The following is a 61,016-nucleotide window of genomic DNA, read 5'->3' as shown; positions in this document are numbered from 1 at the left end:
GATTGTAACCAGCCAAATGAGTCTCAGACCTTCAACATTGCTCATAGTAAAAGTATTGGTGAAAATACAATACTGAATAAGTCTCTGCACTCAGAGAATCTAGTAAAACAGGGGGAAGGGATGAAAATAGAAGGATTCAGAGAAAATGTTCCCACTGACTACCGACTGAACTGTGGGATCCTCTTCCTAGGAAGCTGGGAGAGTTAGTTTCCAGACAAATTGGATAGCCCTAATAAAACACTTACAGATATTGATTATTTAGGTGCTCCCCGTTAATACCAACACAATTCCCCTTCAATAAAGCTACCAGTTCATGAGCCTCAGTCATGTATGCAGCATTCCTAATTAGTTTTTAGTGTGTCTTTTAAATATGAATAGGCAACTAAGGATCAGAGACATTTGGGGAAAATATTCAATATGAAAAAGATACAAAGACAACACCCAAGATGACTTTGTACTCACATGTCTAGGAAATTGATGGGATGACTAGAAGACCTAGTGGCTGGACAGGTACCCCTGTGCCTCCACATGGCCTTTCCACAAGACATCTTGGGCTTCCTTCAGTATAGCAGTCTCAAAGTAAATGAGTTTCTTACATAGTATATGGTTTTCTCAAAAGTGAGCATTCCTCAGGGCTCCTGGGTGGCTCAGTCAGTTGAGTGTTTGACTTCAGCTCAGGTCATGATCTCACACTCCGTGAGTTCGAGCCCCATGTCAGGCTCTGTGCTGACAGCTCAGAGCCTGGAGCTTGCTTCAGATTCTGTGTCTCCCTCTCTCTGACCCTCCCCCATTCATGCTCTGTCTCTCTCTGTCTCAAAAATAAATAAAAACATTTTAAAAAAAAAGTGAGCATTCTGACAGACTCAGGAAGAACGGGCAAAGGTTATGACCTAAACTGACATGTGATTCAGTATTATTTCCACTGCATTCTATTGGTCAAGAAGAAGGCCATCCCAGGGGCGCCTGGGTGGCTTGGTTGGTTAAGCATCCAACTCTTGATTTCAGCTCAGGTCATGATGTGAGATTGAGCCCTGCGTAGGGCCCTGTGCTGAAAGTTCAGAATCTGGTTGGGATTCTCTCTCTCTATCCCTACCCCTCCCCTGCTCCTCCACTCACATGAACTCTCTATCAAATAAATAAACATTTAAAAAAAAATAGAAGGCTATCCTGGATTCAAGTAGAAGGAACAATACAAGGGTGCGAATAGCAGGAAGTTCACTGGAGGTGAAGGGGAAGCATCTTTGCAGACTTGTTACCACAACAAGCAAACCAGGCTGGAGCAGAAGGACAGAGGAGTAAGGCTGGCGGTGGTAGTGGTGAGTGTAACTGATAGATCATCTCATGCATTTAGGTATTTTGAAAATAGATCAAGTCGGTCTTTGATAGAAAGGGCTTGAATCATTTAAGATGAATTTTGATAAACACTTGGGAAATTAAGAAAAGGAAAACAGTAGACATTTATTACAATCAGGAAACACTAAATATTGTACATGAAAGAATATGAAATTATAGTACATTTGCTCAATTGGAAAGATAGTTGTACAGTCATGATAATGTAAACTCTAGCTACTAGTTTAACACAAAATTGTGATAGGAGTACATTGGGAAGATGGGCAGAGAGGAAGGGGAATGGGGGTACTCACCCTTCAGGAGGTCAATAGACGGTAATCAAAATGGTCAATCAAACAGTAACAGTAAAAGCACATTATTAGTAATATGGAAGGAAAAAAAAAACAGAAGAAAAAAACTCAAAAGAATTTACATTTTATGGGAAGGAATAGGAAAGGTATTGGCTGTTTTTTTAGTTATAAGCCTTTTATAATAATTTTACTTTAAAAAATGTGTATATTGAGCACATCTCACATCCAGATCTTAGTTTCTAAATACCACTCACCAATAAAAGGAACCAGGCTCCTTGGAGAAATGTCTGGCTCTAGGACTGGGGCAGGAAATACTTAAAATGAGTCTGGAGCATCTTGTGCTAGAAAGTCTGAAAGTGCTCAAAAAGTAAATAAAAAGTAAAATCCACAATGATGTGATTGTTAAATGGACACAGGAGGCAACCAAAAAAGCTACCCATGACCAAAGCAGGAACAACCCAAGTAACAATATAAACTAGAACTGGATTATAGCCCAAAGTATAAAATAAATGTCAATACTAATACAGTGATCAAATCAATAAATAAGCGAGAAAGGAGAGACAAATCTTCTGTCCAAAAACATTCCAAATAATTTATGTAGTTACTTCCTCCTCAAAGGAAAGGTAGAACATAACTCCTATCCTTAATTGTAGGCTGAACACAGTGACTTCCTTCCCAAACTTCCAGTAAAGACAGTAAGAACAACAACTAACTTTACAGTGGAGAGATCTGGCAAACACTACCTCTTTCAGGTGATCAAGGCCAGCATCAACAGAGACAAGTCATGTTGATGGTTTGCACCCTTGACATGATGTGGTATAAATGGTACTTTACCCATGTGGTAAATTCTTCTTCCCAAGAAACATCATCCCAGTACAATTATGAGAAAACCATCAAACACAGCCAAACTGAGGCAGGTTCTACAAAATATTTGACAAATACTTGTCAAAATGTCCAATGTCAGGGGCTCCTGGGTGGCTCAGTCATTTAAGCATCCAACTCTTGATTTCAGCTCATATCATGATCTCACGGTTTGTGAGATTGAGCCACGTGTTGGGCTCTGAGTTGATAGCACAGAGCCTGCTTGGGATTCTGTTACTCCCCCTCTCTCTCCATCCCTTCCCTACTCTTTCCTGTTCACGTTCTCACTCTTTCTCTCTCTTTCTCTTTCAAAATAAATTTTAAAAATCTTAAAAAAACCGGCCAAGGTCATTAAAAAAACAAGGGAAAATCTGAAAAAATGTTACAGCCAAGAGGAACCTCAGGAGACATGACAACTAAATGTAATGTGGTATCCTAAATAGGCTCCTGGAAGATAAAAAGGCCTTTAGGTGAAAATTAAGAAAATTTTAGACTTTGGTCAATAGTATTAATAGTATTAATATTGGCTTATTAACTGTTACAAGTATACCATTACCATAATGTAAGATGTTAATAATAGGGGAAACTAAGTGTGGGGTGTATGGGAACTATCTGTACAATCTTCATCATTTTTCTGTAAACCTAAGGCTATTCTAAAGTAAAGCATTTTTAATGCACATATGCTTTTATTTTAGAAATGCAAATTTTAATAATAATTTAGTATCTGTAAGGGGTCACACACTGGAACGAGAGGCTAAGCTTGGCTATCCTCTCTTCCTAAGTTAGGGTCCCTAGACGGTCTTCATCCTAATATTGGATGCTCAATTTGTATTACTGTATTAAAGTATATTATTCTTCAGAGAGGGCCATAGCAGTTTTAGGTAATTCATGTCTTTACCACCTTCCTCTACATATGGAGGTTTGCACCTGGAGAGCCGGTCCTCCCTCATTTTTAGTCAGTGCAGTTTAGATGGTATTGATTTCATTCATGGCCATGGTGTTTGGATCAAGGATGAACAATTGATTCGAATAAAGCCAAGGATACACAACCTTGACACATTTACTAGAATTTTTGAGTTCTAGTTCCCTATTTTCCACTGATTTTTCAGCTATAAGGATATGGGCCTGAATCCAAAGTTATCCATTATGCCACTAATGGGTGAAGCCTGCCTGATGAGAGAACCAATTAGGCGAAGGCAAGTGGAGAAATAGAGAATCCTAGGTCCTTGACAAGGTTTGAACCTCTGAAACAAGACACGTCAATGTGCCAACAAATGTCCTTTTGAAATAAAGCCGGTTTGTGTGGGGTCTTCAGTCATTTGGAATCAAAAGACCTATGTTCTTAAATCTAGAAGAACTTCTATATCATGGTAATTCAGATGGATGGCTAAGGTTTTTCCAATCATAAGAGTTTTCCAATCATAAGAGTTTACTCTCAACTATGTGCTTCACCAAATACCTGCTTTCACCCTGACCTTTCAATCATTCAGCAAGTGGCTTGTCAATCTATTTACTTTTGGCATGTGGAATTCTGCTAGGTTCTGGGGATAAAGACAAATAAGGCATAGATCCTACTCTTAAGAATATGGCAGTTTCAAATTTTAAGCAGAGGAGGTATTATTTAAATTACTACTTAAAGATAAGGCTGTTGGAAGCCAAAAGATAAAAGACTGTTAAGTGATATGAAGAAAACGGAATCCATGTTTTCTAATAAAGAGTTCTTTGTGGTAAACAATACTTCCTTTATGGTAAATGAAGTTAAATGTAATCCCACTCATTCATTTTTATTTGTTCATTTCTTCATTAGTTATAGAAGAGGTCAGCAAACTATTGCCCATTGACCAGATCCCACCCACCACCCATCTTTGTAAATAAAGTTATCTTGCAACACTGCCATGCCCATATGTTTACATATTGTTTATGGTTGCTTTCACGCTACAATGGCAGAGTTGAGTAAATGCAACAGATACTGTATTGCCCACAAAGCTAAAAATATTTCCCATCTGGTCTTAACAGAAAGAGTTCACCAACCTTTGGACTATATATGGAATTCGTGCTATGTGCCATGTACTGTGCTAAACACTGAGACAGCACTATGAGACCAGCCACTCTTATCCTCAATAAGTTCACAAGCTGGTGTCTCCTACTGGCAGACAAGCAAGTTAATAGACAATATAGCACGGTGTGATAAGGAAAGGACAGAATAGTAAGGGAGTGTTGAGAAAAGATCCCTAGCCCAGTCTTGAAGATGGAAAAAGAGAGTCAAGAACACTTTTTAAATATAGACCTCAAGGATATTGGAGAGGATTGGGGCAGCGTAGAAAAGAATTTCCAGCAGGACAAAGAACATGTAAAAGCTCAGTGACTATAACAGCGAGGCATTTTAGACTAACTGAAGAATTTAAGCTTCACAGGTCTTTATCATAGTATTCAAAAGTAAATGTAAAACTTAAATGCTCTGACCAAAAAAAAAAAAAAAAAAAAAAAAAAAGTAAATGAACAGATGAAATAAAACAGGGCTATGTGTAGACTAACACTGAGACAATGTAGTGATCTGAGGATTATGATTGGTGTGTGTGTGTAAATTTCTCTATGGCTGGACCTCAAATCAGGAGGGAAAAAGTGCAAATGAGGGGACGGGGACACAGGCCAAGGGCAGATCATAAAAGACCCGATAAGCCACATGAAGGAGGGCACTGTCTGAGGGCCAAGAGGAATCCATCTTTTGTGGATGATTACTGAGCCTGTTAGTAAAACCTATAAAAGAAAGAATTCCACAAACGGGAGCATTTTCATTAAAATGTGCCTAGAACTAAGTTGTCACATCTCTAAATCTCCTCCAGCTTTGACAGTTTATGACTACATATTCTGTTAGGTCAGGAAATGACTTCAACCTGGGAAAGGATATTTTCTGAGTTCTTTTATTGAGGTAGAAGGACAGCCTCTCTTGCTCATTGTCAACCATGGGAGCCTATTTAGCAAGCTTCCTCTCACTCTATGACCCCTGCATCAACTTCTTTATTTTCTATGGGATGGGAAATCGCACTGCCTGGGTTCCATCTTGACCACATACTAGCTGTATGGCTATGAACAATTTACTCAATGTCTCTGTGCTCAATTAACCTTCTATAAAATAGAGATGGTAGTACCTATAGCTTGGATTGCTATGAACACTAAATGAGATGGCCTATGGAAAGCATTTAGCAGAGTACCATGCAGATAGTGAACCCCCCAAAATATTAGTTATTATTCAAGTAGTTATTATTCAGGTAGAGTTAGAAGAACACAAAAGATAGAATGACCTATTGTAGTGGATATATCTTGTTGTTGCCTGTTCAACATCCCTTCCTTTGTGGAACCAACCCTTTTTTAATCTATATGGATCCAGTCTGGCATATGATTAGGGTGGGCATATGCCTTAGGTATAGCCATTCATTTTAACCCATTACCTTGTGGGGACTGATATAAGGCAAAGAAAATAGACTGGTTTGCTTGTCAAAGCTGATTCAGTCAGAGACATGCAGATCCATGGAACCTTGAAATCTTGGGAGAAAAAAAAAGGCAAGTAAAGAAAGGATCGCTAATTTATTCATCAATCTAAAGCTTGATATGTGTGGTCACACCTCAGCTTTCATACTTCCTTCCAAGTAGTCAGTTCTACTTCTGTACAGCCCTAGTTGTTAGGGAAATAAAAAGGAATTAATATTCACTAAATTGTGGCTATGTGCTAAGCACTGTGCTGGGTGTTGTTCACACATAATCCCAACAAATATAAAAAATATATCTTTTGAACTACAAGGAAAAAGGGATTAAAATACAGCTCTTCTTGCCTAGTATGTTAGTTAGAACTTATTTGAGGACAAGAACAGAGGTTCACTAATATTGCCCCAAGGAAGAAGTAACTCGCGACAAGAGCACACATGGTCTGCAATCAATACCCCATTAGGAATCTCCAAGGCATCACTTTCTCTGCTCTTCTTTTATGTATCTCTGCCTCTCTCTGAAACTCTCCCCATGACCAACTTCCTCATGATTTCAGCTTGCTCATGGTATGTATTATACAACCCAGCCCCAAATCCTTTCAGCTCAACTCTCAACTCAGCTCTCTGAGCTCACTGACTTATTATCTCAATTCTAAATTCCAAATTCTTGAAAGAGAACTCCAGTCCCTTAAGTTCTCATTTTCTATGGTAGGCCCAGGCTATAGTTCAAAGGCAGATTGGTAGTTGGCTATCCTAGGATCAGCCTTGTCCATGAGGAGAAAGGGTCCACTGTGCAGAACTCAGTCATTCCATTTGTAATTTAGGAAATTGGAGCTATGGATGGGGTACAGTCCCTCAGAAGTGGCTGGGGTAGACAGGCAAAGACTAAGAACTCTAATACAAATAACAATTTGTGTATTAGTTGGTCACCAAAATAGTCCATTGAATCACCTGGGAATCCATTCAACTGTGCATAACAGAAATTCCAATCAACAGAAGCCTGAATATTTAAGGTGTTTGTTTTTCCTCTCATAACAAGAAGTCTGGATGTAGGCAACCCAAGAATTCAAAAATATCTCAAGGACTTAGGCCCATGTTGTTTGTCCCAACAAGGTCATGGACGGGTTAATATACTTCCAAACATCGAATTCATCTTTGGGAAAGGGAAAGGAGAGTCATAGTGGCTTTCAAATCATCATTCCTTGACTTTTATTTGGAAAGGAATGCTCTTCTAAGCAAATTCCCCTTATAACTTATTATCCAGAACGAGACCACCAGTCAACACTCAAATCTATCCTATTACATATTTATGACTGGTTTCAACCAATTAGGGCCATCTGCTGAGCTTCTGGTAGGGACCTAAGGTCTCTGAAATCAAGAAATTGAATATACTGGTTTCCTGCGAAAAAAATTAAAGAAGGAAATTAAAAGAAGGAAAGGCTGTTGGTTGAACAGCAGATAGCATCTTCTTCAACAGAGCACTCCTCTAGGACAAGGGACTATGTATATACACCCCCTGCAACTGGCCCCATGCCAGGCTTCCAGTAGATAACTAGTTCTTGTTGAGTGAATGAATGAATATTTTGACTTATTAAAGGGCTAAACTGATGACAAAGTAGAAAAAAGATGAGAGAGGCTGTCAGGAGATGAAAATATTTCAGAAATCTCCATGAGACCTTGTCTCACCTCTCTGAACCTCAATTTCTTCATCTTTAAAATAGGATTGAATAATCTCTTCACCACAGAGTTGGTTTAGGGATTAAATGAGACTACTTATGGGCAAGTTCTTTGAAATCATGAAGAATTAGGAATATACTGTTTTGATTTATAAGCTATGGAAACAAAGATAGGAGGAAGCTGGCATGAGTCAATTGGCTTTATAAAGTCATCCTCACAAATAGAAAAGGAGAAATGATGCCTGGGTGGATACATGTTCTGACTGGTTCAAAAAGTCATTGTTACATGGATTTTATACTCTAAAGATGAAAGTTTCCATCTGAATAATATGGAAAGTGCTGAAATCTTGGAAACCCAACTCTTGTTTTTTCTGGTAAGGCCAAAACACAGGTTAAGAAATTGAAAGTAGAAGAATTAGATGTAAGAATGAAAAAAGTACATCATTCAACTTCGCTGGGGATATCCTAGTTGGCTCAAATATAAAGAAATAACTATTTCCAGGTCACATTATATTGTAGAAGCTCAGATAAATATAACTGGCTGCCTTTGGCAGTTGAGTTCAATTTAATTTCATATAGCTTAGTGATATTTTTATAGATATTCCAGTTATCTTCCAGGCATATGGTGAAGTAGCACACCCACCCCCATGATGTTAGATACGGCCACAGGACTTGATTTGGCCAGTGCCTGTGGGCAGGAGTGTCGTGGGTCACTTATAGGTGGAAGTCTCTATGAGTTGGCACACAATTCACTATTTTCCCTTCCCCTGACAGAGAAACTGGCTCCAAATAGTGAAAGCTCCACAAGTGGGGGTCCCTGAGTGAGAATGACATCAAGCAGGAACCCCTTCCCCAAGGACACCCAATAAAAGCAAGCAAAAACAAAAACAAAATTTCATTGTTCTAATCCACTAAATTGTTTATTTGCTTAATCATAGCATAATGCACCATATCCTAATATCACCTCAGTCCTGTGGAAACAGCAATGAGAAGTGGGTAAGAACATTCAGGTGAGGCGATCCACAATAGGAGGCTCTGACGCTTACTAGCCATATAGCTACGATTTACCCCTCTGTAGCCTTGCTCTTGTTCCTGTAGCAGTCTAGATCTGTGGCACTCAGATCTGGCTGCATCTTAAAATCAAAAGAGAAACTTCTAAATAATATGCCCAGGTTCTACTCCCAGACATTTTGATTTCATTGGTCTTGGGTGGGACTGAGGCATTAATATTGAAGATCAAATGTGCAGCTGGGATTGAGAACCACTTGTCTTTAATTTTACTTACCTCATTCATCTCTCAACACTCAGACTGAATAGTCTATAAAGTCTTCCTGAATTCAAAGGTCCCACTTGAGTTTCAGTAGTAAGCTGGGCACATCTTATCTCTGTAATTAGAACATCATAGTAAGATTATCCATGTCCATATTTACTTTCTAATTGGGTGTTAAATCTCCTAGAACACAGGGACTGTACTAGAATCTTCTTATGCCACTACCTCCTATCATACTATATATCAAAGTATATACCCAATAAATGCTTATTTATTTAAACAAAAAACAAGACCACTTGATTAAAACTAAGAAACCATTGGTAATCTTTGAGAAATCATCTGTAAGAGAAGGATAGAATAAATTGTAATAATTCTACACTGTGAAGTGAAGGTAAATTTGGTTATCCATTTGAGAAAACAAAACTGGAGGTATCATGATCCCAGATTTCAAGCTATACTACAAAGCGATAGTCTTCAAGACAGTATGATTCTGGCACAAAAACAGACACATAGATCAATGGAGCAGAATGGAAAACCCAGAAATTGACCCACAGCTATATGGTCAACTCATCTTCAACAAAGCAGGAAAGAATATCCAATGGAAAAAAAAGTCTTCGACGAATGATGTTGGGAAAACCAGACAACGAAATGTAGAAGAATGAAACTGGGCCTTTTCTTACACCATACACAAAAATAAATTCAAAATGGATGAAAGACCTAAGTGTGAGACAGACAAAATCCTAGAGGAGAACACAGGCAGCAACCTCTTTGACCTCAGCTGAAGCAACTTCTTACTAGACACATTACCAAAGACAAGGACAACAAAAGAAAACATGAACTACTGGGACTTCATCAAGATAAAAAGCTTCTGCACAGTGAAGGAAACAACCAAGAAAACTCAAAGGGAGCCTGCAGAATGGGAGAAGATATTAGCAAACGATATATCTGATAAACAGTTGGTATCCAAAATTTATAAAGAATTTATCAGATTCAACACCCAAAAACCAAATAACCCAGTTAAGAAATAGGCAGAAAATGGGGAGCCTGGGTGGTTCAGATGGTTGAGCATCCAACTCTTGGTTTCAGCTCAGATCATGATCTCACAGTTCATGAGTTTGAGCCCTGCCTCAGGTTCTGTGCTGACAGCTTAGAACCTGCTTTGGATTTCTCTCCCTCTCTGCCTCTACCCTGTTTGCACTCTCTCTCTCTCAGAAAATAAAATAAATAAATGGGCAGAAGACACGAATAAACAATTTTCAAAAGACATCCAGATGCGTGAAAAGATGCTCAACATCACTTATCATCAGGGAAATACAAATAAAAACCACAATAAAATACCACCTCACGCCTGTCAGAATGGCTAAAATTAACAACACAAGAAACAACAGGTGTTAGTGAGGATGTGGAGAAAGGGGAACCCTCTTGCACTGTTGGTAGGAATGCCATTCTGGAGAACAGTATGGAGGTTCCTCAGAAAACTGAAAATAAAACTACCCCATGATCCAGCAATTGCACTATTAGGTATTTGCCTAAAGGATACAAAAATACAGATTTAAAAGGGTACATGCACCCCAATGTTTATAGCAGCAGCATTATCAACAATAGGCAGACTATGGAGAGAGCCTAAATGTCCATTGACTGATGAATGGATAAAGAATATGTGGCATATATGTATAATCAAATGAAACAAAATTAAAAAAGGAAAAATACATACATATGTAACATACATACATACATACCAAAAAAAAAAAAGTTTGGTTACCTATTTGAAGATGTTGTCTTGACACAAGAAATAGAAAGACAAGATGATGATGGTCAAGAGAACGGGTTATTTTTAGGATGGCCAAAAAGCAGTTTTTGTAGCATTTGTAGCATTGTACAAAAGCAGTTTTGTAGAATGGGTTATTTTTAGGATGGCCAAAAAGCAGTTTTGTAGCATCATTCAAAAGGGGAAATGTGTTTCCGCAGAAAAGTTTAATTTTTGTGAGTCAAAGATTCAGAAATAGAAGAAGGGGGTGGGGAAAAGCACTGGTGTACAGAATGTTGAGTGGCTCTTCTAAATGCTGTGATCCGGGTGATATGTTTTCTTTCCCTTCTAGCACGTGCTCAATAAGTATTTGTTCAATGAATAAATTTTCTTTGTGTGAGTAAACATGTGCACTTTTTCACAGGTGCAGAGTTAAGTCCACCATACAGCTTAACATCAACATGGTCTGTTACACATCCTCCTATTTTCTCTGTTATCTACATACCTATCCTAACTTTTTCTCTAATGTATTGAGTATATATAAGTATCCTAGATACGTAAGTATCCTTGAAAGATGCATAGTATTGATTTGAATGTTATTTTTTTAATTTATAAAACATTTTGCTATAGATTTCATTCTGCTTCTATTTTCATTTAACCCCATGTTCTTAAGATCTGTATTACTGTATGTACATTTATCTTATAGCTTCTAATTGCTGACTATACCATTGTAGGTATATCCCTTATTACACCCATACAGTCTGTTAATGATGAATATCTGTTTGCCTCCAACTTCTCACTAACAAAAACAAATATTTCAATGAACAATCTCACACCTATCTCTACATGGACCTGAGAAAGGGTTTCTTAGGGATAGGTACCCAGGAAAAGAATTGTTAAATCATAGGCTAGTCACACACTTAATTTTTGTAAGTGCTTCCAAGTCTTTCTCCCAATCAACTGACCAGTTTTGCTCTTACCAGCTCTGCATAAGAATTCTGTTCCCCACACCCTTCCTAATGATATCCACCCCCCTTTTTTTCAAGCAGATTACAAATCCATACTAGGGAATCATTTGTTAATGATCCAACCAGAAGAAACCAAATGGAAATCTGGAGAAAAACGAAGGTACCACCAACAAAGGGAGCCCTTTTCTCCTCCAGTAAATAAACAACTCCTGAATCTCTTATAACCTGGACCAAAGAATCAAAATTTGCAAATCAGAATAAATATCTGGGCGGCTCTGGGCTCTGCTCAGGAACAGCTAGCTTCAGGGAAGGGTGAGTAACTATATCCTTCTTTATAATTTTTGCCAAGCTGATGAATGTAATGTTTTACTTTGTTCCCTTTAGATTTCTTTTACTACTATGAGCTTAGTCTCCTCTTCACATCTGGTTAACTGTTAACGTTTCTTCTCCTTCAGTGAATGGACTTCTCTTATCTTTGCCCATTTTTCTATTTTGTGTCTGTGTGTGTTTATGTGTATGTTCAGTATCATCTCTAAACATTACAGGTAATGTCTTCTGCTCCATCAACCCTCTACCAACTTTGTCCATCGAATACTTCACTGAACTGAAAGTCTTAATAATGATTTATTAAAACGTATCAAGCTTTATCACTGTGACGTCTACTTGGGAGGGTCTTGTTTAAGAGGTTTTCCTTTTTGCCACTCCAAGATCACTATGATATTTGTCTATAGTTTTTTTCACTAGCTTTATAGTTTGGTTTTGCAATTGGTCCCTAATCTCTCTGGAGGTCACTATTATTTATGGTATGAGATAGAAACCTAACTTTATTTTTTCTATATAATAAGCTAGTTTTCTCATTACTTTCCCCTAAAAATCCATCCTTTCTTCATTGGTCGGTGATGCCATCTCTATTGTATGTTATATAGAATATTAGGCAGGTAGATAAAGGTATGTGGATGTGTGTGTGTTCTGTGTTATTTATTCTGTTTCACTGGGCTTTTTGTTGGTGCTCTTGTCCTTGTGCTCTTATTACATTATTTAATATGATGGCTGGGCAGCAGGCTCTACTATTAAGAAGAATGGTTCTGAACATCCCACTACCTTTGGCTTTTATTTTATTTATTAAATTTGCTATTTTATATTTTATACTTCCATGAAAACTCTAGAGTCAATTGTTGAGTGCTTAAATAGAGTCCATAAGGAGGATGGGGGGAGCGGTGAAATAGGTGAAGGTAGTCAGAAGGTGCAAACTTACAGTTATAAGATAAATAAGTTCTGGGATGTAATTACAACATGGCCACTAAAGCTAATAATGCTATATTGTAGGTTTGAAAATTGCTAAAAGGGTAAATCCTAAAACTTCTTATCACAAGAAAGAGATTTATAACTGTGAGGTGATGGATGTTGACAAAACTTATTATGGTAATAATTTTGAAATATACACACATACTAAGGTATGTTGTACACCTAAAATTAATACAATCTGACATTGCAATTATATCTCAATAAAATCAGGAAAAAATATCGTGTTGGATTTTTATTGCAACTGGCCTAAATGACCTGATTTATTAAAAAAGAATGGATATATTTACAAATGTTAAATCATTCCATTCATTAGCTCGGCACATCAGGTTGTCCTGTGTTCCTTAAGAGTTTCAATTTTTTTTTCATAAAGGTTTCATGCATTTTTTATTAACTACTACATACTTTCTTGCTAATGTGATTTATACCTTACTTTTATATTTTGCAGACAATTTTTGCTGAAATAGAGACTACTTTCTATTTTGTATTCAGTTAACATGGATTACCTTTCAAAAAAAAACTTTATGAAACAAAGGGGGTAACAGACTACATGTGAAAGCTTTTTTCTTTGTAGGAACAAGACTATTTCTTTCTCTAAAACAGGAAAGAAAGAAACAAGAAAGGTTAAAGAGAGAGAAAAGGGGAGCGGATTGAGGGAAGGAAGTTGAACAGGTCATTTCTTGAATGGAACTAGTCCTGAGAGGTTTATACTGTACTCCATAAAGACAGAAAATACTTTTCTCCTAGAAAAACCAGTCCAGTCAAGGAAATCAAGGAGTGAGTAGGGAAACAACTCTTTTCAAAAAGCATTACAGAAGCCCAGAACTGAAGAACTCGATCTTTAGAGGAAAAGAAAACAAAGATCAAAGTGAAATCTAAACATTATATTCTCCACCTACTTCCTCATCTATAAAATGAGGAGACCGAACTCAATGATACCAAACTTCCTTCTACCTCAGGTCTCTGAAAATACTTTTTTTAGAAAATGAAGCAACAGAAGTGGAAAATAATTTTAAGTGTGAATTAATCTCTCTGTTGCCTTTTTTATTCTACTGTTTTCTCTGGCAAAGAGGATTTGAGAAGAGTAATTCTTTATGGGAACTCAAGGGGAATAAGTTTAGTTCATATAACTGCACAGAGACCATTTGGGAATGGACACTTATAGAGAGGAACTGGATTATTTTTACCACTGTCATTTTGGCCGGTTACTGAATTGGCTCTTTGTCTGACATCAGCTCTGTCCCCACTCTAATATTGAAGCTCTTTTCAACTGGCTCCATGCATTTTAAGAGTTTTCCCTCTTGGGCAGAGAAGAGGAAGAGACAGAAGTGAAACTTCTGGAGTTGCATTGCTAAAGGCAGCTTGTTCCTTGCAGACTCTTTGCTGCCAAATTTTTACTCCATGTTCCTCTTTTGGGAGGTAGGAGGGATTTTTTTTTCATATCAAAAAAATATTTGAGACAAAGTACAAAACTCACCACCTAAGCGTCTTACATAACAGACCTATTTCTTCACTCAGATGAGTTCCATTTCTCATTTCCACAGCAAGACCAATCCCCTCACCCACATCTCTAGGGTATACTTGGAAAGAAATCAAAGTTACACTTTTAAAGAACAGCAAATCTAAAATCAAATGATTCATCTCAAAATGCATAGGTATGCTTTACAAATAGGTGGAGATACAAATAAGTTCTTAAAACTGAATATCAGATTATTGCTAATAATAGCACAAAATCTAAAATAACCAACTGTCATGCGCCATCAATATAAAAATTCATACTGACTCATCAATACAAAGATTCAGCAACCTCTTAAAAGGATGTTGTAGTTGTGTATTTATTAATGTGAAAAGATCTTCAGGATAGAAGTGGGGAGAATGATCTTCATGACTGAATGTGGCAATCAGGACACAAAGATTACACACAATCTTAACTATCTTTGCAGGAAGAAACACACACACACACACACACACACACACACACACACACAGACATGAGCCTGCAATGATCCAAAAAGCATTAACAATGGTCCCCTCTCAGTGGAGGAAACAGGCAATTGTTGGCTCCTTTTTCTTTACATATCTACATTTTTAAATTTTGTGTACAATTAACTTACATTCTCACATTCAAACAAAAGATCTAAAGAGAAAGAAAACAAAAAATGAAAAGGCAAGTGAATAGTAGGTGTCTATGTCCTAATCTCAGCATGTCCAAAGTTTCACAGCAGAAGTTTGAGTAAAGCACAAAACTTTCCTCGTGCCTTAGTTTCCTTATCTGTAAAGTAGGAAGAGCTGCCTTCTACTGGTCTAGAGTTTTTGTGATGAGTCAAAACATCCTCCCATAAACAATTAGGAGTAAGTTAAATGGATACTTGCCATAGACGCAGCAATTGCACTCCTAGATATTTACCCAAGAGAAATAAAACTATGTCAATACAAGTACATCAATGTCTGTAACATTATTCCCAGTAGTCAAAAACTGGAATGTTCACGCACCAAAATGCTAGTCGTCAATAAAAAGGAACAAACTATCGATATGTGCAACAACACTGATGCATCTCAAAAACATTAGGCCAGGTGAAAAATCTAGACACAAAAGATTGCATACTCTACCGTGTCATCCAAAGGAAATTCTAAAACAAGGCAAAACTGTAGAGATAAGGAAACAGATCAGTAGTTGCTGGAGGCTGGGGCGGGAAGGAAGGGCACTGCTTGAGAAGAGACACATGGGAACTTGCTGGAGTGATAGAAATGTCTGCATCTTGAATGTGGTGGTGCTTAGATAATTGTACTCATTTGCCAATACGATGTACACTTAAAATGAGTGAATTTTATTATAGGTAAAATGTACCTCAATATAGCTGCTTTTAAAAGTGCTAGGGGAGAAAATTACACAAAGTATGTACAAACACATTGTAAAATGTAAAGCTCTATAGAAATGTAAGGAATTTTTCTTAAGCACTTGTAAAACTAAGCCCAGGACAAAGAAACAACCTTGGAACAGATTCAGCTAACAAAGATTTCCCTTTGATAAATGGGGGAGTGGGTGTAAGCAAAGAGAAAAAAGAGTAATTGTTATCTGCTCCTTTTTTTTTTTTTAGCTGTGTTAAATTTTACATAACAATTCAGGGAAAAAATACCTATCCTTTAAGTTATTTTAATTCTTTTCCCTGCTAAATACTTAGTTGGAAAGAAGAGAGGAGAAAGTAGAGAAAAAAGTTCCTGAGCTTCAACCCCAAAACATGCCATTAGGAACCTAACAAAACAACCATCAGATGTTAAATATTTGGAAACCCTTCAAGCTCACATGCTGTGTTTCTAAGGACACTGTAAAGAAACTGACTTGTAAATTACTTGCTTGAGGATTCAGGTTAGCAAGAGGTAGAGCCAGACTCTTCCAGGGGATTAGAGCCTGAACACCAGGGCACCACCCCACCCTGCCTCACAGAGATGCTTCCTGCAAAATAAATACACAGTAAGAACCAATGTGGGTGTGGTGATGGGGTCCCGGAGGAGGACCTCTTTGGCACTAGGAAGTGAGAAAGGTGGGGACGGCATACAAGAAGGACCCCAGAGAGGGAACGGTGAGGCCTCAGAAGTCAGGCCTTCCTTTCACAGCTGTGGCCTGGCTGGACTCTAGTGCCCCTTACCACGGGCATGAGGGAGGGCTGTCCACATGACATGGCCTGGACTGTGCCTAGAGTGACTGCCCAGTGTGTGTCAGTCATAGGGTGGGACATTCACGTGCTGAGGGCTCACTAAATCTCCCGGTTGAGAAGGAGCAGCTACCAGCCCTACTTATTAAACTGGGGGATGTTTCCATTTTGTTTCTTTTGTTAAAGTTTCTTTATTTATTTTGAGAGAGAGAGAGAGAGAGAGAGAGAGAGAGAGAAAGAGAGGGGGAGAGAGAACCCCAAGCAGGCTCCGTGTTAGTAGCGCAGAACCTGATGTGGGGCTTTAACCCCCAAAGAGACAATGACCTGAGCCAAAACCAAGTCAGATGCTTAACAGACTGAGCCACCCATGCACCTTACATTTCGTTTCTCATGTGTCTTGTCTGCCTCCTTTCCCACGTTCTGGGCTTCAAGTGTAAGTGACTCCTAAAGCCGGTCATGTGCTGCTTTGCTTCACTCTGCATTCCCTCTTTAAAGAAGGTAGTTTAAAGGCATTGAGGAACCTACAGGAAACCGCAGAGGTTCACATCCTCTTTACACCGTCTTATTTCTGGGGTGTACATTTAAGCTATTTATTTACATTTTTAAATTTTTTTTTAATTTTTTTCAACGTTTTTTATTTATTTTTGGGACAGAGAGAGACAGAGCATGAACGGGGGAGGGGCAGAGAGAGAGGGAGACACAGAATCGGAAACAGGCTCCAGCCTCTGAGCCATCAGCCCAGAGCCTGACGCGGGGCTCGAACTCACGGACCGCGAGATCGTGACCTGGCTGAAGTCGGACGCTTAACCGACTGCGCCACCCAGGCGCCCCTACATTTTTAAATTTTTTTAATTTTATTATTTTTATTATTTTTTGATTATCTACTGGAAGATGACTTCCATTGCTTTTATGTTAGTGTTATTACAAAGTAATGAAAGACCGTTACAGATCTTTCTTTTCTTTATTTCCTACAAAGGAAAAACAGGACAAATAGCTTACTGACCCCAGCACTAATCAACAGGGTTGTGATGTAGATCCTACCACCCATATTCACGCAGGGCGTATCTTAGCTTTGGCGACCAGCTTTTCTCATTTACCACAATATGAACATGGGTCACATTCTCAAATTTGTATTCAAGCACTCTTCTTACTGAATATTTCTTCATGTCTTCAGTATTGGTTGCACATTATGGATATGTCATTATTTATTAATTATTGGTTTTTTTTTTTTAATTTTAGAGATGGAGAGCACAAGCAGGGAAGAAGGGCAGAGGGAAAGAGAGAATCTTAAGCAGGCTCCACACTCAGCTCAGAGCCCAACATGGGGCTCACTCCAATGACCCTGAGATCATGACCCCTGCCTAAATCAAGAGTGGGATGCTCGACCAACTAAGTCACCCAGGTGCCCCTGTCATAATTTATTTAAGTAAGTCCCCTTTACTAGATAGTTAGGTTCTATACCTCAATTTTTTACTACTAGAAATAGCACTTTAATAACACCTCTCATGAAGTATTTTTCAAAAAAATATTGAAATCGGACCTAATCAAGCATTTATCTTAAAATTCCAGTTTATAGGGAATGAAACAATCTGAAAAGCCCACAAGGTGGGACATTTTAAAGAATTACTATCTAGTATTTCAACAAGTCAATGGCATGGAAAAAAGTGAGGAGTCACTATTCTAGATGAGAAGAAAGTTAAAAGACAAAGCAACAAAATGCAGTCTATAGGTCTTGTATGGATACTAATTTGGATGAATCAATTATAAACAGACATTTGGGGGAAATCAGTGAAATTCAAATTTAGACTAGTAATAAAGAATTATCACTGGTTTGGGGGGCCTGGGTGGCTCAGTCAGTTAAGCATCTGACTCTTGATTTTGGCGCAGGTCATGATCCCAGGGTGGTGGGATCGAGCCCCACACCAGCCTCTGCACTGACAGCGTAGAACTGGCTTGGAATTCTCTTTCTCCCTCTCTCTCTCTGTCCCTCCTTCTGCTCATGCTCTCTTTCCCTCTCTCTCTCTCAAGATAAATAAACTTTAAAAACAAAAAGAATTATCATTGGTTTTATAGGTGTAATAATGGTGATTACATACAAATTTTATTTCACAATTTAAAGATGTATAGTGAAATACTTAGAGAAAAAGTATGCTTGTTCCTAAAAATGTCTAGGACTGTGAACAAAGAGATAAAAGTTACAAAGATGAACCAAACTGCAATCATGGAATTGAAAAATACTATAAATAAAATAACTGAAATAAGAGCTTGACAGATATGTTCAATACTATAATAGAGATAATGGAGGAGAGACACAGAGAGTTTGAGAACATTAACAAATTTACCCAATCTGAGTGACGGAGAGAAACAACAACAACAACAACAGCAACAAACAAACAAATCCGGAGTCTTAGCAACCTGAACAACTAAAACAAAAGAGTTAACATTCATATCACTGGAGTTCCAGAAGGAGAGGATGGAAAGAGTGGAATTGAAACAATGGTAGTAAATAATGGCTAGAAAATTTTCAGCTGGGGAAGAAAGACACTTATAGATGCAAGGAGCTGAGAAGACCTCAAACAAGAGAAATCAGAAAATAATTACACATACATACACACACACATACACACACACGCACACACACATAAGTCAAATTTCTGAAGTTAAAGACAAAGAAAAAAATCTTAAAAGCAGCAAGAGGGAATGACTCATTGTTTTGGGGGGAAACACTCATTTGAGTAACAGCAGATTTCTCATCTGACACCATGGAGGTCAAAGGAAGTGACACATTTTCAAGTGATAAAGACACGAACTGTCAAACATGAATTCTATAACTGGCAAAAAGACGTTCAAGACGTTCTCAGATGAAGAAAGTTCTTAATTAATGTAGAGGAAATATTTAACACAATTATAAGTGGGAGGAGGTAAAGGGAGATTAAGTTTCTATACTTCATCCAAACTGATAAAATATTGACACTAGTAGACTGTGGCAAGTTATGCATGTATTATATAATAAGTAGAGAAACCACCAAAAATCTATAGAAAGAGACACGCTCAAAAACATGACAGATAAATCAAAGTGGAATCCTAAAAAACAGCCAAGTAACCCACAAGAAGGCAAGAAAAAGAAAAAGAAAAAAAAAGCTAAAAATATATATAAATGGGAAACCTAGGTCTTAATGTATCAAGAGTTATATTAAATGAAAATGGTCTAAATACCTCAGTTAAAAAGGAGAGATTAGAAGAGTGGATTAAAAGGCATTGTCAGTTTATATGATATTTATTCTTCAAATACACATGGATCAGCAAGTTGAAAATAAAAGGATAGAAAAATATATTGCTATGGGCTGAATTGTATTGCCCCCAAATTCATGTTGAAGCCCTAACTTCCAGCACTGCAGACTGTAACAGTATTTCGTCCTTTAAAAGGGTAATTACGTTTAAAGTAGGGGTTGACCCTAATCCAATATGACTAGTGTCCCTATAAGAAGAGGGAACAGGACACAAAAATACTTAAAGGGATTACAAAGTGAAGACATAATGAGACTTAGCAGCCATCTGCAAGCCAAAGATACATCAGAGAAAACCAAGCCTGCTGGCACCTGGATCTCAGATTCCTCCCTCTAGAATTGTGAGAGAATACACACACACACACACACACACACACACACACACACATACACACACACACACACACATATATATTTAAGCCACACAATCTGTAGTATTTTGTCATGGCAGTTCTGGCAAACCACAAGGACTAGTACGTAGAATATGTGAAAAATTCTCAAACCTTAACAGTAAACAAAATAAAAAATTCCAATCACAAAATGAGCAAAAGACATGAATGAAAATTTCACTTAAGAGAATATACAGATTGGGGCATCTGGGTGGCTCAGTCTTTTGAACTTTGACTTTGGCTCAGGTCATGATCTCACAGTTAGTGAGTTCAAGCCCTGGATCCAGCTGGCTGCTGTCAGTCCAGATCCCACTTCAGATCCTTTGTTCCTCTCTCTCTTTCCCTCCCTCATTCATGCTCTTTCTCTCTCTCTCAAAAATAAATAAACATTCTTTTAAAAAGAGGATATACAGGTGGCAAATAAGCCATGAAAAGATGTTCAACGTCATTAGTCAATAGTGAAATGCAAATTAAAACCATAATGAGATACCACCATAACCTATAAGAATTTAAATGGCATATCTGCTCTGGAAAATAGTTTGGCAGTTTCTTAAAAGTCTGATGTGGAAGTAGGTTCAAGATCTATTGCTAGGTAACAAAGCAAGTTACAGAACAATAAGTATAATTTGATCTCATTTTAAAAAAATAACATAAAACAAAATGTGTATTATATGGGTGTTTTTATATGAATTTGTTTAGAGAAAGTTGTGGAAGGTTACACAGGTAACTGTGAATAATGATTACCCCGTCATTGCAGAATGAGAAAGGAGACTGAGGAAAATACTTTTCCAGATGTGATTAGAGGAAGTCTCTAGAGCAGCAATATTCAATAGAACATTCAGTGATGATGAAAATGTTTTATACCGTGCTTTCCAGTAGGGAAGCCACTAGCCATGTGTGGCAATTGAGCAATTGAAATGTGGCTAGTGGGACTAAGAAACTGAATTTTTTTAAGTAGGCTCTACACCCATTGTGGGGCTTGAACTCATGACCCCAAGATCAAGAGTCACATATTCTACCAACTGAGCCAGCCAGGTGCCCCAAGAAGCTGAATTTTCAATTTAATTTTAATTAATGTAAATTTAAAACAACCATATATGGTTAGTAGCTAACTTAACAGCACAACTCTAGAATCAAAATGGATGGAATCACATCTGTTTCTAGAGCTTTCCAATTGTCAGTCTCTGAACTCAATTTCTCCATCTATGGAATGGGATTTTCTACTACTAAATTGTGTGTAATCTGCTCAACACTACACTTCAATAAACATTGATAATGTAACTATCACAACTCTGTCTGAAGCTAAAGAGAGAGATCTGACTATAATAGAAACTTGGGGATCTCCAGTAAAAGCGGAGAAGATGTCAAAAAAGAAGCAAGTGGTAGATGGAGTCCTGGGACACATTAACACTCAAGGAGAGAGAGAAAGAGGATCCAGCCACAGATTCTAAGAACAAACAAGCAGAATAGGGAGAAAATCAGGATAAACTGCACCACTCCCTGAGAGCAAAAGGAAGACAAAGTTTGTAAAAAGTATGGTTTAGTTAGTGGGGTCAAATGCTACAAAAAGGTCAAGTATGATAAAGATTAAGAAATAGTCACTGCATTTGCATCGAACTATTATTGCTTAATGGCTTTATTGGAGGAGTGGAGCTGGAAACCAGATTGCATTAGTTTAAGGAGTAAATAAGAGTCAGGGAAATGGATATTTGGAACAGAGAAGTTTGGCTCAGAAGTTAAGGAAAGAGAAAGGAGAGCAGCCAGAGTTTAAAGGGTCAAGGGAAAGTTGTTACTGGCTTTTGTTTGTCATACTCACAGGCAGAGGGGAAGATTCCAGTAGAAAGCAGAAGATTGAAGATATAGATGAGTTTGGAATGAACATATACCAAGACATCTTTAAAAGGTCTCATGATCCTGGTCCTTGTTCAAAGCCCAAACAAGATGCTTTTCCACTAAGATCAGGAACAAAAAAGGTATGCCCTTTCAACATGATACTGGAAGTCCTAGCCAATGCAAAAGACAAGAAAAAGAAATAAAAGATATATCGATGGGGAAGGAAGAAATAAAACTCTTTTGTTCACATGTGACAAGATTGTCTACATTGGAAATCCAAAAGAATTGACTAAAAAAAAAAATCCTAGAATAATCCATTACAGCAAGGTTGCAAGATACAAGGTTAATATCCAAAGTCTATTGCTTTTCTATGTAAAACCATCTATATTAGTACTCAAAACTGAAATACTTAGGTATAAATATAACAAAATTTGTGTAAGATATACATGAGGAAAGCTACAAAATCAATGAAAAAAAATAAAAGAATTAAATAAATGAACAGATATTTCATGTTCATGGATCTGAAGACTCAATATTGTTAAAATGTCAGTTCCTCCCAACCTGATCCACAGGCTCAATGCAATCCCAATCAAAATCCCAGAAAGTTATTGTGTGGAGATTGACAAACTGATTCTAAAGTGTCTAGAGAGAGGCAAAAGATCCAGAATAGTCAACATAATACTGAAGAACAAAGTTAGAGGATTGACACCACCCAATCTCAAGTTTTATTATAAAGCTACAGTAATCAAGACAGTGTTCTATTAACCAGAGGATAGAAAAATAAATAAATGGGCAAAATAGAGAGCCAAGAAAGGGAACAACACTGATATAGTCACCAGCTCTTTGACAAAGGAGCAAAGGCAATTCAATGGAGGCAGAATTGTTTTTTCAACATATGGTGCTAGAACAACTAGATATCCACATGCAAAAATCCAAACCTAGATTCAGACCTTATGCCCTTCACAAAAATTAACTCAAAATTGATCATACCCCAAAACCTAAAGTGCCAAACTATAAAACTCCTAGAAGATAACATAGGAAAAAATCTGGCTGACCTTAGGTATGGCAACGAACTTTTTAGAAACAAGACCAAAGACATGATCCATGAAAGAAAAACCATGATGAGCTGGACTTCATTAAAATTGTTTCTGCTCTGCAAAAGATACTGCCAAGAGAATGAGAAGACAAGCCATAGATTGTGAAAAAAACATTTGCAAAAGACATATCTGATGAAAGACCAAAATGCAAAATATGCAAATAACTCTTAAAACTCAACCGTAAGAAAATGAACAACCTGATTTAAAAATGGCCAAAATATCTGAATAGATACTTCACCAAAGAAGCTATCTAGATAGCAAATAAACATAAAAACATGTTCAACAGCATATGTTATTAGAGAATGCTGATGAAAACAACAACGGCATACACACCTACTAGAATGGCTGAAGTTCAACACCCACTGCTGGAAAGGGTGTGGAACAACAGGAACTCTCATTCATCGCTGATGGGAATACAAAATGCTATAGCCACTTTGGGAGACAGTTTAACAGTTTCTTACAAAATTAAACCTACTCTTTACCAAGCAAACATTGTCCTTAACCTGCCCTTGGGTATTTATAGCAGCTTTATTCATAATTGCCCAAACTTGGAAGCAACCAAGATGTCCTTCAATTGGTCAATGAGTAAACAAACTGTAGTGCATCAAAACAGTGAACTATCATTCCACAAAAAGAAATAGAGGGACCCTAAACTCATACTGCTTAGTGAAAGAAGTCAATCTGAAAAGGCCACATACTATATAATTCCGATCAGATAACATACTGGAAAAGGTGAGACTATGGAGACAATAAAAAGGATAGTGGTTATCCCAGGTCTGGGGGGAGTGAGGGAAGAATAAAGTGGAGCATAAGGGATTTTTAGGGCAGTAAAACTATTCTGTATGATACTATAATGGTGGATACACATCCTTATACATTTTCCCAAATCCTTAGGATTCACGATGCAAAGTATGAACCCTAATGTAAACTATGGACTTCAGTTGATAGTGATATGTCAATGGTGGTTCACCAGTGACACCAAATGTACCACATTTGGGACAGCTGTTAATGGTGGAGGAGAATGCATTGTTTAGGAGAGAGGAGGGTGATTATATGGGAACTCTCCATACTTTCCGCTCAGCTTTTCTGTAAGCCTAAAACTGCTCTAAAAAAAAAAAAATAAAGTGTATTGAGAAATGTATGAATCAGTCCTCATCCAAGTATTTTTTAGGTTCAAGCAGGTGCAGGAACTGCCAGATAGAGTAAACCCCATCTCAGCAATCCACAGTACAAAAACTGAGAAGTTTACCTTAGAGCATTTCCTCACAGGCCAAAGGGGATTTTCTTCTTTGCTTATTCTTACAACTTGTAGAAGAAAACATTTAGTTCTTAGGAGGCCCAGGGACAGTCAGCTAGACAGCCATGGGCCAACTTCCTGAGAAGCTTTACAAAACTGAAGCAACGTCCAGACTTCTTGTCCCCAGGGCTGCCAATATAATGCTGTTGTCATAGAAGCCAGATGTAGGACAGATCTGCTATTACCCAGCAGCATGCCCTTTCCTACTTGGTTGTTCACCTGCCCCAGCCCATTGTTGATATTTTCTTGTTTTAGTTTGTACTGTTTTATGTTTTCCAGAGCACTTGTCACACAGAACAAGAAAACATGCTGTAATTTTCCCTCCCCCTCTCTCTAGGTCAGTGGTTTGCAGTCTCAGCTATACATTGAAATCACCTGCAGAGACTGAAAAGCTGCACTATCTGGGCCCCACTTACTGAGATTCTGATTCAATTGGTCTGAGTAGAGGTAGGTTGGCCAAGCTTCCCAGGTGATTATAATTTACAGCCAAAGTTACAAATCACTGGCCTCAGAGAGTCCTTGGGAGTCACACAGACTCCTACACTCCGGCCAGTCATACGAACAGAGTTGTTTCTATCTCCTAAAAGAGTTTTAAAGACATTCTTCGCTTCCCCACCCCGTTGTAGCACATACACAAAGTTTCTAGGAAATGTTCTTTCAGACAATTTACTCTCATTTTCACAGCTATGTATTAAGTAACTCATATGAATGCTAGGTGCTAAGACACTAGATACTTCCCTCAAAGATCTCAGTATAAAAAGCATCAACTGAAATTCCTTTAATACAAAGAACTAAGTTATTAGGTCACTATTTATGGTTGTAGTACTTTGTACAGATTCACTTGGACAAGTCTCGGCCCTGGCTCAGTGCTGTGTCAGCCAGAAGGAAGAGGGGGCCTGCTTGTAATTCACGCAAAGATGACACACATGCCCTGGCCTCATGTAGAATGAGCTGAGCTAGGCATTAGCACCACGCTTGTATGCCGAGGGGAGGCACTCCATTACATTCACCCAGTGACTAGAAAGGGTTGCACAGAAGTATTCGTAAGACGGGATTAATTCTGTCTAGGTAGATGAGGTCCAGAAAAGCTGAAGAAGAAACATTTTGAGCTGAACCTTGAGGAATGACATACCCAGTGGAGAGGTAGGAGACAAGCATTCCTGGAAGGTGAGTTGACCTGCAGAGCAGAGAGTGGGTATCTGAGGCATCTCCATCCACTGGAGTATGGCAGAGAGGGGCTGCATGAAGCAGACAAGGAAGATGCTCTGACGGGCTTATTATAAACTTTTACCCACCAGAGAGCAGTGGGAGCTTTTCAGTTCACACTTTACACAATCAGATCTTGGTTCTTTAGATTATCCCGATGGCCGTGTGGGGGAAGGGACGGAAGGAGTAGGAAGACACAATTGGTAACCGATGATTACAAGTCAGAGTTGGAAGGACCCTTGACAATCCCCAAGGGAACCTTGCAATTAGATTCCTGGGGGTCCTAATTATTAGACTCTCCCACAGCCCTACAGACACCATGCTCATGTTCCACATCAAAGCTACTTATTTGTGCTACCTGTCATCGCCTTTGCAGTGGGGTGAGGAATGCCCTTCTGTTATATTTCCTCAGATAATCTGATGTCATCAAGAGTCAAAGAAGAAACCAAGTCTTGGGAGGACGTGTACCCAAAGTGGTCCACAACCAACTGATAAAGAAACTTGATCAGAGGAAGAACAAATGATCAATTGCTATTTCTTTCCTTCTAGAGAGCACTTTTGAACCCAGAAGAAACAATTCTGCACAAACCAGGCTATGAAATGCAGAGGATAAATGCATCTTCCCTACATCGGGGGACTCTGAGAAATTTTGTTTGTCTTCAAAACTGGCATGAAAATACCCACCCACTCTAAATATAAGGTTTCCAGCTTCATTTCCCGAGTTTCACTTTAGAAATAAGTAGAAATGGGGTGCCTGAGTGGTGCAGTCAGTTAAGCATCCGTCTCTTCATCTCAGCTCAGGTCAAGATCTCACAGTTTGTGAGTTCAAGCCCCACACTGGGTTCTGCACTGATGGTGTGGGCCTGCTTGGGATTCTGTCTCTCCTTCTCTCTGACCCTCCCTTGTTTGTGCTCCCTCTCTCTCTCTATCTCTCTCTCTCAAATTAAATAAACTTTAAAAAAGGAAAGAAAGAAGTAGAAATGAAGGAAGATTACCTGCTCTTATTTCTACATACTCTTTCAGGAAATCTGAATATTTTGGTTGAAATGTAAAATAATCTGTAGTAGCTTGTCTTCTGTAATTTAAACAAACAAAAAATAAACTCTTAGGTCCCACCCGTCTTACAAAACATAATCTCTAGGAGGGGGGCCCAGGAGTCTGTATTTGAACTACCTCCCAGCTGATCTAACCTGTTGCTTCCCTGACTTCATGCGTCTGCATGACCTTTGCTAAACTCACACTGGTGTCTGGCTCTTGTTCACTCAAGTTGTTTTAGATTAATTAACTTTAAAATTTTAGTCATCCTAAACAATATCCATTAAGTCATGGTTCTAATGCACTGTTGCCTAAAAGTGCACATCAAAACTAGTTTAAAAATCCACTGTGGAGGTCACGATCTCGCGGTCCGGGAGTTCGAGCCCCGCGTCAGGCTCTGGGCTGATGGCTCGGAGCCTGGAGCCTGTTTCCGATTCTGTGTCTCCCTCTCTCTCTGCCCCTCCCCTGTTCATGCTCTGTCTCTCTCTGTCCCAAAAATAAATAAACATTGAAAAAAAATTTAAAAAAAAAAAAAAAATCCACTGTGGGCCAACCGAAGGCATCCCTGCACCACCTGCTACTGAACGCTGCAATGACACCCTAGCCCTGTTCTTCCAGGACTTCTCTTGCTGGGCCTGGGTGCCCTCACACAGCCCTGTGGAAAGCCCCTCACTGCCAGGATGTACCCCCCCTTCCCTCTGCTTCCCCTTGTTTTGTTACCCCAATCAAACTGGCTTTTTAATTTTTTTTAGTGTTTATTTACTTATTTTGAGAGAGAAAGAGAGAGAGAGAAGGGGAGTGGAGGGGCAGAGAGAGAAAGAGGGAGACAGAGAATCCCAAGCAGGCTCAGGGCTTGAACCCACAAACCGTGAGATCACATGTCCCGAGCCAAAACCAAGAGTCAGATGCTTAACCGACCGAGCCACCCAGGTGCCCCCAAACTTTTTAGATCTAATCTAAAAACAATGTCACTGGAGCACATTAATGCACGTTAGAATATAATTTGGAGGGGTACCTGGGTGGCTCAGTCAGTTAAGCGGCCAACTCTTGGTTTTGGCTCAGGTCATGATCTCATGGTTCGTGGGTTCTAACCCTGTGTCAGGCTCCGAGCTCACAGCATGGAGCCTGCTTGGGATCCTGTCTCCCTCTCTCTCTGCCTTTCCCCTGCTCTCTCTCTTTCAATATAAATAAATAAACATTTGAAAAATATATATATATAATTCAGTGATGGATAGCAGGTCTAATCCTTAATGTGCACAAGTGCTTTGTTTTCTACGAAAAGGACTCTTCTCCAACAGATGTGTTCCTAAAGCCCTTTTCACCTAGCATCTTGCCAGTTACCAGGCCATTTCTCCAGCATCAGTTCTTTCTACTCCCCCTTGTTCACTGCTGCAGCCATAATGTTGTTTTGTGTTTTGTGTGTGTGTGTGTGTGTGTGTTTTTTCTAGTCCTCAGAACATACCCTACTTTCTCTTAATACACAGGCTTCTTCCTGATTCAGGCCTTTGCATTTGGTAGACTCCCTGAAGAGGCTGCTGCCCACACATTCATTTGGTTTCGACTTAAATGTCACCTCTTACCCAGAGGTAGCTCGTAACCAACCGAGCAACACCATTCCCCACACCAGCCACTTCCTTCAGGTATCTGTCTAACGTTGGCTTTCAACCAGAGGTGGTATTGTAATTGTCACAACTCGTGGGGCCCAGCTGTCTCCTCCAGTGCATAGAGGACAGAGATGCTGCTAAATATCCTACAATGCACAGGACGGCCTCCACAATGAAGGGTTATCTGGCCCCGAATGTCACAACTGAGGAGCCTAGCTACCATTATGCTCTTTTTCCTCCGCAATAGAATTCGATGGTTTGGGGCATTCTTCCCTACTAAATTGGAGCTTCTCAGGAACTGGATTTCAGGGTTGTTCTCTGCTCTACCCCCAGTATTTAGAGGAGCACTAGGCACACTTGACTCTCAAACCTTGCCCTGCTTTCCCTTATCCTGGGAGCCCACAGCAAGCTGAACATGCCTGGCTCATGTTCAACAGATGAGCTTGAGAAAGCAACAAGTCATTTTCAAAATGAAAACAAAAATCTGTTTTATTAATGAGTGTACATACAAATTAAACTAGTCCCAAAGAGTCCCTCATACTTTCATGTACTCCCAGAATTATCTTCACGGCCATTAGTGAAAAATTGGTTCTGCTACTTCTTAAAGATGTGCAAAATTTCCCAAGTTTAGATATCTTACTTACACCAGTGTCCTAACATCACAAGACAGTTTGTAGAAAATGGAACCTCAATCATCTCAAAGGATTGAAAACAAATCAATACATTCTATAAGATGGATATATTCACAGAAAAGAGTTTAATATTAACTGAACACCTCCCTTTCCTCCCCACTCACCTGTTTGTCCTTTCAGTTATTGATAGTTTTTACTCCAGTATAAAATTAGCCCAATTACCCTATATCAGCTTTCCAAAAAGTAAATTATTCCCTCCAGCAAAGTACCATATAGCAAAATACATATGAATGCAACACCATTGAAATTATTTACTGAGCACTAAATCTACATCTGCTATTACTATAAAATCAACCAAAAAATAAAAACAAATTAAAAAAAACACTTTTTGCATTTCTGTAGTGTTTTCCGCTTTTCAAAGACCTGTCACAAGTAACATAGCATTGGAATTACCACTATACACTGACATAATTATAGGAATAATTATGCCTGATAGATTAAAAACTGTAGGCAGCAAGAAAGATTTGCCCTAATGGCATCCAGTGTTTCTGTTAAGAGTTAAGAATAGAACTCAGGTCCTAGTCCTGATTCTGTGTACCACCTTCTTTCCCACACATCCTCACATTCTGTTTCACAGAATGAGACTGGATATGGCCGTAGTCCTTGTGTTCAAGCAAGTTTTGGAAGTGCTGGATTAACAAAGTTAACCAGATTCCCACAACTTTAAATGTGCCATCATAAATCTGCAAGTAGGGTAGAGAGAGCAGAGCTGTTATAAATTCAAATTCCCAGTCACAAAGCAGGTGACAAATGTGTGTCTGTGCAGGAAAGTTGAGCACTAGGAGCTGAGAGGATGTAGCACCATTTAATGGGGCCCTGACTACCTAGGAATGCAGTCCAATGTTGCAAGGTCTTTCCAGAAAAGCTACAAATTCAGGCTTTCATCTGAATTCACCATGTTTATGCATGTTGTCTTGAATTTGAAAGAAAAACACTGTAGTTTAAAAACAAAAACAAAAAAATTTCTTAGGCCAGATCAGATCTTGGCCACACTTGGAAAACCCAAGATAGCATGTTTAACAATATTATTGGCCCATATAACTTTTATTCAGAGGTCCTGTTAACTTCCTAGAACCCTGCAGAAGAATGTCAAGCATGTTGCCCTCAGAAATGAACATCCTGCCTTCCTCAACTGCTATAGTGTATCTCTGAACCCCAAGCAGGAGTTGTTTCAGGGTTTACTCAGATTGAAATTAATACCCAACCTTGTTAACTGTTCATGTAGAAATGCCTGTGTTGACTAAAAAATCCTTACCTTTAGCCTTTGTTTAACTCTCTTGGAAAAGCCAAAAATTTCACTGAATTGTGAGAAAAAAAAAAAAAAGAATAGCATTGGAATTGCTTTGATATTAAAAAAAAAAAAAAAACCTTCATCCTTCCAAAACAATTTTAAAAATTGCAGTGGTTTAGTGACAATTTTGACTGAAACTTAGTAACACTCTCAAACAACATTATTATATTTGCAAAGTAACTTTTCTAAAGCAGAAAGCCTTTTAGCCTTCTCCCTTTTTTTTTTCTTCTATTTATTTATGCCCTGCCTCATTCTAAAAATTAGTTCAGAGAGCATGACAATTATCTACACAAATGCTTGGGACTATGGAACAGATGTAGCAGAAATAGCATGTAATAAATCAACTGATTTTCTTTCCTGGAGAATCTTCTTGGTTCACTCATTTACCCTAGTTTCTTCTAACTGCTAAAATACCCACCCTGGTTCTAAGGAAAGGCTTAATACCATGTATTTCCAGAGCCATGAGAAATTGGATTTACCCACAATGGCAATATCACATTCACTTCTATTTCCCTATGGGGGAAATAAAAGCCTGTGTACCCCTGTGATTTGAAAGCCTTGGGGAACCTAAGAAATGTAACATTTGGAGTTATTACAAGGTAAAACACAAGAGATAATTGTGAAATGATTCCAAGTGAAGACTTTAAGTCCCAAATTGGATTTGCTGACTTTAACTCCTACTCCACTCTTCTTGACAGCTTTGGTGACCAAGGTAGTAGTTCCTCTCCTGTCTCACCAGCGAGAATTCTTGATGGATATAGGGTTCATAGGGTCCAAAGAGAATACACAATTCTAAAGTGCTCACTTCGTGTTTGAGAGAAATCTCTGCAATGACCAGAAATACTGAACCAGTTGTAGTATAAAAAATTAGGACTACATGACCAATGAGGTTGACTGTACACAGATGAACCAAAGTCAGCCTACCCATCATAACTGACATATTGGAATATCATTTGAAATTGACAGAAAAATCATTCTAGAGCTTAAAAGAACTCTGACATGGTGATATCTTGTCACTGTCTTCTGCTGTCAAGGGTATAAATCCTTAGAGTGCCGCTGGGTCTTAATCCATGACGTAAAGATTGTCCTCGATAATGTAGATATTGTCTTCCGCTCGCACACCCACTTCAGATGCACTTTGCAAAGCTCCAGTCTGGGGGTCACTCAACGAAACCAAGCTACAGAAAGAATAACATGAGTAAAGGAAAAGCATACCACTTCTAAAGTATGGTGAGCACATTTGTTTACACGCAGGCAAGACTGGGTATTTGCCAGTCCCAGAGCCCCATTCACAGTCTATGAAATGAAAAGGAGATCCAGGGTTGTGAATATTAAGTTGAAGGAGAGTCTGTTTAAGAAGTATGTAGAAAACCTAAGTATTCTCCTTCAGGAGACTCATGTAATAGAATGCAAAAATTGAAAATCTAAGACTGGTATCGCACATCAAATTGAAGTCCTAAATCAAGCATATTCTCAAGGGTAGTAGCTAAGAAATGGTTTGGCTGCTGTTTTTCTGACTGTGGGTTGTACTTTTCCAGAGAGCGCTATTAAATCTATTTAGTGGTCTAAATCCTGCATTTAGGGTAAACACAGAATACAAAATATATCAGAATATATTGGACATAGTAAAAGAGTATTGCTTCATATAAACGTGTGCTAGATCATGGTGCAGAAATCTTACTGTGTTTTAATGATCCGAATTTGAAAGCCATGGGTTAGACAACTTTCATAACACATACACTCCTACAGTAAGTGTACAGAAAGTTCATGTTTGCAGTTTTGATACAGCTGCTGTTTCATAATTTGTAGAGAGTGCCTATTTTTATTACCTAAGCCTGCTGAGAAATGATAGGGAACATACTGAGGATTCATTCAGCTCTGAACTTTAAGTGACCACCCATACATTGTGAGAACAAGTGTCAATGACTTAAAATGAGTCAGTGTGATGAGAACTGTGAAAACCAAGAAAAAGAAAAAGAAGAAGAAAAGAAAAGAAAAAAAGTCATGAAGAAATGCTTGGGGTTTTGTTGTTTTAATTTTCTTATATTTTATAAGATTTTCTACAACCAGTATTTTCTATTATGATTAGGTGATAAAAAGTCAGCCCTTAGAAAAAAGTTAATAGTGAAAGAACAAAGATCAACTAATAGGATGTTGTGTTCCATGCTTTTCTGCCTATTAGGAGTGATTTCCTCTTCCATTCTTAGAAGCGCACAGTCAAAAACTTCTATAAGTATGGGTTTGGGATTCTAAAAGACCTAAGATTGAGCCTTTTACCTGCTGTGTGGTGTGACTTTGGATGTCACTTCACACTTCTAAACCTGTATTCTAGTTTGTAAGCTGAGAATAATAGTGCCTATCTCATGGGTAGATTTACCATGACAGGCATAACAGCAATTACAAAAGCCAATGTTTATGGAGCACTTACAATGTGTTGGGCATTGTTCAAGGTGCATTCTTTGGATTAGCTCATGCAATTAACTCAGACCTAAGAAAGGCTATGTGCAAACATCCAGTGAAGGAGAACTAGGAATAATGTATGGTGATCTAAGAGAAATGGATTTTAAATAAACACCTTGCTTAATGAAGCTCAAGCTCTATCAAACAAAGCAAGCTACTTGGATTTGGCTTCCTACTATTACAGCTATTCCAGTAGATGACCCCAAGTTTTGGATGCAGGTAAAGGGGATTTAAGTTTTAATTGGGCAGTAGGATAGATTTTCAAAAACTGTAAATGCCAATGTTTATGAGGCCAGATAACCCATGTAAATGAGCACACCTGGCTGGGAATGGAACAGCAGGAGAAGGCAGGACCTGTGTAGAGCTGGAGGTACCTGCCTCACCACAGTGCCTTTGCACTTCTTCAGCCTGGAGCTGTCTTTTTCCACATCTCTGCAGAGCTGTCATCTGTTCCTTCAGGGCTCACTCAACCCGTTACCTTTTTCCGTATCCCCAATGATATTTGTCTAGAAGCACTGCAAGGTCCCTGTTTATTTGCTGATGTGTTTCTGTCCGCTTTGTTCATCTCTTTGAAATATTAGACATTCAATAAACATCCAATAAACAAAGCACTGAATGAAATCAAAGAACAAATCAAATAACTTACTCAAACATTCTATCAAACATTTGTGATTTAGTTCTCTTTCTCTAAGAGGTAAGATTGGGGTGCTCCTTCTGTAGCAGTTCTGGCACAATTCCAGAGAAATGTAGAAAGTGAAAAATATCACTAGAAGTTGTGGATAACAACAGTGGTATTCATTAAACTAGATTTTTCAGGATGTAGGGTATAAAATGAAGAGTTTAGGGGAAAAAGAGGAGAAGGACAGAGACAATTTTTTCTTTACTTTTAGCAGAGTAGAAACACCAAAAGGTATTGACACACTTTCAAACTTACTTTAGTTGTTCCAGCTTGTTTCTTACGCATAAATATTCTAAATTGGGGAAGAGCCAAAGAGAAAATTACACACATTGGTCAAATAGTTTACAAGATCTTTTTTTCAAACAAGTATATTATTTCTGTTATTGCTTTACTATAAACAAAACGTGGACAGAGCTAGAGCCTGAAAAAATAAATTTAGAAGAAAGAATGTTTAAAAAAAAAAAAAAACAGACTTGGTGCTTTCCTAGATACTCAAGTAACTCCTTTTGAATCGATAAGACCCAAACAAACTTCTCATAAAAGTATTTCATTTTCATAATGGCTTAGTGTATTCACCCACATGCCCTGGCTTACTTTAATGCAATTATTAATAAATAAATTTCATTAAAAATAAATGACTGTGGCTCTTTCATAGAAGGAAGGCTACACACACACACACACACACACATACCCTGTACACAACAGCTGGATGACTGCCTTTTGAAATTCTTTCTTCTAGCCCTGAAATCAGTTTCCCTCCCAATGTTTCATTTGCCTTTCCTGTTAAATGGGTGTTGTAAAATTCAACAATATCATCACTCATGAGGACAAAAACTGATTCCTGGGGGGAATGGAAAAGGAGTGAACAAGTTGTATATATTACAATGGTTTGTTGCTTTCCAAACTCCAAGCCTGCCCCAAAAATTCTCATTTCTTAAGATTTAATTTCAACTTTGGAGAATTTAATTTGCATCTTTATAGGCCAATATTATTTTTTAAAGAACAGTTAAGAAAACAGACATTTAGGGGCATATGGGTGGCTCAGTGGGTTGAGTGTCTGACTCTTGATTTCAGCTCAGGTCATGATCCCAAGCTCATGGGATTGAGCCCTGTGAAGCCTGCACATGGGGCTCCGCACGGAGCATTGAGCCTGCTTAAGATTCTCTCTGTCTCCCTCTGTCCCTCTTCCCCCACTCACATCCTCTCTCTCTCTCCCTCTCTAAGAAAGAAAGAAAGAAAGAAAGAAAGAAAGAAATGAAGGAAGAAAGAAAGAAAGAAAGAAAGAAAGAAAGAAAGAAAAGAAAAGAAAAGAAAAAAGAAAAGAGAAGAAAAGAAGAGAAACGAAACGAAACAGAAATTTATGTCAAAATGTGAAATCACAATCACGCAGTGTGTGGAGCTACTCGAACTCAGGCAGTTTGGCTCTAGAACCCTTGCACTACATTCCCTTAGGCATAATTCTGAAATGACTTACTTTTGGTAATCACGACAACCAATACAGTGAGCAATACCACAGTAGTAATGCAGATTCCAATGTAGAGTCCCTTACTGGTGGTCATCCATGAATTTTGTGCCAGCGACACATGCTAAGGAGACATCAGTGGATCAGAAAAGCATCTTGTTAGAGTTACGAGTAGAAGACATTCCCTAAAATAATGTACTTGGACCCATTTTTCTTTTTCTTTTTCTTTTTTTAATATGAAATTTATTGTCAAATCGGTTTCCATACAACACCCAGTGCTCATCCCAACAGATGCCCTCCTCAATGCCCACCACCCACTTTCCCCTCCCTCCCACCCCCCATCAACCCTCAGTTTATTCTCAGTTTTTAAGAGTCTCTTATGCTTTGGCTCTCTCCCACTCTAATCACTCTTTTTTTTTTTTCCCTTCCCCTCCTCCATGGGTTTCTGTTAAGTTTCTCAGGATCCACATAAGACTGAAAACATATGGTATCTGTCTTTCTCTGTATGGCTTATTTCACTTAGCATAACACTCTCCAGTTCCATCCACGTTGCTACAAAGGGCCATATTTCGTTCTTTCTCATTGCCATGTAGTACTCCATTGTGTATATAAACCACAATTTCTTTATCCATCCATCAGTTGATGGACATTTAGGCTTTTTCCATAATTTGGCTATTGTTGAGAGTGCTGCTATAAACATTGGGGTACAAGTGGCCCTATGCATCAGTACTCCTGTATCCCTTGGGTAAATTCCTAGCAGTGCTATTGCTGGGTCATAGGCTAGATTTACTTTTAATTTTTTTTTGACCCATTTTCTTTATTGGCCCTTGGCTATTTCTGGCTCATGAGGGATAAGACCAAGTGATCTGAGGTTGTAACCATATGGTGAAATTCAAAGACCATTTAAAATTCAAAATGTATTTAGGGATGGCAGAAATGTTTTATACCTTGCATGGGGTGGTATTTACATAGGGGTATGCATTTGTCAAAACTCAAACTGTATGTTTCAAAGGGGTGTACTTTATTATATGTACATTATGCATATTTTTAAAAACCAATAAACTATTTCCATAAATATATCCTCCATGATATTAAAAAAGAAAAAGCAATTTTTGTTCGTGTATAAGTTGGCTTGGTGATGTTATCTGCATATGCTCGGTGACTGAATTTGGCCCTTGATTACAGTCTTTATTTTTATTTTTTTAGCTATAACTCAAGAGTCTGTGAAAGTCTACCTAAATGGACTTGAAAGTAGGTGCTCACAGACATGGCCCTCATTAACAACCAACATGAAGTGCTGTGCAATTGGGTAGAGAAGCAGAAATTTGTTTAAACACCCTAGTGCGTGTTTGTAAAGGATCACCACCTCCTGGAATAAGCCCGAAATATGCCAGGCATTGTGCTCAGCAACTTTTTATAGCTTAGCTCAAATCCTAAAGAGATCCCAGAGGGTAAGTATTTTAACAGAAAAGAAGATAAGAGAGAAGGATCAAGTGTCTTCTTGTGTAAAAGTTTAATGTCTGGAGTCAGGATCCCAGCTCTTCGACTTCATTGCTGTGTGGCCCTGAATAAGTTATTTAGCCTCTCTGAGCCTCTGTGTCTGTGTCTGTCAACTACAGATTAAGTAGGGTTCTTGGGAAAGGTACTTTTAGGTACTTTCTGATAAATACTATGAGGAAGATAGGAAAAGATACTTAGTGTTTGAGCCATCCTTACTTAAAGGCGAAATGGCCAGTGTCTGGGAGGGAAGAGCTGTGTTATTAGCTTTCCAACGGGGAGTAAAGTAGTTAGATGTAAATGGGGCTGCAGGAGGCAGGCTTTGCTTTCATTTTCAAAAATATTACATAAAAACTGCATGTTCATTTTAGAATGTGCGGCGAAGCATGAAAAAAGAAAACTGAAACCAACCATAATCCTAACATCCAAAAACAACCACTATTACCATTTTTCATTATCTGCTCTTCTAGAATTTTATCCTCTTAGTGTTTTTCTTGACAGAAACAATTACTATATTCAATATATGCTACTACATTTCCACATGTGTGCATGCTGTTTTAACAGTTGTTTTTTTCACTTAACAATAAACAGTCACTGTCTTCCCATGTCAGCAAATGCACTGCAGTGACTACATTCTTAATGGCAATATGTGGTCATGCTTAACTGACTAAGTAATTAATCCCTTATTGTTGAACACTTAAGTTGTTTATACTATTTTCATGACTATAAATAGCAGCAATGAACATCTTTTCTCATACATCTTCATGCATTTGTTCAATTTCTCCTACAATAGAGTCCAGGAAGCTGGCCCACTGGGTCAAAATACATGCTGCATGTTTTCAAGATACCTGAGATACCTCTTAACATCCTCAGAGTCAAGACACAAAAAGCCCATGGTTTCACTACTGCCTGTTGTGACTTGCTTCTAAATCGCTTCCATTTGCTGCTAAACATACCTGTCCTACAGATAACTGAGGTCGAGAACAATATCACCATTCAGAATGTTTTATTTACTTTTTTTTCTAATCCAGCATAGGCCTGGCTATATACCAATAGAAGAATCATTCACATAGTTGCAGTTCTGACATTTAGCATGTATATACAAATTCAACCCACATCCATCAGGTCAATCAGTACCCATGCTACATAAGTGGTTAAAAATGTTAATATCACTCCTATGTAATGGTCTCATTGTCACTGACGTATACAACATAAAGCCATTTGACCCCACACTAAATAATCCCACCGTGCCTGAGCTTGAGTTTTTCTTACCATGGCCTGTGTTGTCATTTCTCAGTACTTGGGACCAGAAGGACTATTCTCATACCTCAAACTCTTTTTGTTTGCTGTTTCTGAGAGTTATTTACACATACTAAAAGAAAACTTATTTCTCTCAGAGGAACCAAAAGAAAAGGTCCTATTGATAAATTTGTCTAACTTGTTTACAAAGATGAGACTTTGACAAGCATCAGGAGTATTTAGGGCCCCTTAGAGTTTTCCCAAGCTCACTGTGGAAAAGTGTAAGAAAATCACAAATGTGTATAAGATATTAATACCTTAAAAATTCATCATATGGGGAGGTTTATATATGAAAAACTCAATAGTGGCCTCAATATTTCTATAAAGAATGGCAATTGGGTTTGAAAAGAATATGAAGGAGGATACGCTTAAGCAAGCACACTTTCACGGATATATTTTTGTCTGGGGTGGCCTCCACTCCATTGATTCAAAGCATGTTATTTCCCTAATGATAATTAAAGTCTTCCTTGGTCTATTATGTTAAGTCACTCTCCTTAAATTAGACCATTCTTTCTTCTTAATGTTTGGCCAGGAGAAAGTCTGTGGTGGGCGTTTGTATGTATATGTATGCGTACACAGAATGTAATATCATTTAGCAGGCAAATTCTAACAAACTGGTCCACCACCCGTATGAACTTTCCAAATTAATTAAAGTATCCCTATTTAAGAGTCAAATTCTTTTCTTCCTTTTTTTAAAAATTTCAACCAGAAAGAGTCAATCTGTGGGCCAACCTTACAGAAATAATCTCTAAATGCAACTTGCTTCCAGGGGGGCACACAAGTGAAACTGGCTAATGAAGTAGGAAGAAATATGCTTACAGTTTGATTGCTATGCCAAAGGCCATCTGAAGACTGTGTCACAGTGCCATTCCCATCTGCTCAACAAGAAAGAAAATTAATTATAATTACAAAAAATATTGAATTTTCACTGCAGACACTAAATATATTCACGTTGCCTTCTGGTAGTGAATGAAAAGTTGAATAATAATATGGCCAAATGCTGCAGACATTGCAAAAGTCATACCAAGTTACTAACATGTATTAATTTATCGTGGAAGATTGTGTGCCTTAACCATTTTGTCATGGACCCTTCAAAAATGGACACTTTTTGTCTTCTTTATGGAAAAAAAAATGCATGTATACACAAAGGTTCACCTACAGTTTTAGGGGAATCACAGAGGCCAATTCTTGGAAGCAAGTTAAGAATGCCACTTAATGGTAGGAAATCAATATTTTTTATGCCAGCTAAGAACTGGCATAAAGGCCATGAGTACCCAAAGGCCATATGCACATCCAAAGATCAGAACCACTCTATTCTGAATGGACATTACATTGGTTTTATTCAGAATGTGAGTAAAACATACTAAGATACCTAAAACAAGGGGCATATAACTCCTACATTATATGCCAATGTGCCCATACTTTGATCCAGAAGTATTTTATAAAAAATCTGTTATATCAGCTATAAAACTAATGTATCTTATACTACCTGAAATCCTATATAAAAGGATTTTATTTATATTATTCCCTAAAGTTCTGAGCATTCAAATCTTAATAGAGTTTTGAAATATCTATTTTGTAATATAGATAGAACTACAAGCTATAGCAGCACCCATCTCATAAAGTTGCTAAATTAGATGATGCATGTAAAGGACTTAACACCATATTAGATAAATATTAGCTGTGATGAATTAAATATGTTACAATAGAAGGAGCAGTGGGGAGAGAGTCACTGTGCAGTATGCTTTCCAAACATCATGTCTTTCGATCATCATTAACATCCAGTGAGGAATGCAACATCTTGCCCATAGGTCTGAAGCTAATAACTGGCCGTTGAATTGGAAGCTGTCTCTAAAGGAGAATTATAGGGCCTCCCTAATCTAGCAATGGCAATAAATAAGGCCTGCCTTAAAAGAATTAAGTGAGATAATATACAACAGTTTCCTGGCACATATATCCATCTAAGGTGGGTGGTGGGCCATATGAGCACCAAAATCCTTCCAAACCTAACATTCTTTGCTTCTGTGAGACTTCGGCCCACTGCAGGCTGACTCGGGCACAATGAGGATTTGGCTCGAGAACCTCAGGTACACTGCCAACATGGCAACAATCACATGACTCATAGGGGACACAGCAGCTCTGATGTCTGTTTCACTCTGGAAAGCTCTACCTGGACCAGGTTGTAGTGACATGATTTTTAGAAAATGATTTCCTACTCCTATGTTCTTCCTACTCAACCACTAAAGGCGTGGGGTGGCGCCACTCCTACTGCTGCCACCTTGTGTTTCTATATATTTTCACTTTGTTTTTGCGCCCGGAAACAGTTCACACTAAGGATTCCACTTTCAAAACCAAATGTCACCATTATCTAATCCCAGTTGAATAGGTCCTTCTGTAAATCTCACTGTAGCTCCATTTTAAATTAACCAGCTTCCAGGAATTATTGGCAAAAGGTAAGCCAAAAGGAGGGGGGGAGGGGGGGCAGGGAGGCAGCTACGGATTATTAACTCCTAAGCACAATGAGTCATACACATAAGGGAGGAGTCTTGCAAGGCTTGACCTTGTTTGGATTCAGCACATACACAAGCACACATAAGCCAGTTCTGCATTACAAAGGGGTTCAGCGTGTGGCACTCTCCAGAATTACCACCATGGGTAACAGAATTAACTGGGGAAAATGAAAGGATTCAAATCACCTTTCTCTACCACAGGGAAGACAGGAGAATCTTACATTTCAAAAAAGCAGAGATTGTATGAGACCTGCCCAGGATAGGGACAGTAGGGAAAAATTGGGGAAGTAAACAGACAGTCTCAGCAGGATATGACTCTTGGTGCTGGTGCTGATGTCCTCAGCTAATCTCAAAGTGTCCATTTACAAGCTCCACAGGGCGACAGGGGAGCTTCCTAGATACACTTAGGGTCTGGGTCTTAGATAAAGCAGAAACGTGGTTGACCAGTTTGGTTTGGATACCAGGGAGCTGGATTTAATTGTTTTAAGGCTCTGGCCCAAGGGAGCAAGCCCACTAATAAGTTTGGAGTCAAGACTGATTGATTTGATTAAGACAAAGAGTGATATGCATGTCAATGCTTCCCAACTCACACAAGCCACCTCTGCCAGTCAGGTATAGGGATTCTGGACATTCTAAGTAAGAGTCAGAGTTGCTATTATATCTATTACTTACCACTTTTTAACTATGTCTGAGGTTCTTCACCAGCATTCTACAAGAGAATTGGTATTCCATCCAGTTCACAAACGATAAAAATAGATTCTAAGTAGGTAAGACATTTGTTCAAACCACATAGCTGATTAGAGTGGCCAGCATCAGCATTCAGGTCAGGTCTCTCTTACTCCGAAATATATGCTTTTAACGATGTGCCAGTGATTATCAAAATTTGGATACTCTCAGGTGTTCAGGAAAAAAATGAAGCTACCTTTTGGGCAAGAGTACAATGGTGAACTGGTGGGCTGTGGTGTCCTTGTCTCCTGTGGTGCTGTAGGCTGGGTTTCTGCTGCCTGCACTGGAGAAGATGAAGTAGCTATTGGAATGAAAAGAATAGAACTATGCTCCATCTGTAGAGGAAAATTCCCACCCCCAACAAAAATGAAAAACACAACTAAAATCAGGAATCACGATCAACTTCCCACAGCACCTTCACGCAGCCTTTCCCTGAAGCAGCCAGTCCCTGAAGGCATGCCTCTCACCCACTCACTTCCAGTCCTTTCAACCCCCTCTTAGAAATTTAATCACAGATGGCACCACTATCTAGGCATACCATTATCATGAACAAACCTGATCTAGATAATCATCTGGATAGTTCATCAATATATAGGGTTATTCCACACTTGTTCTACTCCTAGGATCCCCCTAAATGTCCAAAGTCTACAACAGCACCTTATGTAGGACATCCAATTAGCTTTTATTCATACAAATGACATTTCACTTTCATGGGAACAGGGCGTGGGGGTTTGTGCTTATTTGCCCTTTCCCCTTCACAACAACGCCATCTAGATTTCCTGACCTTATTCAAGTTCCCAGTATCCATCCACATATCAGCACAGAATACATACTCAAAATATTTAATTCTTTGAGGTCTCTTCAAGGTGACAATATTGTCCAATGTCTGAACCTTGATGATGATTAACAACTCTAAAAGCAACATTCTTGGTAGACCTTGACCCGGCTCCTTCTGCGGTTGCATTGTGGTCACTCCTTTCTTAAGACTGATTTCCTGTTATCTGACTCATCTTATGTTTCACACCAAAAGTTTCACTAAGAGTTTTCTTAGTGATAGGTTTCCCTTTCCTTTCTAAAATCAATCCTTTCTTTTCTATCAGATATTTCACCTTATATGCAGCATTGATCACTTCCCTCTTTGTGCATTTTATTAAATATTTTAAATATTTTATTTTTATATACCTTCCTCTTAGAGAACCACAAATTTTGGAGCAAGTTATTAGTGCTGGCTGGACAAGAATTCCCAAACCTGGGCTTTTCTTGCCTTTCGTTGGTCTTTCTGTTTTCCCTTCCCCACAGTGATCTCCACATTTCAACTTTACCCTTTCTCATGTTCTGAACTATCTTCCTGCCTCTCTCTAATGTTCAAATCTAAAATAGCATGTAGCTCTGTTGAAGAACTAAGAACAGGACAATATAAGAAAGTTGGGTGATCAGAATCTTTATTCAACTTGGATCTGTGCAAAAGACCTCTTGGGCTTAACTTTTTTTCCAGGTTTCTGTCTTAGCAGGCATCTTTCTCCCCCCACCCCCACCTCCATTTCTACAACCTTACAGCCAACCATTCCATGAATTTTTTAGGCAAGTTGTATATACAAGAAGCATTGAGCACAGGAAGAGAGTGGATGTAAAGATAAATATCCCCATGTTGGATCTGCTCCAATGTGCACCTCCTTCCTGTTCAACTCAACTCAAACTCTTAAGAAAAGCATCAAGGCAAGGATAAGGCTCAATTAATACTATCCCTGAGGAGGTCACGTGGACATATGAACCAACACTTTTCTTCTCAATCTTTGCTTTAAACATGCATGTTCACCAAACCAAGTCCACTAATTCATCCACATTTGCAGGCACAAACTAAATATTATGAAGCTAAATCAATATTGAGAAAGTCAACAGATTCTCTAGTATGTTCAGCTGCTTCAAACAGAGCTGTTTTTCTTACAAACTTTTATGGCTTTAAAATCCCAGTTTTAACCTAAAGCCCTCTCTTCCAAATTCAGCTTACAGCCCAATCCTTCAGATCCCTCCTGATTAAATATACATATGGTTCAATAGGAGTCAAGGGAAATCAATATGTTCCATCAGGTTTTTCTGGCTAAGAGGTTGTGACATCTCTGTTACTCCTCAGATTCCAGTGCTACCCCAAGGGGTCAAAGAGTTTTGGAGGCTCTAAGAATCTCCACTGAAAGTTATCTTTTTAATCCTAGAGATAGAAGGTTTGAACCTAAACTTGTACTCAGAATGGCAAGCTATTTCTCTACCTTTAAATCAAATTATTCTTCATTTGTATTAAATCTAAACTCTTATTTATCAGAAGTTTGAAGTGTTAACCTTGTGGCCTGAATGAGGAAAAAAAAGTGTAAGTTCTAAATCCCTGAAGTCTTTAAATCCAATGTTTACTTTTTCATCGGTATAAATAGTATCTTTTGCCATTTCCATGCTACATAAATAAATTAAAAGATGCTGGAAGCAAAACTGTGTGAGTAGATTGAATGCCTAGAGAAGACAGGGTAATCGTATAAAGGATTTTTCAGTGAGGGATGTCAGATCAGGACAAATTCATCCAAACATAAACTCAATACTCATGGTAGAAGGAACAATCCAGTAGTTAAAAGCACAAACCCAAAATTCAAATTAATGGAGAATGAATCCTGATTCAAGTACTTTCTATCCATATAACTTTCTGCAATGAACTGAGACTCTGCCTAAGTTCTCACAACTATTAAATGGGATTGAATCACACCTACAGTGCAGAGAGATTGTCGTAAGTATTATATTAAACAATATAATACTTGTAAAGCAGTTAGCATGGTTCCTATCACTTAGAAAACACAGTAAATGTTAACTTTACTGAAATCTTATCCTCAAGTGGAGGTCCAGCTTCAGAATGTACTAAATGATCTCTATTCAGAGCTCCTTGTAAGGACAGAATCTCATTAACCTGGCCCCTGTTCCCTGGCATTCCCTATTTTTTCCTTACAAACCTGTGCTCAACTGGGCCAAATCCACTCCACCCTCAATAGTTGTCTAAGATCAAAGGTCTGGCTTTGGGTGGTGGGGGGTTGAGGGGGGAGGCGGGGGGTGGTGGCCGGGTGGGTGCTAATAATGAATGCATTGGATAATCTGACCAAAAGCTATGAGTCTCCTTTCTCTAAAATGATTACATGTTAAAAGGTGCATACAATTTGGGACAGGTATTCACAGACCCTGTGAAGCCCATGTTTGGAACCCAGGTAAGAACACTCAGCCTAGATTGTACTTTTGCTTTAACATAATGCCCTGGATGGTCTACATCCTCTCATTAGAAGACCTCAGGGCTCAAGGAACATATTTGTTTACCTGGCTTGAGGTTCTGCGTGGGTGCTGGCATTGAAGAAGTAGAGGTAAAGGCCCTAGGTGATGTTGGAACACTGGTGACCACAGCTGGAGTTAAAAATCAATATGAAAGCAAGGATTAGTCAAGCAGCAGGAAACAAGAGCCTTGGGTTGGGCCCATGTACCAATGCAACCAATGAGAAACTGTCCCCAGGCAGAATTAGGCACCAATTTTCCCTGAACTCAGAGTTCTTGTCATTGGTCAACTAGAATCTATGACACAGGAGGGCTTGAAGACATACTTGTGAAAAGGAAACAGCTGCATTAAAAGATATATATTTGGGGAGGTTCCGAGGTGAAAAATGACACCTGGGATTTGCACTGAAGCACTTTGAGACCAGTCATGCATATCAGATTTATGTATCTTCATAAACACCTGTGAGTTAAGGAAAATGTCTAGAGCCTGGAGCTGTCTTCATCATCTCAGTGGTGAACGACTAAGACTTCAACAGGATTTCCCAGGCCCAGAATGCTTACCAAATAAATAGCATTCAGTTCCATCAGTCCTGAGGGTACCGTGTCAAAAGAGGGACGTGCAACCTAAATGAGGGCTAACTCACATCCATTAGTGTATTAGCTAGATAAATCACACAGATGATTTATATATTTGGTTAGAAGGTAAACTAGATGTTTTACGGTTCCTTTCTACCTAAGAGATAATAACAATAGCTAATAACATAGACTCTTTCTGGAGTCAGAAGTGGGATAGGATTCCAAACCACTTAATGAAGGTCACAGAAGTACCCAGAGAGAACTGAAACCGGAATTAAGCCCCAACAAGGACTGAATGAAGAATGTAAACTTTTGATCTCACTAGGCACCCTTTTTCTCCACGAGAAGTTCCCTTCAATTTCAACTTGACTAACTGCAAAGGAAAACCCATTTCACTTATATAGGGGACAATTGGTTTGAAAACTCTTCTGAAAGATCTAACTTAATTTAGAATCTGAAGAGGAAAAACTTTTTTCAACAAATATTTGTGAGTGTCTATTAAATGCGAATCATTAGTCTAAAGTAGAGGTCAGCAAACTTTCTGGGAAGGGTCAGATAGTAAATGCCTCAGTCTTTGGACACCCTATAGTCCCAGGCACAGTTGCTCAACTCTGTCAGTGAAAGGCAGCCATAGACAATATATATATATCAAATGTGTATGGCTGTTCTAATAAAAATTTATAAAACAATGACCCTGTTTTGTTATCTGATCTAGTTCTGGAACTATAGTTTACTGACCCTGATCTAAGGTGTAGTCAGAGGCTTCCGAAAAGAATACAGTCCAGTCCCCTCCTTCCAGCTAAAACCAAGTATGCTGAGTATGCAAAAAATCTAAGCAAAGGAGAATAAGGGAAACAATAAAGAGGAGGTAACCTGATGGAATTGTCTAATGAACTTGACTTCAGTGGTAAATATTTTTCCCAGGCAGAATCTAGGAAACTATAACTATAGATGCTGGTGTGGGAAAAAAAGCCCTAACAGAAGCTTGAAGAGTAAGCTCAGCCTATGAAAAATGTAAGACAACTTTAGCAAAGAGTTAATTATTGGAGGCAGAGTCACTTTGGCTCAGTTATGAACCTTCTTCCCACTTGACAGAGCATTGCCCTTGTAAATGCCCACCTATTAAAGAATTTTGAAGCACTTTATCAGCTTCAAACCATACAACCAAACCATAAAAAATTCAACCAAACCATAAAAAATTTCACAAATACAAAAAAGTTACAATCATCATCTCTTCTGGACATGCTGCTTCCTCACTTCTGTCTAGAGCACACTACAGTCACCAGCATTCTTGGACTTCCCTAAATTGCTTCCCAGATGTAGTTTCCCCAGAGTCAGCTATTTTCTCCATCAGAATTGACCTTATCCCACTTGCCTTCACAAAAGGAACAGGCCAAGTCCAAAAGTTGGTAGATTGCAAGACCAAGTTCCTCTTAATTTAAGACAGATAGAGAGAGAGAGAGTTTATTAAGGCCACAGGTATTGGGTTCTATTGTCAATATAAGAGTTTAGTGGAAGGAACTTCATTAGGAAAGAACACCAGAAACCAGGGAATCCTAAGGAATCCACTCTGTTCATCCAGTGGTAAAGAAAATGAGGATGTTCACATCAAGACAGATTTTTGGATTTCATGAAATTCTTTTTTTTTCTTATTTTTTTAACCTTTATTTATGTTTAACAGACAGAGCATGAGCATGAGCAGGGGAGGGGCAGAGAGAGAGGGAGACACAGAAACTGAAGCAGGCTCTAGGGTCCAAGCTGTCAGCACAGAGCCCAACGCGGGGCTCGAACTCACAAACTATGAGATCACGACCTGAGCTGAAGCCGGACACTTAACCAAATGAGTCACCCAGGGGCCCCTGGATTTCATGAAATTCTTAAAAGCAACTGGTGTATCGTTATTGGAATATAAGTGCTTTCATATTGCAATAAGGTCATTTTTGTTTTTAAAGAAGCAGTTTTGCAATATGATGTGAAATATGCTACAAAAATTCCCAGGCAGGGCTGAAGGAAGGAACTATATATTCCTTAATAACAAGATATGCAACAAGATTGAGTTGACAATTGTTATAGTTGGGTGCTACAATTATGATAAGACCTTATACCATATTACCTACTTTATATGTTTGAAATGCTCCGAAATAGTTTTAAAAATGCTAAGAACATTTAAAAATTCCTCTAAAACATAATCTCAGAGAACAAGGGCAGTTCTTTAAGTTGAATAAATTCAGCTTAATAAAAATGTTTACTATATTTCACAGTGGAACAGTGAATGCTTTTTCATGAACCAACTAGCATTTTTGAAGCACTGCTTTAGGGAACAGTTTGCTGACTGGGAAGATCCTCTAGCTTACCATCTTGAATCAAGATTGGTCTAAGACTTCGTTTTATACAAATAAAAGTCATTCTATTTTCCAACAGTTGCTGAAAAACAAGACTGTAGGAACCTCCTCTTGCGCTCTTAAAGGAGAAAAACACTACCAAAGAGTCAACATCTCAGCCAACCCACATGAAGCGATCAAAGGAAGAAGGAAAACAAGCTCACCTGGCTTTATCTCTAATGACAGGGTGAGTTTCATGTCATTGAACCACCCGCTGTGTTCAACACGACAACAGTATAGGCCACTGTCAGTCTGAGCCACGTTCTCTATGGTCAAAGACACATTCCCTTCTAAAAGGTTTCCTTTTAGCTTATAACGTGGGTGCTTCCGAAAAGTGACGTGGGATCCATTAGTCCAGATGATTACATCTGAGCACTGGGACACAGGACATGCCCCTCTGCCCCAGCACATGGTGGTGACTCCCTTAGCTGTCGAGTAAGCGCAGGACAGCGTGGCAGGAAGACCTACCACTCCATTCACTTGTTTGTGAGACACTACAGCATCTGTAAGTAAAGAGAAAGAAGAGTATAAGGCCTCAATATTTCGGTTTTATATTTATTTTCACTGTTTTCTTTTCAATGTAGTTTATTTCATTTGCAATCATATGGATTTGTATCTTCAATTAAAAAAAATTCATTGTAAGCATTTTTATGTTAACATACTCCTTTTTTATGTTAACATATTCTTGGGGCGCCTGGGTGGCTCAGGCAGTTAAGTGTCTGACTTCGGATCAGGTCAGGATCTCAGTTTGTGGGTTTGTGAGTTCAAGCCCCCTGCATCGGGCTCTGTGCTGACAGCTCAGAGCCTGGAGCCTGCTTTGGATTCTGTGTCTCCCTCTGTCTCTGACCCTCCCCTGTTCATGCTCTGTCTCTCTCTGTCTCAAAAATAAACATTAAAAAAAATTTTTTTTATGTTAACATTTTCTTAAAAGCATTATTTATATGATATTTGTAGATAAGATATAATTAAAGCTTTTTTTCTGTATTAAGGATTATTTTCTAACAGGACAGATGTCAAAGAGAGAAATTACCAGGAATACTTTCACTCTCTTGATGAACAAATTTCTTTCCAAAAGGTTCAAACCAAATGACACTCCAGTAATACATGAGTATGTATTTCATCCTGTGTTTGACATACATGTGGCTTTTCCACTTCCCCAGATTCATTTGCTGTCTCAATTGAAATATGTTTGAAAAATGCTACTGCATTTAAAGTTTTAATTTTTATTGCAGCTTTTTAAACTTCTATTGCAAGTGATGTCCCCTCACAGCACCTCTCTTATAAGAAAAGCAGAGCTTGGGGCACCTACCTACCTCAGTGGGTTAAGTGTCTGACTCTTGATTTCGGGTCAGGTCATTATCTCACAGTTTGTGAGTTTCAGCCCCGTGTCAGGCTCTGCTCTGATAGCGTGGAGCCTGCTTGGGATTCTCTCTCTCCCTCTCTCTCTGCCCCTGCTCCCTCCCCCCACTCTCTCTATCTCAAAATAAATAAACGCTAAAAAAAAATAAATAAAAGCAGAACTAATGTTTTGTTTAAAGTATTATTGACTGGGGTGCCTGGGTGGCTCAGTCAGTTACGCGTCTGACTCTTGATTTCTGCTCGGGTCATGATCTCAAAGTTTGTGAGTTTGAGCCCCACATGGGGTTCCACACAGCATGGAGTCTGCTTGGGATTTTCTCTCTATCCCTCTTTCTCCACCCCTCCTCCATGATCTCTCTCTCTCTCTCTCTGAAAATAAATAAATAAAAATTTTAAAAAAATTTAGGAAATGGGTTTCTAATACTTCTAGGAGGAGCTGAGGTTTATCATGGGCTTTAAGATCAGTCTAAAAAAATCCAATAGGGACCCCTTCTCATATGTTGTTAGCAGCCCCACAACTGAGCGAGGCCCACTTCCCCTGTGAAAACAGACAGTTGGAAAACACTCAACCAAGTACTAAATTATGACACTTAAAAAACAAAAACAAGAAGTCTCTCCTGGGGCAGTGGCATAAAAGCCCTATCGTGCCAAATTCAGACAAGGTGGCCATGAAAAGAAATCTGAAATTCACCAACCAATCACATTTACAATTTTGGCTATGACTTTGGGAAATGCTCTGGGAATAAAATGTTCATGGTTATATAAAATAAGAAAAAGGCACTGAATTCTTAGAATATTTAGTTTTGCCTAGTATCATTTTTAGATTATAAATATAATACATGCTAATTATAAAAATCAAGTTATATAAGTTATAATAAATGAACTTTCCTTCATAATCTGACTTCTGGAGATTATTGTTTTTAAAATGTATGCATTATGTCTATTCCTAACTTTGCTATCTCATGGAGTGTTTTGAAATAAAATATTTTTTATATTTTTTATTTTTTTATTTTTTATTTTTTAAAAATGTTTATTTATTTCATTTTGAGAGAGAGTGCACATGCGTGCATGCAGAGAGATGGAGAAAGAGAATCCCAAGCAGACTCTGGGAATCTGACATGGTGCTCAATCCCACGAACCCTGAGATCATGACCTGTGCCGAAATCAAGAGTCGGCCACTCAACCCACTGAGCCACCAGAGCGCCCCTATACATTGAGTTGACATTCAGTTATATCACTAAATTCTCTTATCACTTATAAACATGCTTATTCCAATTCTGATTTAAAAGGAATACTCTATTTCATGACTAAGTATAATCATGTCCTCAAACCCTATAAAGCATTTTATTTATTTATTTGTTTATTTTATTTATTTATTTTTAACTTTTGAAGGATGCTTTTATTCTGTTGTGTTTTTTTTAATATAATTTATTTTTAGGTTGGTTAACATACAGTGTATATAGTGTCCTCTTGATTTGGGGGGGTAGATTCCCGTGATTCATCACTTACATACAACACCCAGTGCTCATCCCAACACGTGCCCTCCTCAGTGCCCATCACCCATTTTCTCCTGTCCTCTACTCCCCCCATCAACCCTCAGTTTGTTCTCTGTATTTAAGAGTCTTTTAAAAGAAATAGTTGCACAGCATTTTTAAAAAATCAAATGACACAGGATGGTTCAATAGAGGACTGGTTCTCTTTCCATCTAATCCCAGCTTCTTCTCCCCATCCCCTCCTGCTCATGGCAACACTGTTACTATATCCTACATACACTTGAGTAGTCCATGCTGACACTGCTGTCCACTCATCCCTTTTATTGTTTAAACACAAATGACAAGATATGATACACAGTTCTGCATTGGGTCTGGCTCACTCACCCATGGATTTTGTAAGTCATAGCATTTAAGCAATTTCTTTTGTGTAAGATTTAGCCTGGTTCTTTGGCCACTAACTGACCCATTACCTTTCACCAAAGCCCAAGCACATCCATCTTCCTACACCACACTCATACGTCTCCTACGTGTCCCAATCTTCAAGGGCTTCCAGACCCCGGCCCACCTGTTCGCTTACCTGTCAGAAGTAGTATGGGGCTGAAGATGGCTACCCAAGGCTGCATGATGGTATTGGCCTGAAGGAAAGAGAAAGCAGACTGGTAGGTGTGCCCCTCACCAGATGGTCTCGGAACAAGTCTTAATTCTCAGACTGCAACTTCTCCTTTCACCCTGACTGGGTGGATCACATGAGCCTGCCCCGTCAGTGAGGAGAGACCATGCACAACAGCTTCACATATCAGTTATCTCTAGTGTGACCATCCTGCACCTTCCAATAGACAGGCAAAGCTGTCCTCAGGTCAGCCCCTTGTTTCCCAGATCCTTCCCCACAGAGTCCAAACTGACTCCTGATGCTGACACAGGGGATACAGGGGCAAACAGAAAGGAAACCAGAGTCAGCCTCAGTGAGGGGACCATCACAACCAAGACTGGTCTTCACTTACCCTTGGCCTAGGAGATGAGTCAACTGGCCCTTTAATGAGTGCAGAGAACTCCCTGCTCTGTGGCTACAATGATCAGTCCCCAGCCTTAGTTATACTGTCAAGTTTACCAGTGGCAAGAATTAATCAAAAATGTAAATCACCGTGCCTGACCATGTTACAGGAAGCAATGACTCAGACCACATCTCACTGAGTGATGTCAGGAAGTATTTCAGGAAGTAGATTCTGGACCAGACTTGGGTTTAGATCCCAGCTCTGTCACTTGCAAAGCTGGGTGTCTCCATGAGTTACTGAGCTCTTCCAAGCCTTGACTTCCTCATTTGTAACATAGCACTAAAAGTACTTGCTGTGTCTCCCTCAAAGAATTATTAGCAAAAGCGATATGGGAGACCTTTGAAAATGAAGTGTAAATATGCATTAATGCTAACCAAGGTTTTCAGAAAACTTACTGTGTGGCGGGCTCTATGCCAAACACACACATCCACTTAGTCCTCAAAGACCTCCTTCGGCAGGTCCTGCTATTAACCTCATTTCATAGAAGAGGAAACTGAGGCTTGTAGATGTTAAGTGAGCCAAGGTTCCAGACAAGCTCTTCCGACTTTTGCACTTAATCATTAAGCCATACAAGTATGTGTCAGCCTGCCTAGTACTTCATTAACTGTCCTCTGATCTAAAGATTCAGTAACTTCCTCCCAGGAGGGGACTGATGCTCCATTTCTAGGCTACTTGCAGCCCATCACAGGCTTCACGGAGACATGAAAACAGCGGCAACGGGTCCTGTGCTGCTTGGGAATGTGAACTCCTGACTCCAGCAGTCTCTGCGCTTGGAAAAAAGACCTAAAGCCTAATACTACAAACTGGTGGCCTAAAGACTATATTTGGCCCACAGAAGTGCTTTGTACCACGGTGTTCAAAAATTCTTTTCTTGGGGGCACCTGGCTGGCTCAGTTGGTAGAGCATGCAACTCTTGATCTTGGGGTGGTGAGTTTCAAACCCCACGTAGGCGTAGAGATTACGTTAAAAACTAATCCTTAAAAAAATTCATTTTTAATTAATGGCCACCATTTAGAAATCTAGAGAGCCCGCATGAGAACTCAGTTTTTCTGCTTTGTTATGAAATACAATTAGATGGCCAGCAATGGCCTGTAGCACCCAGTCCCCTTAGAGTGTGCCCTCTCCAGCCTGCTCCTGCGCCAGCCTTGTTGGGGGTGTGGGGTGCTTCTGTGTCTGGAGGGGGCCCCTGTCTTAGACTCTACTCCACCTTCATGAATACAAGCTCTTTCCTGTCACTGGGCCTTCACACTGGCTGTCCCCCTGGCCTATTTGCTGAAACTCACCTCTTCCATCCAACAATTGGATTATATGACCTTTATTAGTCCTCCTAGCTTTACGATGCCACACACTTGAATTCAATTGGGTAACAAGATGAGTTCTCACAAGGGAAAATCTCCTTTCTGGATTCCCATCCTCCTCTTATTCTCCGCTTAAAGGGAACACTATTGACCCCACGTTGACCACCAGCAAAAGTGGGGGAACACATTCTGAAATACCTCACAAAGAAGTAGGTCGTGCCTTATATTTATTTGGGAGGCAAAATATTTTATGACTAGTTTTGTTATACTCCGAGACTTAGTCAAAGCCCAGAAGGTCAATGATAAGGATTTTTCTAATTTAATTCAATCATACCACATTTGCTATCAATATATTGAGGCTAATGCCGCATGACTTAATATACTAAGAATGAAAAAACCCAGGGTTGTGCAATCAGGTGGAGAGACAGGTAAGTAAGCAACTAATAAAATCAGGCAGAATGATGTAATTGGTAAATATATAATCAGATTGTGTCACTCTTCCCCTTACGATGTTCCCACGGCTCTCTCAGAAAACAACAAAAAGCAAGAAAACACCCTAACGTCTTACCCAGATTTACAAAATCCCCCCCAGTTATCTGGCTCCTGCCTACCTCTCAAATTTCTTCTATGTCTCTCTCCCCTGCCACAGGGCTCCAGCCATTTGGGGTCCTTTCAAATGTATCCCCATATTAGGACTTTTTCCCTAGTGGTACCCTCTGCCTAGATCTCCATTCCTTTACCCCACCAGTTTCAGATTTCTCTTTGTCTTTTGGGCCCTTGTTTAACTGTCACCTTCTCAGACATTCTTCTGGTCCCTCTGTCTAAAGTAGCCAACCCATCACTCTATTACACTATTTCAGTTCTCTGTGCAGCGTTTCTTACCTTGTTGCCCTTGATTGTGTGTGCGTTGTCCATCCTTCCTTTCCCTTGTACTGTTCATTAGAACTTTCCATGATGACGGAGTTATTATAGCATATGGATGTTGTGCAATATAGTAGATGTTAGCCACATCTGACTACTGAGCACTTGAAATGCAACTAGTACAACTTAGAAGTTAAAAATAATTAACTTAATTTTATTTAATTAACTTAAATTTAAATAGCCACACATGGCTATGGTCTTGAAAAGTACTCAATTCTAGACCATAAACTCCTCTAAGACAGAGCTCCTCCATTTTTTTCTCTGTTATACTCCTGAAACATTGTAAGGGAGCCAATTAGCATTGATTAAATAAAGTAATGGAAGCATGAAGGTGTGGAGGGAGATCATTCATTGACAGGGGAGGGTGGGGAGGTGATGCAGGGAGTGGCAGGAAAATCCCTTTAAAAAGTGACATGTGAGATTCATCATTGGAAAATGGGGGAAGGAGCAGAGGGTGTTTTAAATGGAATAAATAATGAGCAAGAGCCAGAACAGGGACATAAAACCAAGGCTCTGAGATGTTGATTAAGTATAATTTTGTAGGACTGAATTTTCTAGCAAGTCCATCTCCTATGACAGCCTCTATTGTGTCCTAAAGGCTCCCAAACAGCATAGTGGTTTGTTTGTTTGTTTGTTTGTTTAATTTGACCTGCATAACCTCCATGAATCACTACTCTTTAGTGCCAAATTTGTGACCCCTTGAAAGATACATCTCAAGTTGAGGGTTAAGGTTCAATGGGCAACAATGTTCAGGGACCAGACATGAATTCCCAGCTGTTTACTCTACCCGAGAAGGAGCACCACTGCAGGTGCATAGAAGTGACAAGACAAGGCTTACCTTTGATAAGGACTCTGTAGCTGCTGGGTTGAAAGCATGAAGACCTGTCAGGAGTGCGGTATGTCAGAAGACGGGAAGGGATGGTAGTGGGCAGTTCAGGCTCTGGATGTTTACACAGTAGAGCAACCAGGATTTTCTACAGGATATGAGGTGCAGGAGCTTAAACATGACTCCAGGGGATTTTGGCCTGAAACAACTGGAAGAACTGGAAGTGCCACCACCTGAGATAGGGAAGCTGCATGTGACACAGATTTGGGAGGAAATAGTCTGGATTTTGAAAGTGTTGGGTTTAAGGTGGAGGCTGTTGAAGTTCAGGAGAGAGATCTAGAATAAAGATAAGTATTTGGGGGTGCCGGGGTGGCTCAGTCAGTTAAGCGTCTGACTTCAGCTCCCATCATGATCTCATGGATGGTGGGTTCGAACCCCGCATCGGGATCTATGCTAACAGCTCAGAGCCTAGAGCCTGTTTCAGATTCTGTGTCTTCCTCTCTCTCTGCTCTTCCTCTGCTTGTGCTCTGTCTGTCTCTCTCTCTCTCTGTCTCTCACAAATGAATAAACATTAAAAAAATTTTTTAAAACAAAGATAAATATTTGGGAGTCACTGGTATAGAAATGGTATTTTCAAATCATGAACCTAGAGATATTCAATCAAAAGGAATGCTTGTGGCTAAGGGCTAGGCTCAGGGGCATCCCACAGATGGTTGAAATAGAAGAGATGCCAGCACACAAACAGAAGCAGACCAAGGAGGTAAGAGGAAAAGAAAAAAGTAAATGGGATTCTGGAAGTCACGTAAAACAAATTTGTCCACTGAAGAGGCGATCATATGAATCAAATGTTGCAAAGGCAAGGAATGAGATTTGTCTAAAGGACTGTTCAACCTAATGACCTTGACAAAAGCAGTTGTGGTGAAGAGTACTTAAGTGATTTTTTACTTTCCCTATGTACATTACACTTCAGAAAGAAATGTTTACAAAGAAAGGGAAAATCAAGAGAGAAATTGGAGACAGGCACTCTTTAAAGGAGTTTTATAGGGAAAAATAAATGGGAAATGGAGTTGGAGAGTAGGGTCAAGAGAAAGATTTTTTAAGATGATCAAAATAGCAGTATGTTTGTATGATCCGGAGATGATCCAGAGGAGAAATAAAAATTGATTTAAGAGAGGAAAGATTTGTGGAGTAATGGAGGAATAAAATCCAGTGCCTAATTAGGGGATTTTGTTTTAAACATGACCAGGGGAGCACATTGGCAAGAGAAAATGGGACTAACATAGGACCATCAGGCAGCATTAAAGTGCCACTGAAGGTAGGGGTCATGAAAGTGAGAGCAGCCCAAAAGGCTGGTGCTATTCTCCAGCTACCTGCAGGCACAGGCTACGGGGGAGGAATAGGAGACTCCACAGTGGAGTATGGCCTTTTTTTTTTTTTTTTAATCTCCTCCCACATCTCTCTCTAAATAACCTAATCAGGGGCTGGGTCGCTCAGTTGGTTGAGCGTCCAGCTCTTGATTTCGGCTCAGGTCCTGATCTCATGGTTCATGGGATAGAGCACAATGTCCACCCCTGTGCTTGACAGGGTGGGGTCTGCTTGGGATCCTCTCTTTCTCCCTATTTCTGCCCCTCCCTTGTTTGTGCATGCTCTCTCTCTTTCAAAATAAAAAATAAATATTTCAAAAAATAATCTAATCAAGTATCTCTTCTACCATAAAAGCATTCAATGGCTTCCCAATGCCAAAGTCCAGACTCTGAAAACTGCCCACCTTCTCCACCTTCCCCACCTTCCCCAAGTGAGCACACCCTTCCACCCCAAGCCTCACAAAACGCCAACCAAATTAAACCATTTTTACCTGCTAACCTTTGTAACCCCAATAGCTTCTTTTTTATTTTTAATATCACACCCAACATGGGGGTCAAACTTGCAACCCCAAGATTAAGAGTTGCGTACTCTACCAACAGAGCCAGCCAGGTGCCCCGTAATCCCAGGAGAGACCATCAGGAAACCTGCAAAAGTCCGAAGCCAATACTAAGCTCCTCCTTTATGAACATTACACTTACACAACTAGTTATCTTTTGCAATTTACAAGTATTTTTATTTTACAAATCACAGAAGTCAAGAAGCCAAAGGGCTAACATAACAATGCTCTAGACACACATACTCCCATTTTCATAATATCATATCATATCCATTTCACAGACAAGGAGAGGCTCGGCAAAAATATGTGTTGACTCTAAGGTCACACAGTTTTCAAACAAGCTTAAATAAATATGGCTTCCTCCAAACGTACACTCTTTTTCTGGCTGACGTTGTGCAGGAAAAGTGTAAACAACTCAGACATATAAGTCCATGATCCTATTTAACTAAGAATCTACCTCCCCAAAGCTCCAAATATTTGTCCAGTTTTATGCAAGTTTCCCCTAATTCCTGTTGGCTCAGTCATCACTGTCCTAATACCCCACGTGATACTTCTGGTTTCTAGAGGACTTACATTCGGACAAGTTAAGAGGTAGTTTTCCAGCTCCTCTGATGTTGTTACTAATCTTCCCTCAAAGGTTTTTATGGGTAAAGACAACTTTCTCCCAGCATCCATTCGTCTCTTTGCCACACCCTTACATAAGAATAGTGGCAGGTATCTTTGAAAGTCAAACTTCTCCAGTCTGACAATCTTTTTTGCTGGATTTGGTCTATTTACTAACTGAAATAGATTATAAGGAGATGTTAGTGAGCTGGAACTCAGCTCTGTTTTTGTTCTCTGCTGGGATGTTTTTAAAAGATTCATCACAGGGGCACCTAGGTGGCTCAGTCATTTAAGCATCTGACTTCAGCTCAGATCATGATCTCATGGTTCATGAATTTGAGCCCCACATTGGGCTCTGTGCTGACAGCTCACAGCCTGGAGCCTGCTTCAGATTCTGTGTCTCCCTCTCTCTCTGCTCTTTCCCTGCTTTCTCTCTCTCTCTCTCTCTCTCTCTGTCTGTCTCTCTGTCTGTCTGTCTCTCTCTCTCAGAAATACATAAACATTAAAAAATAAAAATAAAAGATTCAGCACAGATCTTGATTTTAGGTAAGGCTCCAAGCCTGAAAAGTCATATAGACTTTGATACTGCTTACACATGATGGGACCTTAAACAGGGGCCAAACCTCTCAATTTATAGAGAAATAAAGCAAAGAAGAAAAAGAGGAAGAGTGCAGGACCTGTACACGTCACTCAGGACAGAGGCAGAAGTGAAAGCCAGCTTCACCTACTCTACTATTCTTATCACTCAACAAATGTTATCTCACCAAGTCTTTATTGAGTACCCCATGCTAAACATGGAACATTCTAATCACATAAAGCAAATCTGCAATCTCTGCCCTTGGAAGTTTAGGAAGACAAGCTGTCACCTTTAATAAGAAAGCAGTAGAGCTATACTATGCTCCAGTAGAATTTATAATTACATGTCGATTGAGACCCAGAGTTTTAAAGTTGTGTATGACAAGGATGTCAGAAAGCTGGATGCAAGCCAAGCCCCAGCTCACACAGCTAGAGGGCACTATTTGTATAAAGCAGAATGTTTCCCCAAGAAATTAAGAGACTATGGGTCCTTTTCTTTTCCCCCTGAAACTAAAACAAGGTTGCCTACTTAAATTTTTTTTTTTCTCAACGTTTATTTATTTTTGGTACAGAGAGAGACAGAGCATGAACGGGGGAGGGGCAGAGAGAGAGGGAAACACAGAATCGGAAACAGGCTCCAGGCTCTGAGCCATCAGCCCAGAGCCTGACGCGGGGCTCGAACTCCCGGACCTCGAGATCGTGACCTGGCTGAAGTTGGATGCTTAACCGACTACGCCACCCAGGCGCCCCAAGGTTGCCTACTTAAAAACAATGACATCACAGATGTGTTTTTGGATTAAAACTTTTCAGTTTTAACCTGTAACTTTCTGCATTATCACATATTTGTGATACATTTCATCCACATCCATTTTAGGAAAGAAGGGGAGTCAAAGACACTTGACGGCATTGGGCTTTTATCAGATAGGGTTAGGGTAGTTTTCTAAAGGATTCTATTCTCCCAAACCAAGACTATTGCACGACTTGCACACCTGGTTAAACTGCCTGTGTGTGCTGGTAGCAATGAGATAAAATATACACTGAGTTCGATCAAAACCCTTGGCAGGCACTGCGTTGGTGGTGGGGATTGAGACTTTAAACAGTGTCGATAAAACCCTCTGCTTATTAATGATATACTTTGAGAGAGTGTCAAAATTTTGTTGGGAACTGTTTCCAAGAAATGCTAAATGAAAAAAAAAAATTTACACAACAATCTATTTTATAGAAACCCATTTTGTAAAATCCCCATGATAAAATGACAACAACAAACTTACGTGCATGCGTATCTACATGGCAAAGTCATGGCAAAGGGGTTGGGAATACCCATCCAACACCTTCAGAATGTCCTCTCCGGTAGGGGGACAAGCAGAGGCAAGGGGGCCTTTCAGTTTAAGAATATGTTCGTATCATTTCAGTATCTTAAAACAAGAATGTACCATGTACTGTTTACATAATGTATGTAAAATGTTTTAACTAAAGAAAAAAATAAGAAAATCAGGCAAGTCCTCAAACTGCATGTTCTTACAAAAGCAGAAGTCTTGTACATTCTGCTATATTTTTCACAACCTAATTACAACCACCTTTTTCCTTATCCCAGATGGAAAAAAAAAAGCAGCTGAACTTGCCTCAAGCCACATTCAGACATCACCAAGCACCTAGAAAGATGGCCGATTATGAAATAATGTTTTAATTAATATGAAAGTGCTTATACTGTAAGGCACATGCTTTTTTCTGCAAAATAAAAAATACATCAAGTCACTATGTGTTTAGTTGGGGGTCTGCTGTTAGACTCTATGACACCTGTACCACTTCATGCATTCATCCAATTAATATTTATTGAGCACCTGCCATGTGCCAGGCCATCTTTATTCTATGAGAGTCATTTAGAATTTTATAGAGTTAAATTAAGGAAGCGGCAAGGACAAGGAATAGTATTCCCAGCAAAGAGGAAACAAACGAAGACAGCACCAAAAAATGCTTTGCTGTACTATTTGGAATCTAGTGTGCAGGTCTACTATATGCTTACTATCTTTTATTGTAGTCAGTTGCTTGGCTATGAGGCTTTCCTGATGGACAAATACTTACAAATCTGTGTTTCTATGGTACCTGTATCATGGCTTGAGTTTGCATATAACAGGCATATATTCAGTCTGTCAGTCGACAAATTCTTATTTAGTATCCACTCTGAGCCAAGTATTGTACTAGGCATCTGGGATATGAAATGAAGGGTAGAGTACTTTATAGTTGGGTATTGGGGAAGGAAAATCACATGGAAACAAAAGCAAATAAATAGAATTTCCAACTCAAATAAACTATGCAGGAAATATACTAGACTAAAGCTAGGCAGGTTGGTACTTCAGAGTGGGTGGTCAGGGACACTCATGACACTTAACCCACAAAAAATTAAAAAGACAGCTCTGCAAATGGTCTGCGAGAAGTACCCCAAATAGACAGATCAGCTCCATTGAAAAAGGTACCAGAACCAGGAAGAACTTAATTTGTTCTGGAATCAGAAAGGAGAGCAGCATCGCTGAAATAGAGTGAATAAGAAAACGTTGGGGAAGTCAGACAAAATCCAGTCCCGTGGGAAGTTGTTGAAAGGTTTTAAATAACAAAGCAATTGAACCTGGTTGATGACTTTAAAAAAGAAAAAGAAACTGCTTTGGCTGTTGTGTAAGGAGAATGGATTCTGAGGAGAGCAAAAGTGAAATGGGGGGTACCAATAGGAGGGTATTCCTTAGACGGACGAGTGGGTGCACGGATGGAAGGAAGGAAGGAAGGGAGGGAGGGAGGGAGGAATGAAGGAAGGGAGGGAGGGAGGAAGGAAGGAAGGAAGGAAATTAATGAGTAAATAAATAATAACTGTGATTACAAAGGAGCAAGGCCTATGAGAGTCACATGACCTATGTATTTTTAGCTTAAACTGGTTCTTAAGTCAAATTCCAAAAAAACAAAAATTACTTTGAGATAAAGGAACATTGTTGGAGTAAATAGTTTTCTAAAATGACTGCCTTGAGAAAGATAATATACATTTAGCAATATGATGACTGGCATATCTATTTAAAAATATACTGTTTTATAATCATAATACTTGAAACACAACCACATCTTTTGATCCTACAATTCCATATCTAGAATTCTATGCCTTGAAACTGCATAAATACACATAGGTTTTTGTATGAAGAATGTTCCTTGCAGCCTTGTTTGAAATGGAAAAAAAAAAGGCCCTAAATATAGATGCATAGGGAAGTGATTTAATAGATTATGCACATGTGTTCTACTTAATACTACTCAGTTATCTAAGTGAACGTTGTTGTCCCATGTAATCTGACTTGGACAGATGGCCTTCTACGAATAGTGGGAAAACTAAATTACAATGTACGTCTTGGTGTGTGTATGAGAGAGAATAGGAAATGGTCCAGACCTGTACCAGTACTGTAGACACTGGCCACATGTGGCTAAAGAGCACTTAAAATGTGACTAGTCAGAATTGAGATGTGCTCTAAATATAAAACACTCACTGGGTTTTGAAGCATAAAATGGGGGGGGGGGGGAAGGAACTCATTAATCATGTTTATATTTATTCTACATTAAAATGACAATACTTTAAATGACTGGGCTTAAAAAAATCTATTAAAAATTAATTTCACCTGTTTCTTCTTATTTTGTAAATGTGGCTAGTAGAAAATTTTAAATTACCTGTATATCTTTCATTGCATTTCTACTAGATGGTGCTGGTGGAAAAGAATGAAGCAA

The 61,016-nt window shown here is 39.0% G+C and overlaps 1 protein-coding gene across 3 annotated transcripts; it reads right to left on the bottom strand.

Annotated features, from left to right (window-relative positions):
* Nucleotides 1-28,809: 28,809 nt before the first annotated feature.
* Nucleotides 28,810-50,939, bottom strand: HAVCR1 (hepatitis A virus cellular receptor 1). 3 transcript variants are annotated; one of them, XM_043597431.1, is made up of 8 exons: nt 50,644-50,880; nt 47,379-47,717; nt 44,306-44,389; nt 41,160-41,246; nt 38,547-38,602; nt 34,944-35,055; nt 33,725-33,761; nt 28,810-31,508 (listed from the first exon to the last, which is right to left on the bottom strand). In XM_043597431.1, exons 1-8 carry the CDS (start codon nt 50,687-50,689, stop codon nt 31,394-31,396), a joined length of 876 nt encoding a protein of 291 aa, XP_043453366.1. In that variant the 5' UTR covers nt 50,690-50,880; the 3' UTR covers nt 28,810-31,393. The 3 variants fall into 3 exon arrangements, with proteins under 3 accessions (XP_043453366.1, XP_043453359.1, XP_043453375.1); XM_043597424.1 differs by having other exon boundaries at nt 41,160-41,264; nt 50,644-50,874; XM_043597440.1 differs by lacking the exon at nt 44,306-44,389 and having other exon boundaries at nt 41,160-41,264; nt 50,644-50,939.
* Between the last annotated feature and the right edge of the window lie 10,077 nt (nt 50,940-61,016).

Source organism: Prionailurus bengalensis, chromosome A1 (genome assembly GCF_016509475.1).
Source record: "Prionailurus bengalensis isolate Pbe53 chromosome A1, Fcat_Pben_1.1_paternal_pri, whole genome shotgun sequence".
Lineage (NCBI taxonomy): Eukaryota > Metazoa > Chordata > Mammalia > Carnivora > Felidae > Prionailurus > Prionailurus bengalensis.
The sequence above is the reverse complement of the archived record's forward strand: the minus strand, read 5'-3'. Positions and strand labels throughout refer to the sequence as shown.

Excerpts from the sequence above, each read along its gene's own strand:
- HAVCR1 (XM_043597424.1), bottom strand. The coding sequence starts at position 50,689 with ATGCAGCCTTGGGTAGCCATCTTCAGCCCCATACTACTTCTGACAG. Across the intron at positions 35,056-38,546 it reads TTTGGCATAGCAATCAAACT|CATGTGTCGCTGGCACAAAA; the intron begins GTAAGCATATTT and ends ATGTCTCCTTAG. Across the intron at positions 31,509-33,724 it reads AACAAGCTGGAACAACTAAA|CTTGGTTTCGTTGAGTGACC; the intron begins GTAAGTTTGAAA and ends TTCTTTCTGTAG.